At 35.5% G+C, this 72,089-nt stretch overlaps 2 protein-coding genes across 2 annotated transcripts; both read right to left on the reverse strand.

Annotated features, from left to right (window-relative positions):
- Nucleotides 1–8,691: 8,691 nt before the first annotated feature.
- Nucleotides 8,692–36,885, reverse strand: LOC149142828 (transcription initiation factor IIB-like). The gene is made up of 2 exons (XM_089451591.1): nt 36,831–36,885; nt 8,692–9,203 (listed from the first exon to the last, which is right to left on the reverse strand). Exons 1-2 carry the CDS (start codon nt 36,883–36,885, stop codon nt 8,692–8,694), a joined length of 567 nt encoding a protein of 188 aa, XP_089307717.1.
- Nucleotides 36,886–56,441: 19,556 nt separating this feature from the next.
- Nucleotides 56,442–57,783, reverse strand: LOC149142829 (NDR1/HIN1-like protein 13). Its single transcript, XM_089449184.1, has one exon. It carries the CDS (start codon nt 57,607–57,609, stop codon nt 56,890–56,892), a length of 720 nt encoding a protein of 239 aa, XP_089305310.1. The 5' UTR covers nt 57,610–57,783; the 3' UTR covers nt 56,442–56,889.
- Nucleotides 57,784–72,089: the final 14,306 nt, after the last annotated feature.

Genomic DNA, 72,089 nt, shown 5'->3' on the forward strand with positions numbered 1-72,089 from the left:
AAGTTGAATCCAACAACACATGAAAGCTTGCATACTCTTGAGGTTGTTTCCTCAATCTGGTTGTATCTTTCTGCAAGTCACTACTAGCACATTTTTGAGGTTGAAGCCTTAATTAGGTTTTACCCTATTGAAGGTAGTTGCTTCCACATCTTAGGGGTGGGGGCCTATAACAAGTTGTTTCCTGAAAATCTATGTAATGAATTGAAGAAGAAGAAGAGGAACAATTTGTGGATCTCCCATAATGGTTTCCATGTAAAAGATTTTGTCCATTTGTGTTGAGGTGATCATGGCTTCTTGATGCATCAATTCATTTATTTCTATGATGCAAATTGTTATGATACATTATTGGATAGTTAATTATTGATGAGATGTGTTGAAATTATAACTTTGTTGTTAAATTGATCCCCCCTCCCTCTCAACGTAATGTTTGGTCTGACATCATACATAATTCTCAAATGATTCTAATGGTTCTCTTATCCTAACCAAGAGGCACATAAATGCTTAAGATATTATGTGTAGTTGTTAAATTTGTTGTTAGGGTTGCATTCCTACAAGCTTACTTTAGGTCCAAATGCTTTATATTACTCCCTTGACCATTTCTAATGCTCCATGATGAATATTTGGTTCTTAAAACCTTCATATTTAAATTCATCTCTATAAGCTATTTTTTAGCCTTAATGAGAAAGGTTCATCCATTATCCTTGGTCAATCTTTAATACGAATTCCTACCACCCAAATATATCTATATATATATATATATATATATATATATATATATATATATATATATATATATATATATATATATATATATATATATATATATATATATATATTCTTCTTTCATTTTTTATTCTTTCATTTTTTATTCTTCCATTCTTTTTGTTCCATGACCTATTATAATTATTATATATTTAACACACAAAAAATGGAGAAATAAAAGGTCACAGTATTGACGAGTTAAAGTAGAAGTTGTAGTTATCAAATGACTATTATAAATGTTGGAAAGGCAGAGGAGGAAAGGAACAAATTTGACACACAAAAACAACATGAGTTGTTTCTCTTCTCTATTGATCACACAAAAATTAATGATTACAATGAACCTCGTGATGGGTATTTATAATTTTTCATCTAGTGACTCACTCAAAATAACTTCAACTTGAAAATACACACTAAACTCGAACTAAACTTGAACTTACTTTCAGTTAACTCACACTATAAAGCCATATTTCTCTGCATGTGGGAGTGATTACCTATCTTTAACACTCCCTCTTAATTACGACTCCTAAACAAAGACATGACTCATCACAACTAAAACATGCCTACTGGTCTAAGTCTTATCTAGGATTACAACACCTAAGTTTCCTCTATGAACTCAAATACATCTTTTGTTAATGGCTTAGTGAATATGTTGGAAAGGTAGAGGAGGAAAGGAACAAATTTGACACACAAAAACAACATGAGTTGTTTCTGTTCTCTATTGATCACACAAAACTTGATGATTACAACGAACCTCGTGATGGGTATTTATAATTTTTCATCTAGTGACTCACTCAAAATAACTTCAACATGAAAATACACACTAAATTTGACTTTACCAAATATAATACTAAACTTGAACTTACTTTCAGTTAACTCACACTCTAAATTTATATTTCTATGCATGCAGGGGTAATTACCTATATTTAACACTCCCTCTTAATTTCGACTCCTAAACAAAGACATGACTCATCACAATTAAAACATGCCTACTGGCCTAAGTCTTATCTAGGATTACAACACCTAAGTTTCCTCTATGAAACTCAAATACATATTTTGTTAATGGCTTAGTAAATATATCAACCAATTGATCACTCAATTTACAAGGCTTTAAATAAACTTCTTCATTGCACACAACTTCTCTAATAAAATGTTATTTTGTCTCAATATTTTTTTTCTTTTGATGAAAAAAACTATGCTTGGATAGTGCACTGGTTGAGGTGTTGTCAAAATATGTTGTTGTTGATCCTTCTTGTGTTTTATGAAGTCCATACAAAACTCTTCGTAACCATACTACTTGGCATGTTTTTGATGTTGCTACTACATATTTTGTAGCTTCTGCTGATGGACGTGTCACAATAAGTTGTTCCTTAGATGCCCAAGATATGACACCTAAACCAATATGAAACACATAATGGAAAGTGTTTTTCCTATCATCCAAACTTCCTACAAAATCACTGTCAGTATATCTGACCAAATCTTTCTTCTATGTCCTTGCATAAAATATGCCAAAATATGTAGTCCCTTCTATGTATCTAATAATTCTTTTGTCGTCTCTCCAAGGTGACTCTTTTAAATACTATAAATCTAGAGATCAATATAACACCTCACATAATATCTTGTTTTATAGTAGTGAGATACATACGGCTGCTAACCAATCTTTTGAATACAGTTGGATTGACATCTGATCCATCATCATCCTTATTTAACTTTGTACCTGTTGCAACTAGTGTAGGAATAGGTTTACAATTTTGCTATCCCGAATATTTTCAGTAATTCATTAACATACTTATTTTGACAAATAAATATCCCTTTCTCAGATTGCTCAACTTCTATTCCCAGAAAATATTTCATAAGGAAAAGATCTATCATTTCAAATTCTTTCTTTATTGCTACCTTAAATTCATCTAATTCAATATCACTACCATAAATCATGTCATCCACATATAAGAAAAAAATCAAAATATGTTCATGTTCATTTACCTTTGTGTGCAAGGTCAATTCAATGCTACTTCTACAAAATCCATTCTTGATCATGTAACTATCAATTCTACTATACCAGGCTCTTGGAGCTTGTTTGAGTCCACAAAGCTCTTTCTTTAACCTATAAACTTCATCTTCTTGACTTTAAACTTAATAACCTAGATGTTGCACATATATTTCCTCTTCTAGAATTCCATTCAAGAAGGTTGATTTCACATCCATCTAATACACTTTCCACTTTTGAGTTGTTGTTGCCAAGATTTCTCTTACAATATCTAGTCTGGATACGAGAGCAAGTGTTTCTCCAAAGTGTATTCTCAATTTCTGCGAGAATCTTTTTGCTACAAGCCTTACCTTAAATTTGTCAATCTCTCCTTTCTCAGTGAACTTTGTCTTCTACACCAATTTCACTCCAATGAGATTTTTATCTTTTGGTAAAACAACTAAATTTGAAGTATCATTCATTTCAATAGATTCAACTTCTTCATCCATAACTTGCACCTAATTTTCATCTCTGGTTGCTTCTTCAAATGATGAAGGTTGAAATGACAATAATGAAAAATTGTAACTAACATCTAAATCATCAAAAATGGTTGAAAAATGCAGCAAGAAAGTCTCAATTTGATTTTTCCTAGGTAAAATTGAGAAAATTCAAATTTCCACATTAGTAGACAACTTGGATGTAGTTAACTTGTGTGACATGGTTCTTTTCACTGAGTTAGCTCAGTAAATTTGAGTTAGAGGGATTGGAGTTTAGTTAAGCATCTGTGATTTCTAATTTGTAATAATCAAGGTCAGTTATTTCAAGTTGTTTTCAGTTAAACAAGTTCTAACTATTGGCGGAACTAGTGGAATGTCAGTTGTGTAGTGGGATAGTAGTCGAACTCAGTGATCATTTCGTTAACTAATCAGTCAACCCCAAATAACTAGTGCATGCAGATAATTCAAGTTCCATAGCTATGGTGGAGATTCCAAGTTAGTGTAATGTCAATTGTAGACTAGTCTTGAGTGTACAAGTGTTGCATGTAGTCAGATGATCAAGAATTTTGGAGGAAATGCTAAATAATAGGGCACTAATATCCTTAGGAATCGTACAAGGAAATAGGCCTCAAGGAGAGGCATAAATTGACTATATTTGAGTCAAAGCTTCTAAGTGAGTAGAGAGATTGGTTATTCACTTGGAGTATGTGCTCAAATTGAGGAAGCAATTGTAATACATCTATATTCATTAGATTAATGCAAGCAGGCATAAGGGGTTTTTAGCAGTTGCTTTCATCTAGAAAAATATTGTGAATGCATGTTATTTCTTATTGCATGCTTGTGATTGATGTTCTAAATTATAAATTGAATTCCGCAAAGCAGTAGAGTAGTTTTATGTCTTGTGATTTAGATTAAAATTTCGTGAGTAGTTGCTTCTTAGGAGGATCGAATTTGTAGTTGAGCGTAACAAGGTCTCTTCAGATTTTTGGAACATGAAATTCAACGGGATGAGACTAGAGTATGCCTTGGAAGGAAGATCTAATTTCAATTCCCAGAAAGATCCCATGGAGGTAGTGTTGGATGAAAATGGATTGCTAGAATATGTCAAGATAAACATTGCAAAACCAAGATCAGTTGATGTAGAACATAGGTCAATGGAGAAAAGATGTAGCTAAGGTGAGGAGAATAATCCTACAGGGAGTACAGGATGACATTGCCTCAAATATCGATGGGAAAGAAAGTCCTTTTGCAATGTGGAAGGGAATAACATAATTGTTCAAGAATAACATTGACCATACGAGACTACCACTCAATGATAAACTTTGAAATATTAAGATGTAGAAGAATGACATTATTCCATAATATCTGTGCATATGTACACAAGTTCATGATGAACTTGGTGGGGTTGGTTTTAATGTTGCAGAAGATGAATTGGTAAGCCTAGCTCTTCTAGGCCTTCCCAAAATTTGGCATTGCTAGCTAGACTTGAAGAACGAGAAGGAAAAATTACCGAATTGGAAATAATTATGGTCTGATTTGGTACAAGAAGAGATCAAGAAGAATACCAGATATGGAAACTCATCCAGGGGTGAGGATGAAGAAATTTTTTCATTAGTTGTAAAGCGAAAGAATGGAAAAGAGAATAAATCCAATTGAACCAAACCAAAATCCAGCCAAGGGGAAAATAAGAAAGACTTGTCCAAAATAAAATGCTTGAATTGTCATGAATTCATGCACTATGCCACAAAGTGTCCACACAAAAGTTCGAGCAAGAAGAACTTAGGAGGAGCAATAGGTGAAACTTTGGCTTTACAACTTGAGCTTGATTTCACCCTTATCGCATGCATGGCCAACGCAGTGATGTGGAGCATGTGGTAATTGGACTCAGGTGCATCGTTCCACATGATATGTTGTAGAGAGTTTTTCAGTGACCTGGAAGAGAAATATTTCCATATGCACATTGTGCTAGGGGATGACGAAAGGTAAAACATGACTAATATTGGTATAGTCACCTTTCATAGGGAGTCAAGATCCCTTGTTTGGCTGAAAGATGTCATGTTCATTCCAGGCCTAAAGAAAAATCCCATCTCTATAACAGTTTTGGAAGACGATGGTTATGATGTGATCTTCAACAAAGGGAAAGAATTCCTAAGACACATAGCCACTGGACATGTGAATTTTATCGAGGCTTATGTGAAGAACCTATATAAGTTAGATGTGGAAGACTATGTTGCATGAAGCACTAAGACAGAGAAAATGCAAAGCCATAATGTCGGTGAACTTTGCAATAGGATATTGGGCCATCTGTGTCATGGAGCCATGAAAATTATGTAGCAAATAACCACTGGCCTCCCTAAAGGAGCACTTGACCAGCAAGATGTCAACAAACATTTTAGATTATAGAAGTATCCAAATTCCACATTCCATGATCAGAACATCAAAGCACATGAAAACCTGGAAAGAGTCCACTCTGATGTTTGTGGACATTTCTTGACAACATCCATCACCAAACATAAATATTTTGTTATTTTTATTGCTGATTTCTCAAGGAAGTGTTATATTTTGTTATTTTTATTGCTGATTTCTCAAGGAAGTGTTAGATGTTCTTCATGCAGAGAAAGGATGAGACATACTCCAAGTTCGTATAATTAAAGGCACTAGTCGCAAAAGATACCAAAATGAAAGTGAATGGTCCTAGGAGTGATAACAAAGATGAGTATGTTTTGAATCAATTCAAGAATTTATGTGTGAAAGAAGGCATTCAAAGAGATATGATAACACCCCACAACCCACAACAGAATGGGGTGGATGAGAGGAAGAACCAAAGCATTGTGGGAGAAACTAAAGCTATGTTACATGGCCAAGGCATACCACTTCATTTGTGGGAAGAAGCATGTAACACAATAGTCTACTTGCAGAACCAGAGTTGTCATAGGATTCCTGGTATTATTAAATTAGAGGATGTTTTCTTGGGGAGAAAGGTGGATGTGTTGCACTTTAGGATTTTTGGAGCCTCTGTTTACTCACATGTCTCCAATGATTCTAAGAAGAAGCTTGAGCTGACATCAGAGTTGGGAGTTTTTTTGGGTTACACTGAAACTCCTCACAAGTACCATGTGTGCTCATCTTCCCTCAGAATAATAGTTGTGCGAAGTGATGTGAAGTTTGATGATGAGAAAGCGATGTGGTGATCTCTTGAGAGGGAGATTTAGATCCACCAAATGGATGTAAAAGCAACATTTATCAATGAGATTATTGAGGAGGAGGTGTACATCAAGCAACCAAATTTTTTTAAGACATTTGATCGGAAGTCTCATGTGTGCAAACTCAAGCAAGCATTGTAAGATCTCAAACAAGCACCTCTTGCTTGGTACACTAGGATCGACAACTATCTCATTAGTTTGGGATTCACCAAATGTGATGTGGATAAAAATATCTATCACATCTTCATAGAAGGTAAATTTCTTATTATTTTCTTATATGTTAATGATATAATTTCAATTAGTGATGAGCAGCCGATAAGATCTTGCAAAGAGGGAATTTGAAATGAAGGACATGGGTCTCATGCACTACTTCCTTAGGTTGGAAGTATGACAAGGTGATGGGGAATTGTTTTTTTTTCAAGGGAAGTATGCCATTGATATATTAGAGAGTTTTCGCATGGAGAGTTGTAAAACCATGGAGACACCTCTAGCGACCAACTCGAGGACTGAGGATGCCACTTCGGGTGAAGAAGTGGATGTTACCATTTATTAGTAGCTAATGGGTTCACTAATATATCTTGTGAACACACGACCAAATATGTGATATGCAGTAAGCCAACTCAGTCAAGCTATGGTTAGGCCAACCAAATTATATTGAAAGGAAACTAAGCATGTTTTATATCACCTCAGAGGAACTATCGAGTATGGATTATGTTCTAGATGGACAAAGGGAGTGAAGTTGTGTGGCTTCACAAATGCAGATTAGGCAGGGAGTTCATTTGACTGAAAGAGTACATCCAAAATAATTTTCAATGTTAGGTCCATATTTTCTTCCTGGTACATCAAGAAGTAAAGATTTGTGGCACTCAACTTTGCAGAAGAAAAATACATGGTTGCAAGTCAAGTAACATTTGAGGCGATCTAAATTAGAAAGATACTTGTGGGATTGTTTGGTAAGATGATGGATCCAACTATGATCTATTTTAATAATCACAGTTGCATCAAGTTATTTGAGAATCTGGTATTTCACGATCGATACAAGCATATAGATATATGTTATCACCATTTACAGCACTGTATGTAGAGGCGGATAATGTTGCAACAATAAATTCCAACAAAGGAACAAAATTTTGACACGTTGCCAAAGTATTTGTCCAGAGGGAAGTTTGATTTCCAAAGGTGTAGGATAGGGGTGGTTGATAATCCCTTTCTTGCTAAGAACGAGTGTTGAAAAATGCAGCAAGAAAGCCTCAATTTCATTCTGCCTTGGTTAAATTAAAAAAATCGAATTTGTCATTTATGTTGTCATTTTATATTTTATAAATTACATTTGAAATTTGAAAATATAATTTATTATTATCAAAATTGTATTTTTTAATATGAAATGAATTTAATGTTTTGAATTTTTTGAAATATTTCAATTTATCTATATTTTGGTAAAAATTCAATTAGAAAATATCCCCAGAAAAATGTCATAATATATAACATTTAGACTGTTTATTAAATATAATTTATTATGACATATTTAAATTTATTTTTTGAATTACTATTGTAATTTTACAAGGTTGTATCATTATTCTATTAGAAAAACAATTTGGTTGATTAATATTAAGTAGTTCTAGGCGAAAAAATATAAGATTGATCAATACAAGTAATTATAATGATACTATATAAAGCAAAAAAATATTGGCCATTTTATTTTTTTCTTATGATAAATATGTAAAAAAATTAACATAATTATATAATTATTTTATTCAAAGATAATTTTTTAATCTAATTTTTATTGATGAAAAACTAATTTACTATCATAGCATTACTTTTGAAAGACAAACAAAATAAATTCTTAAACTACAATTTTTTTTTCAATAAAAATAAAGAAAAATCCAAATTTCAATAAAAATAAAGAAAAATCCAAATTCCAACCCTGCCAGTCTAATTTAACATATCAAAAATCAAACAATAACAGCTGCTATTGACGCTGGTTATCTCCCCATATTCACAAACTTCACTACTTCTGTCCCCATCTCCCCCACAATTTTGTGTTCTATAATTCAAATCCGACAAGCCGGCAGACTAAAGACTTGAACCTCTGGCTCTTGTTATGCTCCAGAGGATCCCAAATCCTTCTATTATCACGGACTCCACTTCCACCATTCTTGGAAGGTTCAACACGCAGGGTCTCCGAGCTCGCAACGTAATGGGCGTGAATGAATGCTTGAATAATCCTTCCAGCTTGGAATATATCTCTCAACGTTAAGTCTGTTACCTACGCCCATTCTTCTAATGCTTTCTGCTGGTTCAGTTGCTTGCCAGCATTATAAAGACAGGAGACTAGTATGGCATTCATGTTCTTCATGTCCTTCCTGAATGGGGACTCGTTGGAGCTGCAAAACTTTTCGAAGATGTAAAGGGCGCGCTCTACCACTGGTTGACTCACACTCAACCTCATACCCAACTCAGCCATTTCTTCACGGTGTTGTCTCACGTTGTCCTCCTTGGAGCACTTCAGTGATTTCCTTGCCGAGCGGACCAAGCTGCCTGAGCCGCTTCCTTCAATGTGTGTGGCCGGCAGGCCACCTTGTGGCTCGGCGCATTTGATCCTCTGAGCATCATGGTTGTCGTCGAAGATTCTGACATCGTGGGTTTCGTCTATAGTGTTAGTGTCGACGACGAGCCCGCATTCCGTGCACACGCACTCTGCTATGATGGAATCCACAACGGTTGCCGCTTCTCTGTTGCAATCTGGGCAAAATTGATAACCTCCTGCCGTGGCTTGTACTAATGAAGATTCTCTTGATTAATCGTAACGAATGATGTGTTTAATCTTCTACTCATGAGATATGCATTTTGTATTGAATATTGATTGTGTATTTATACATATTTAAACGTGGTTTCTTGCCATTCAAATTCAAGGTCGGCCGACCCAAACGTTTTTTCGCTTGGATGTGAAGAACGCGTCCAAGGCAACAACCCTTGCCATTATGGTGTTCATCCGGGTTAGGGTTGGATAGTAAATGAGTATTTTCAAAACACAAAGTATATTTATCTGGCAAAATATACAGGCTCGCGTATTGATTTTTGATATTTCTTTGGCTTAGGGGTTTGGGAGAATATTTATATTGAGTTTTTTTCTATAATATTTAATTTATTACCGAATCAGTTTTTTTCCGCAACTAGTCTATGATTCCATAGCTGTCTTCATTGTTCGCAAGGTTTCAGAGTTCTAGGTCAGCAGCGAAAGGTGCAGATGGATAGAGGATGACTCCCTCATGGATACCTTCCTATCCACTCAAAACTATTTGCTAAAAGAGGCACAGGAGATTGTGGTCAAACTTTAAGTCAACCGCCGATTAAGGCAGAACAAAACCTGAGATGAGTTGAAACCTTATCGTTTTGCTTCCAAAATAGAAAAGCGACAGTTTGACGTTATAAGTTTAGATAGGATTAAGAGATATTAGGCTTAAAATATTCATACAGTTATGCCAAGAGACCTGTTATAAAGCTAATGGACGCACTGTTATTTGGGTGCATGCCGAATGATATGTTTTATGAACAATTTGTGAATTTCGTGTGAATGAATTTGGTTTTTGAGTGCAATCGTTGTATTGGCTTGAAGCTCTAAACTGCTATGTGGAGGGCCCCTACAAAAAGTGGCAGGCTTTAATCAAATACAATCTGATTTCCTTTAATTCTTCAATTTCTCTGTTTTGTGTGATAATGCTGCATAATGATCTCGAATTGTTATCTGCATAAGAATTTTAATTTGCTTTATATCTAGCTTAGACTGTTATGTAATTTTCTTTATACCTGGTAGTACACAAGCATTTCTATCTATTTTTCTCTTGAGAATGGTTACTCTTGCATCTAGAATTATGCTTTATTATGTGCCATTTTCTTACTGTTTTTCCTCCTTTCTTAATCTACTGCTTTAGATGCGTTATAAAAAAATAAAAAATCTTTATTCCTCTTCATCTCTGAAATGAGATTAACCCCAATCGAACGCAATTTCTTTCCATTGTGCCAATGCAATACCCATTGTGTTATATTTGTGGAAACTCAAATCAATAAAATGAAAAAGCTTTATATCTTCGACTTTCACTTTGAAATCCTTAAATCTATGGATAGTGTATGCACTGATGTCTAATCGTAAGATAGGCCATGCTCCCTTCTTTCCTTTCACCAAAGTCTTAGACAACCTAGTGTTCAACTACTAGGCAACCTCTTGCAATACCACTTTATATGTAACCGGCGTGGAGAGAGCATGAGGAGGCTTATAGACACTAACTACCATGATATACGTAGTCTCTCTAATTGGAAAGGAATATATGATATCATGAAGAAAATTTTGAGCCCTTTCTGACATTCATGGAGGTTGATCATTGAAGAGTACACTATATAGAGGGTAAATAAAGTACACCACAATATTTTCATACATGCCCCTATAGACTGTACTCCATAAGCTCTTATAATAGATATGCAAAGGTTCTGATTCATTTGAAATCCACTTCAAACCCAAACTTTTGAAGTCACACTTAGCATAGATTGCACCTAAGAGATAGGAATCCATGTAGAACTCTAATTGTTCTCCTTCTATCGGATTCTTGCCTGCATGGACATTTTCTTTGATAGAAAATGAAAATATGGTTTCCAAATTGAATATTGTTCCTTTCGTGGCAATTGCATGCATCAGGGGAACCCAAGTTCCTTGAAAGGTGTCAATGGTTGGTTTCCTCTACTTTGAGCTTAAATTTATTTGGCTCTTGCCACACAGATTTAAATATAAACTTGGTGGACTCATTGACTGTAGATAACCATCTGGTGTTCAATGCTTCTTGATGTGAGGGCAACTTGTAATAGCTTGAAATGTTTGTGGCATTTAAGGATGCCATAATTTCCCCATCATGACCTTCATTGGTGTGTTGAAGGATCTATTCTATCATCTCTATGCATCAAAATACTAGTGGGTGCACTGCGACTTTGTGAAACCATGATTTCTTCACATTGATATATATTTTAAAATCCTCCTCATCGACTAGATTATCTTCCTTGCAAACTTTGAGTAAATATATCCACAAATGATTTATTTTGCCTTGTCAACACGACAATTAGTATCTCCATAGACAGGAAACTTTGGAGGGCTATCCATGGCCCCTTCTATGTTTCTTTCAATCCTAGTAGAGCTCTTGCCAAATCGTCTTATCACGGGAAAAACTATTTCACCGAAAGATAATGACATGTTTAGGTAGTCTATGTTGATGTTACCTAACATTTTGAATATATTTATAGAAGACATAAATGTTAGCTCAAAACAATGACAATCATTAATTTAACTAGAAAAAATATGAATGCCAAGGTCAAGCTTCAGGATGTCAGGGGTTAGGTGATCAGTCTTGGCAGGGAGAAAGCTTTTGTAGGTCACAAGATCAGTTTTAAGGTAGGTCACAGTCCATAAACACAATGTAGATCCTAAATTTAAAAGACAGAGTAGGTTGCAAGTTTCAAAGACAGAATGGGTCGCAATTCCAAGAGATAAAGCAAGTGGCATTTCATATCCACAGTGTCACTAAAGGTTTCTGTTGTTTTTTGCAACCTATGGAGTAAATGAAATAGCTCAGTCTTGATTTTCTATCACAAGGTAGGTCGCATTTGGTTTAATTAGTACAAATTGCATTTTTATATCATAGTTGTTAATAACTATGAATGTGGCTCTCAACCATGGGCTAGTCATTATTTTGAGTCTTATCGCAAGTCATGATCTAAGGCTACACTCTGATAGGTTGGAAATGTGACTGACCCAGATGATTTAAATGGGTAAGTCTAGTGAGAATGTTGTAAGGAGGAAAAGAGCACTGCCTTGGTGTTATATACTTAAGGGGGATAATATGGGGTACAAAGGGAGCTACCCAAGGTAATAGTGTAATAATGGGATGAGCCATAGTAATAAATAAGGTGGTTAACCCGTATCATGTAAGGGACCACAAGTAGTTAGTAATAATGTAATGGACCCATGGTATTAGTTCGATGGTATGAAGGAACCATGGTAATGACCCATGGTACTGTATGTATGAGGCCTATATAGACGCTAGAGACTCCACTTGGAGAGGTGTCAAGGATTATTGTATGAACAGGCATATGGCTTGTGGAGTGTTCTCCTTCCTTAAGGAGTGAATGTATGGTGTTGCCCTACCTTAAGGGTTTGATCAATAAAGAAGCATTTCTATCTATTTTTATCTTCTTATTTCTGAGAAGGAGAGATGTAGGGAGATAGTGACATAACTAGAGCGAGAGAGAGAGAGGTGTGTAAGAGAAGGAGAAAGAGAAATGAAGAGAGAGATGAGGGGAGAGAGAAATGGAGTTGGAGAGGGAGAGAGGGGGAGAGAAGAAAAAAGACAGAGAGACAAAGGTGGAGATTGAGAGGGAGTGACAAGGGAGATATGGAGAGAGAGTGAGGGAGAGAGGAGAGAAAGAGGGGAGAGAGAGAGAAGGAGAGGAGATAGGGAGAGAGGGATATAAGGGGAAGAGAGAGTGAGGGAGACACAAAGATTGAGGTGGCAAGAGGGGGAGAGGGAGAATGAGAAAGGGAGGGAGATAGTGACATAGTTGGAGGGCAGAGAGAGAGAGGGAGGGAGAGGGAGATGAGGGGAGATAAAGGGAGGTGGGAGAGAGAAGGAAATAGAGATAGGACATGAGAGAGAGAAGGAGTGAGGGAAGGAGAGAGAGAAATGAAGTTGGATGGGGAGAGAGAGTGAGGGAAGAACAAATACATAGAGAAATAAAGGTGGAGAGAGAGTGAGGGAAGAAGAAATACATAGAGAAATAAAGGTGGAGAGAGAGAGGGAGTGACAAGGGAGATATGGAAAGAGAGTGGGGGAGAGAGGAGAGAGAGAGAGAGAGTGAGAGAGAAGGGGAAGAGAGACAAAGGGAGAGGAAAAGGGAGGGAGAGATAGAGAGAAATGTATATATTTGGGGGGTTAGATAGAGAGACAAAGAAGGAGAGATGGAAGGAGATAGGGATATAGATGGAGGGGAGAGATAGGGAAGAAAACAGAGGCATATCGAAGAATGGAGGGAGAGATAAAAATATGTGGAGAAAGAGAGAGAGTGTGTGTGTGTGTATTTGGGGGGAGATAGAGAGACAAATAAGAAGAGATGGAGGGAGATGGAAGAAGATAGAGATAGAGAGGGGGAGAGAGAGAGAGAGAAGGCGGGATGGGGAAGGAAGGAGGATAGAAAGAAGGGAAGAGGGGAGAGAGAGGGAGTTGGAGAGAGAGGAGAGAGGGAGGGAGATAAACAAATAGATACAAGGGGAGAGAGGGAAGAAGAAAGAGACACAGAGACAAATATATATATATATATATATATATATTATATAGTATTATATAATATTGAATATTATTAGCCATGGAGAAAGATGTAGTAATATTTTCACAAAAGGTAAAAGAAATTGGATTTAGAAAGTCATAAATATTTTGGTTTTCAATGAAATAGATGCATTGATTTTTGTTGAAAATGTAGTAAGAAATTGTTGGAATTATGATACAAGTGTTGTCCTTGATGGAAACTCATTGGCAGGTCAGTTCAGTTTTGATGAAAGGCAACCCATAGTGTAACAGGGCATTGGTACAGAAGAACAGGAAAATGGAACTAAAGTCTACTAATTAGAATGAAGAAGTTTGTAAAGGATGGTGAAAAGAAGTTTAAGATGTATACATAGGTATACTTAGTCAAAACAACATATACACACAGGTCCACAGAACAAAAAGTGCATATACGTATACACGCACTTCCCACGAGAGGAAAAGCGCGTACAGGTTGGAAAATCAAGGAATTTCAAGAGTAGAGAATACTAAGGGTCAATACTAGGGTATCAGCCCACAATATTGAGCGGAGTAACGACTATTTGATCTCGCCCAAGAATACCACGGGTCCTAAGTGGTTTTGGTCCGAAGTATTGAGAAAGGCCCAAAACTATATAACGAGGAGAAGATAATATGGCCAAGGTGTTGAAGTGAAAAGGGTTTCTAAGGAATACTTCTATCTGAAGTATATTTTATGTTACAGGGGGTATGTTGGTGATTTGATCTGAAATATTTTGTGAACCTTGAATTCAATGTTGGATCACGATCATGAGACCTGAAATGACTTATCATTTAATGATTTGATATTGGTTGGGCTAGATCTAATTATGTACACCTGTTTTATTCTTTGAATATCATGATCTGAGTTTGTCCGAAGTCTGGAATAGCAGCAAAGTTATGAGTTACTATTTGCAAATATGTATGCTGGTTCGCTTTGGTGAAGTTGCGTATACATTCCGGTTTGGCTCTTCCAAGTAGTGTATGCAAAAGAAAAGTATGTTGTTCAGAGATGACTGATCTATTTGATCAGTACTGTTGTTTTACTGCTATCTGTCAATGAATTCTTCTTAGATCTAAATGTAAAACTGGATGCATAAGGAGTTTGATATATGATTGATTGATTGTATAAGTGAGAAGGGTGATCTCTGCTACTGCCTATGTAAGGCTCTGTAAATTGACAGTAGATGTTCAGTTTATTGCTGGTTGGTACAGATTTGATTCAGAAGTTTTATGTTTCAGTAGTTTTGAAGGTGTACGTAGGTTTCATTAAAGGAAGTAGTGTATACACGCAGGTTGGGCTTAGTAAAGTAGCGTATACATTCTTATGTGTGATTTTTTAGGTTGTAGCTGGTTTTGAATGATGAAGCAGGTTTTTGGGTTTAGCACAATGTTCTAGTGACAGTAATCTGGTTGTTCAAATTAACTGATTGTCGGTTGATGCAGTTTGAGTTTCAAAGTTTCTGATGGGTCCAGTATGAAAATTTGATGAAATGAGGCCTTCATGTATATTATTGTATACCAGGAGCATCCAGTCTGAAAATTTATGAAACGTGGCCCCTGGAGGAAGAGATAAGGTTGTAGCCTTCTGTAGGTCAGCACCTACGTACTAGTAAACACATTGGCTAGTACAAGAGCTAGGGGGTTGTAGCTCCCTTCCAGTAAAAGCTGGAAAACGAGAGAAGGTTGTAGCCTTCTGCAGGTGGGTGCCTGCGTACCAATATGAGTCTACACCAGTATAAGATTGTAAACAGATTTTATTATTATTAAAAGAAGACAGAGATGATAGCAGCAGGTGGTTTTCACCCACATTGGGTTTCCACCTTAAATCTTTGTGTTCATGTGTGTTGCTTATGTGTGATGGTTTATTCAATTTTTATTGCATTGTTTAATAAGTTACTGGTACACTGGTTATAGATCAACACATGATAAATTAACTAAATTATTAGTTCTTTGGGTATACATTGGTTTCAGTAATCACAGTAGCGTGTACACCCTAGTTCAATTCACAAAAGTAGCGTATATAAATTTGTTTGGGAAATGAAAAATTATTGATCTGATAATACTGATTCACCCCCCCTCTCAGTATTATTTCCAATAATTGGTATCAGATCCAGTCCTTCAAAAGAAGCTTGATCTCTTGAAGGAAGATCTTTCAAGATGAATAATCATGAAGGCATGGGATCCATCAGACCACCAATATTCAATGGGAGAAATTTAGTATATTGGAAAATAAGAACCAGAGCCTATCTACAATCACTTGGAGCCAATGTTTGGGAAATTGTGGAAGGATGATATCAATTTCCAGCAGTAATTCCTACAGACTTTGCAGGTAAGAAGTTATACGAAACCAATGCCAAAGTTGTCAATACGTTATTGGGAAGTCTGTCAGAATCAGAATTTATCAAAGTCATGCAGCTCAAGACAGCCAAAGAGATACAGGACAAAATCATTCAGAGCTACGAAGGAGACACTCAGGTAAAACGTGCTAAGCTTCAAACTGTTGGGTCCCTATAATACTAGTGATTACCCCATTACTATTGTAGTTATACCCCTTATTAATATTGTTGTGCCCCTATTGCCCCCATATTGTTATTACTGTGCCCCATAGAATCCCTCTATTGTTATTTTTATGGCTTTATATTATTATTGTTAGGTCGGCTGGATTATATTGTGACTCCTTAGACTCCTATATATAGAAAGGAGTTTTTGTCATTTGAATCATCCAAGAATTGCTCATTTATGTAATGTAAAGGAGGTTGCCCCCTCGAAGAGGCTGAATTCTAAGGCGTTGATCTATCTTTTCTATCTTTTCTTGAGCTGGTTTCATAACATTTGGTATCAGAGCTTTGGATTCTAGGGTTTCGCTGCTCCAAACAGGTCTTCGTGGAATTTTCGCTATAACTTTTTTTTCTGTGATGTTTCAGAAGTTGCAAAAAAAAATCCATTTGAGAAGAAATCGCGTTGAACCTCGGGTCTGAATTTCATAGCTTTTCGCACTATATTTGCGGAGATATGATCTGAGGAAGTTGGTCTTTTTGCAGACTCCTGAATTACATTCCAAACAGGTGACCTGGGGAAAATCGTCATAACTTTCTCTCTGGGGATCAGATTGAAATTTCGTAAGAAGTTACGGAAAGAGCACGGACTGTAGTTTCTTGTATGCATTTTTTAGATCCAAAGGTTGAAACAGTGACTCGTGGCACGTCGTACAAGTTCTCTCTACTGAACTAGTCTATAATCAAGTCACTGTGGGAGATCTCGCATAACTCTTCCTTGGAGAATCCAATTTGGGTCAGACTTGTGGCATTGGAAAGAGGACACAAAGGGCTACTGCAGGTCACAAATTCAAAACTATATGATTGGAAAGTATAGAGATACATCAGAGGCAATATCGAGCTCCTAGAAAGTGAAAAAAGGTGTGTAGTTTTTTAAAATTTTTGCATAAGATTGGTTTGAAGGAATTCAAAGGGCATAGTTAAGCATTATTATTGGTAATTTATGCCCCGAGGAAATAAAATTCAAACACCTAGTAGGCAACCTGAAAGCTCTGACATGACCCATGAAGAAGAGGAAGAAATGCAACATGATATATCAAAATTACGAGACCAAGTGCAACAATTGTCACTTGCACAAAAAGGAACAGAATCTAAGATGGATGGTTTAAAGAAAGATGTATAAGCTAAGATGGATGGTTTAAAGAAAGGCGTAGAAGCTAATATGGACGATTTGAAGATAGATCTGAAGACAGACATGGACAAATTGAAGATAAATAAGAATAAGTTGCTACAAGAAATGGTCACTAAGGGTGAAAGGGTACTAAAAGAAACTCATGATGAGAACAAAAGAAATGTTAATCATGATTCCATAGACTCTAATGTTGGATCGAAGACTCACCATATTCCAAAAATCGATATGAGGAAGTTTGATGGCAAGGATCCCGCCACATGGATATTACAGATGGAGCAATTCTTCGATCTCAATAATGTGCAAAACACACAAAAGGTACGTATGGCAACTTTATATTTGGAACCAAATCAGTTTGTATGGTATCAATGGCTTTGCTCTCGTAAACAATTTATCACTTGGGCAATTTTTACGGAAGAATTGATAGCACATTATGAGGATACAAAAAGCAACACTTTTTTTAGCCAATTGATAAGTCTCAAACAAAAGGGTTCAATAATGGAGCACATTGAGGAGTTCCAAAAATTGAACATAAGGGTAAAAGATATTCCAGAGGAGCATAGGATTGATGTGTTCATAGGGTCTTTAAAGGATAATATCCAACATGATGTTTGCCTTTGGGAACCTGATTCATTAGAGAAGGCATTCAGGTTAGCAAGAAAAATGGAAAGCAAAATTATGGCAACCAGGAAGCATACCACTCACAACTATAAAGATGGAAGTGTTGTTGCTCCTAGTCTTCCACAACCTATAAGGTTGAAACCACAAAAATTGGAAGAAAAAAGAGCAAAAGGGCTTTGTTATACTTGTGATAGAAAATACACTAAAGGTCATAAGTGTGCTGAGAAGAAATTATTCTACATAGATTGTGAAGAGGAAGAAGAAAAGGAGCAAGAAAGGTCAAAAGAAGAGGATATACTCCAGGAACAAAGCCTAGATGAAGAACAAATAAATCCGACCATATCTTGTAATGCATTGGCGGGAATTACCACTCCTCAAACCATCAAGATAGAAGGACAAATCAAGAAGAAAAAGGTAATAGTGTTGATTGATTCAGGAAGCACCCACAATTTTATTCATTGTAAGGTAGCAAAAGAATTGAATTGCTTCCTATATCCAGCACCAGAGTGTCAAGTGATGATTGCAAATGGAGGAAAAATAAATTGCTCTGGAAAGTGCCATAATATCAAGCTATCCATGGGAGAATATGTATTGACTAGCCCAATGCTTTCCATTCCAATGGGAGGTGCTGATGTTGTACTAGGAGTCCAATGGCTACAATCCTTGGGTACAATAGCTTTTAATTTTCAAGAACTTTTCATCAAATTTTCTACAGAAGGAAAGGAAGTTGAATTAAGGGGTATTGCAGGGAAACCAGGAAAGATAATCAGCTCTAATGGTATGACAAAGCTTCTAAAAAAGGAGCAAAGAGGTGTAATTGCACAATTATGTTTGCTAGATGTTTCCACATCGGAATCATCTATTTCTCCAGATCTCCAAAAAGTCCTGGACAATCATTCCAAGGTATTTGAGACTCCCAAAGGTCTCCCACCTATGCGTGATCATGATCATGCTATTCATCTGATTCCAGGAAGTGTTCCTCCAAACATCAGGCCGTACAGATATCCCTATGTCCAAAAGAGTGAAATTGAACGTATGGTTGCAGAAATGCTAGAGGCTGGTATAATTCAACCGAGTCAAAGTTCTTTCTCTGCTCCAGTAGTATTGGTGCACAAGAAGGATGGATCATGGCGCATGTGTCCGGATTATAGGGAGCTCAACAAGCTCACTATTAAAGATAAGTTCCCCATTCCTGTCATTGATGAATTACTAGATGAATTGCATGGATCAATTTACTTCACCAAGTTGGATCTTCGTTCAGGATATCATCAAATCAGAATGAAGACTGAAGACATTCCGAAAATAGCATTTAGAACTCATGAGGGTCATTATGAATTTTTGGTCATGCCTTTTGGCCTTACCAATGCACCTTCAACATTTCAAGGTTTGATGAATTCAATTTTCAAACCATTCCTTAGAAAATTTGTGTTAGTATTTTTTGATGATATACTAATCTACAGCAAGTCTTGGAAGGATCATGTTGAACATGTTGACAGGGTGCTACAACTATTGGAGGAGAAACAATTATATGCAAAAAGATCCAAATGTTTCTTTGGAGTCCAGGAGGTGGAATATCTGGGTCATATTGTATCTCATGAAGGAGTTAAGGTAGACCCTAGCAAAATTAAAGCCATTAAGGAATGGAAAATCCCCACATCCATAAAGCATCTGCGAGGATTTCTCAGGTTGACAGGGTATTATCGCAAGTTTGTTAAGAATTATGGGAGAATAGCACACCTCTAACAACATTATTGAAGAAAGATGCATTTTCATGGACTCCGGAAGCAACAAAGGCCTTTGAACATCTTAAAGAGGCAATGTGCCAAGCACCGGTCTTAGCTACACCGGACTTCACAAAAACCTTTATTGTGGAATGTGATGCTTCAGGAAATGGAATTGGTGTTGTTCTAATGCAAGATGAAAGACCCATTGCTTTTGAAAGTCATCCAATCAAGGGAAAGTTTTTAAGCAAAGCTATTTATGAGAAGGAAATGTTGGCAATACTCCATGCACTTAAGAAATGGCGACCCTACCTAATGGGAAGACACTTCAAGGTAAAAATGGATCATGATAGCCTTAAATACTTTTTAGAACAAAGATTATCCTCTGAAGAGCAACAAAATGGGTCACAAAGATGTTGGGTTATGACTTTGAAATCATCTACAAAAAAAGGAAGCAAAATGTGGTGGCAGATGCACTCTCAAGAAAGGATGAGGATGTGGAAGCATTGTTGTGCGCCATTTCTATTATCCAACCAAATTGGATAAACGAAGCAAGGGAGGAATGGAAGAATGACGAAGAAGTGTGGGCACTTATTCGAAAGTTACAACAAGATTCCAGTACGTCTGATACATTTAGCTGGCAAAATGATTCGTTATGGTACAAAGATCGCTTATACCTCTGTAAGAATTCCCAGCTAAAACAAAAGATTCTTATGGAATTGCACACTTCTCCCTTAGGAGGGCACTCAGGATTTTTAAAAACTTACCACAGGGTTAAGAAGGAATTTTTTTGGGATGGCCTTAAATCAGATATTCAAAAGTTTGTGGCGGAATGTTTGGTTTGCCAACAAAATAAAGTTGAAACAATTAAGACACCGGGTCTATTACAACCTTTATCCATTCCAAGCCAATGTTGGGAGGAGGTTTCAATGGTTTTTATCACAGGTTTACCCAAGTCTGAGGGAAAGAGTGTCATCATGGTGGTAGTTGACAGACTTACCAAGTATGCACACTTTTGTGCATTATCACATCCATTTAAAGCCAGTACAGTTTCTACTACATTTATGGAAACAATTCAAAAGCTACATGGAAACCCAAAGATTATTGTAAGTGACAGAGATCCCATTTTCACTGGAAATTTTTGGACAGAATTATTTTCTTTCCTTGGTACTCAGTTAGCTCATAGCTCATCTTATCATCCTCAATCTGATGGGAAAACTAAGATAGTAAACAAATGTTTGGAAGGATATCTCCGTTGCTTTGTATCTGATAAACGGACACAATGGGTCAAATGGTTGCCTCTGGCTGAATGGTGGTATAACACTTCCTTCCATACAACAACAAAAATGACCCCATTTATGGCACTTTATGGGTATCAACCACCACCCATCACATCATATTTAAGAGAAAATTTTAAGGTTCAGGCAGTGGAACATCACATCGAACATCAACAACAAGTCCTCCAACTCTTAAAGGATAACCTCATGTTGGCACAGAATAGAATGAAACAACAGGCAGATCAACATCGCAGCGAAAGAAGTTTTGATGTAGGTGATTGGGTATTCCTACGGCTACAACCATATAAGCAAATGTCCCTCAAGCAAGCTAAGAAGGATAATAAATTATCACCAAAGTATTATGGTCCATACAAGGTGTTGTAAAAGATTGGTACTATGGCATACAAATTGGAGCTTCCTGCAACTTCTCGATTGCACCCAGTTTTCCATGTTTCATGTTTAAAGAAGGTTATAGGCGACAAGCTCCCAATTAAAACAATATTGCCAGAACTTGACGAGGAAGGAAAAATTATATTGGAACCGGAAGCAGTCACAGAAACAAGAACTCGACAGCTACGAAATCGATCAATTTCAGAGTATCTTATCAAGTGGAAGAACTTATCCGCTGAAGATTCCACATGGGAGGATGAGAATTTAATGCAGAAGTATCCAGAACTACTCAAGCGTTGAGGACAACACTTTTTTGAAGGAGAGGGGCATGTTGGGTCCCTATAATACTAGTGATTACCCCATTACTATTGTAGTTATACCCCTTATTAATATTGTTGTGCCCCTATTGCCCCCATATTGTTATTACTGTGCCCCATAGAATCCCTCTATTGTTATTTTTGTGGCTTTATATTATTATTGTTAGGTTGGCTGGATTATATTGTGACTCCTTAGACTCCTATATATAGAAAGGAGGTTTTGTCATTTGAATCATCCAAGAATTTCTCATTTATGTAATGTAAAGGAGGTTGCCCCCTCGAAAAGGCTTAATTCTAAGGCGTTGATCTATCTTTTCTATCTTTTCTTGAGCTGGTTTCATAACACAAACTCTCAGAATTCAGTATGAAACTGTTAATATGCAGAGTGATGAGAGTGTTGCTAGTTACTTTTTACGTATATATGAGATTGTTAATTGTATGAAGAATCTGGGTGAAGAAATAAAGGAAGTTACTTTAGTTGAGAAAATTTTGAGATCTTTGTCTTCTAAATTTGAGTCAAAAGTGTCTGCCATAGAAGAAAAACAAGATCTTCAAACTATTATTGTGACTCAACTCCATGGAATCCTAACTACCTTTGAAATGAGAAAAGGAGGTCCATCAAATATGAGAAGATCCACTTTTAGAGCATCAGCAAAGGGAAAAGAAAAGGAAGAGCACAATGAATCAAAACACATTTCAGAAGAAGAAGATGAGGTAAATTTTGTCAAGAAGCTTCAACGGGGTTCCAGAAGATTCAGAGGTAAGCTACCTTTCAAATGCTTTGCTTGTGGTAGAGTCAGCCATTATGCTGCCAAATGTCCTCATAAAGATAAATATGAAAAAGGAAAGGAATATGCAAAAAGAAATAGAAAACATGTTGTGAATAGAAGGAGTTACTATACGCATGAAGATAGTGATGACTTATCCAATAATGATGAAGATGAAACTGATCAAGATTATAGACTACTCATGGCATATGACAATGATGATTTCTTAGATGCCTTATAAGAGGAATATTTTCTTGAAGAAATTACTAAACTCAAAATCTGTTTAGAAGAAAAGAATATGATCATCGATATGTTGACTCACCAACTCACTGAAAGATAAAAACACAATGAAAATATAGAATGTGAAATTGTGGGTCTAAGAAAAGAACTTAAGAAGACAAAATCTCTTAATCTTAGATTTGCTAAAGGATCTAAAACATTAAATGAAATCATCAAAGTCTAGCGTTCTCCTCTGATAAAGACAAGTTTTGGATATACTGAAGAATCATCTCAATCACAGAAACCGTCAGCCTCCACCAGAAGCTATCTTGATGCAACAAATACCAGTGAACAGTATGTCAATCATCAGCAAAGGCCTAAAATTACTCATTGGGTAAATCATACCCAATTTACTCCAAGGATGAATATCAGTAGAAGCTTCAACCAATAGGTAAACAATGCCAAAAGATTCTATGATTGCAGAAACTTCTTTAATGGGCATTGTTTTTCATGTCATAACTTTGGGCATAAGTCTTCTCAATGTGTTTCTTACAAAAACATCATGACTAGAGAAGCACGAAATCAAAAGAGTGTAATGGGAATCAAGAAAATCTCCTATAATAACTTTTCTCCTCTTGAAAATGAAGTAAAATGTTCAATTTGTAACAACTTTGGTCATGAACAATTTGAATGCAGGAGAAAATTTCCGCCATCATGTCAAAAGGAGAAAGCATCATTAAATCCCAATATATGGAGAAAGAAGGAATCTCAATCAGAAAGATGTGGCATAGCTTTGTATGCAGAAGGACAAGAAAATCAGTGATACATCAACAATAGAAGCTCCAAACACATGACAGGTGATAAAGAGAAACTTCATTCATATAATGCTTTAGAAAAATAAAAGAATGTCTCATTTGGAAATGACACTCCAACTTTCATTAAAGGTAAAGGTTCTGTCTTCTTGAAAGAAAAGATTGAAGCTGGAATTGTCATGTATGTAGATGGTTTAAAGCATAACCTGTTGAATGTCAGTCAAATGTGTGATCAAGGAAATGAAGTTGTGTTTCGATCAAATGGATGCGTGATTCATGAACTTGATACAGGAAAGACCGTGATCAAAGGAACAAGAACTCCAAACAACTTATACATACTCAAAGGATGACAAAAACAATGCTATCTATGAAAACCGACAAAAACTGGCTATGGCATAGAAGATTCAGAAATCTAAGCTTTTCTCAAATAAGAAAAGCATGCAGGCTCAAGACAGTTCGTGATCTTCCAGATATCAGCACCCCAGAAAATACCATATGCAAACCATGTCAAGTCGGTAAGCAAACTAGAGTTCACTTCAATGAAAAAGAAGGATCAACAAGTAAGCCTCTTGAACTCATCCATACTGATTTGTGTGGATCAACAAGGGAAAAGTCACCTCGTGGAGAAGAATACTTTATTTGATTTATTGATGATTTTTCCAAGATGTGTTGGACAGGTCTACTAAAGCATAAAGATGAAGCATTTGAAAAGTTTAAATCCTTCAAAGCTTTATTTGAAAATGAATCAGATCGAAAAATAAAATGTCTCAAATCTAATCGAGGGGGATAATTCATATCATATGAATTCTTTGACTTTTGTGAACAACATGGAATAAAAAGGCAATTCTTTGTCGCAAGAACTCCTTAGCAAAATGGTGTGGTGGAAAGAATGAATAAAACAATTCAACAAATGGCTCGAGCAATGCTTGATGAATTTGTAACTCCTACAACCTTCTGGGGTGAAGTTGCATTTGTTGCTATGACTATTCTCAACAAAGAAAATGTTTAGATAAATAGCAATCAAAATGTTTGGATAAATAGCAATCAAACTCCATATGAACGTTGGTATGGTAAGCCTCTTACAGTAAAACACTTTAGAGTGTTTGGAAGCAAGTGTTTCATCAAAAGGACTGATGAAAAACTTGGTAAGTTCAAACCCAGAGCAGATGAAGGCATTATTCTTGGTTATTCATCCAGAAGTAAAGGATATTGTTGGGCCTTGAAATTGTCATTCACTTCCATTACATTTTCACTTATATTTCCATATTGTCACCTTCACTCCACCTCTATTTCATTACATTTACCTTACCATTATCATTATTGGGTTACATTTATGTTTTTTCAAACTTTATTAATTCTTAGCATTTTTAAATGAATTTATGGTTAAAAATTAGAAAATAATGTGCATATGCTTATACCTAACAAGTGGGATGAGATTGTTGACATGTGTAGGTCAAAAGGAAGCTTCTAAAGACCTTTATGTGGCCTCCCAAAACCAAATTCGAATTTGATTGGAGAAGATCATGGGATCATAAGGATATGTGTCTCATTTCCTATTTGTATTGAAACTTTAAGAAGACATGTGTCTTATCATTCCTATTTTGATTGTAACCCTAGAGATATAGGGAGAGATTCATGGACTCTCATTAATGAGATATCTTCTCATCATTCTGTATAAATAAGGGAAGTTTTCTCCTATCAAGGGGGTAAAAAAAGGAGAAAAAGAAGAGACAGAATTATAGAATGTTTTGTAACAAGGCTTGAGATGGAATGGGATATAAAGTGAAGAGCTATTGATGTAATGAGATTAGGAGTGTAGATTTCCATTATGTAAAGTTGTGAGTTTATCAATAAAGAATGTTCTTTTCTATTATTGAATTTTAGAATGTGAGTTTTGCGAGTTGGAATGCTATTGGACAATGGAAGGGCCCCCATCAACCATGTGCATCCCTTTGTAAATTTGTAAGATTAATTAGTTTGTTTTACTTTGATTCATGCAAATAGTTTAGCTTTCCATTGAAAATGTTATTTTATTTTTCAAATGTAGATTTACCTCACTGTGTAATTTTATGTTTCCTAAGAGCATCTCAAGAAAGTAGTGTTTTATCTATTTTCTAAAATTGGATTGCTTGAAGCATTAGAGCATACAGTGACTTAGTTTTCTTTCACATGTCTTTACAATGCTTTCTTAGATTCAGCTTTACATTGACTATTTAACCCTACATTTTCCAAAGAGCTTCTCAAGAAGGTAGCATTCAGCTATTTTCCAATATTGGTTGCTTGAGGCATTAAGAATAAGCAGTGATTTAGTTTCTTTCCTTATGCTTTTGTCATGCTTTTTAGATTAAGCTTTCATCTATTGTGTAATCTCATGATCAGCAAGTCTCAAAAGGTAGTTCTTCCAATTTGCGTTGCCTAAGAGGTATTAGATCACATAGTCACTGCAATTTTTCCTTTCCATGCTTTTATGATGCTTTCTTATATCACATCTAATGTATACTTAATTGCTTAAGTCATTTCAAGAAGATGATTTCGACATCTTCCTATATTGAATGTTCATAATAGTATTTGAACGTGCAGTAGATCATAGTTGCTTTTATATTGCTTGCTTTCATTTCATAGAATAGGATTAGTTTTATTTTTTATCAACAGTTTTCGAGGATAGGATAGGAATTGATTTCATTTTCGTCTTATCAATGAATACAATTGTATCTAGAATAATGCTCTACTTTTCATAGACACAATGATGGCCTAGATTAGACTAACCATTCAAGTTTTTGATTTGATTTTATGCAAATTAAGTTAGTTGAAGTACATTTCCTTTTCTTCCTTCATAGAAATTAGTTTTTATCTTAAACATCCATTAGACTTAGTTAATCATTGACATTTAACATCCATTAAAATCATTAGGCATAAAAGACAAAACCCTCAAAACAATACAAAAACATACTCAACGAAGTAAGAAACAAGGTTAACTAAGCACATATTTTGCACCACACTTCATCAGTTTACTAACCCTGGTCTATAATTTATGTTAGAAATTTAAGACATTAACTTGAATGAATAGATACAAATGTTATAATAAAAGACTTCGGAAAATTGTTGAAAACATTGATGTTGTAATTGATGAAGCATGCAGAAATCCGGAACAAATGAAATCAACAGAGGAATATGACAGTGAGGAAGTTGAGGAATTCATTCCCACATCAAATCAAAATGATATAGAAGAAGAAACCAATGAAGCACCAGAAGATACAACAGACAGGGAAAAGACTCCATCCAGGTATGTTCAGAAGAATCATCCAGAATCTCAAATTCTAGGAGAAAAGGGGGTTGGAGTACAAACAAGAAGAACTTTTACAGGGACCTCAAGCTATCTAGAATTACTATCCTCCACTAAACCTCAGAATGTAAATGAATCCTGCAAAGATGAATGTTGGTTCAAGGCCATGGATGAAGAACTTGACCAAATTGAAAAGAATGATACTTGGGAGTTAGTTCCTAGACCTCATGATAAAAATGTTATAGGAACAAAATGGATATTTAAGAACAAGCTAAATGAAAATGGAGAAGTTATTAGAAACAAGGCCAGACTTGTTTGTAAAGGGTATGCTCAACAAGAAGGTATAGATTTTGAAGAAACTTTTGCACCTATTTCCAGACTTGAAGCCATAAGGATGTTTCTTGCTCTTTCTAGTTTTCGAAAATTCAAAGTATATCAAATGGATGTAAAATCAACCTTCCTTAATGGAGATTTAGAAGAAGAAGTTTATATTGAACATCTAGAAGGATTCATTCTTGGAAATGATGCAAAACTCGTATGCAAGCTTAAAAAGGCTCTCTATGGTCTAAAACAGGCTCCAAGGGCTTGGTATTATCGCCTTGACAAATATCTACAACAACAAGGTTTCACAAAAGGCTCCGCAGATAGCAATTTATACATAAAGGTTGAAAACGATAAACTATTAATTATTGTTTTTTATGTTGATGATATCATCTTTGGTAGCAATGAAGAATCCATGAGTCAGAATTTTTCTTCAGTAATGTAGCAAGAATTTGAAATGTCCTTACTTGGTGAACTTACTTATTTTCTTTGTGTACAAGTACAGAAAACAAAAGATGGTATCTTTCTTTCACAAACCAAATATCTGAAGCAAATCTTGAAGAAGTACATAATGGAAGATCCTAAACCAGGATGTACTCCAATGGTAACAGGATGCAGTCTCAGTTCTAACGACGAATCACCAGCAGTAAATCAACCAACTTACAGATCTATGATTAGAAGTTTGCTTTATCTAATAGATACCAAACCTGATATCATGCATGCAATAGGAATTGTTGTAAGGTGCCAAGAAAATCCAGAGGAATCACATCTCCAGGAAATTAAAAGAATTTTAAAATATCTTCAAGGAACTCAGGACTTTGGACTATGGTATCCTAAAGATACAAACCTTACTCTTCATGCATATATAGATGTAGATTGGGCAGGAAATGTTGATGATCGAAAGAGCACTAGTGGAGGTGCATTCTATATGGGTTCTCGGTTAGTGTCATGGTTCAGCAAGAAACAAAGTTCGATTGCCTTATCTACAGCTAAAGCAGAATATGTGGCTGTTGCATCTTGCTGCACACAACTACTTTGGATGATGCAAACATTGCAAGACATTCAGATCACATGTACTCCACCCATCTCCATTCTATGTGATAATACAAGTGCCATCAGTATTTCAAAAAATCTTGTCATGCACTCCAAGACCAAGCACATACCCATTAAGTACCATTTTCTATGAGAACAAGTGCTTGAACAAAAGGTTAAATTGGAGTATGTTCCCTCCAAAGAATAGGTTGTTGATATATTCACTAAACCACTTCCTAGATAAACATTTGAATATCTCAGACAAAAGCTGGAGTAGTTTCTACATCATCCTGCTGTTAAATCTAGTTTTCATAGGAAGGTTATTATACATAGGTTTCATGAAGTATAGTCATGTATATACACGGGTTTCTATGGCTGAAGGAGCGTATATGTTTTTCTCACAGAAAAACAGTGAGTTAGACTCTGATGTGGGTGCTCTGTCTGATATTGATGATTACACTTTGACGATATGCTTTGTTCATTGATTTTTATCTGACTAACAAAGATGCCTTGATGAATGACTTGTTGACAATGCACAGGTAGCACAGGTCTAGGGGGAGAATTAGCCTTCACTCACATTCATCATTGTTGGAATCATGGTTGCTGAGTTCAACCATGGCTTCAGATACTTATATCATTTCTTGCATAAGTCATGTAAAGATCTAGGGTGTGATATGACTTCTTCTGTCATGGTTTATATTTCAATGAGTCTTATTGGACATATGATGTAATTTGTATACCCACTTTGCATGGGATGGATGATGTAATAATTGTTGTATTTCTGTCATGTATAAACAATTGGTATATCCCCACTTGATTGGGTGGATGAGTCAAATATGGTGTATCCCACTTGATTGATGTATGTATGAGTCATTGGTCATAGGAAGGTCATACTAACTTAGTTGAGTTATAGAGTCATGTTATTCTTTTGAAACATATCTTTGCAGACTCGACATGTACTCAGGGGGAGCATGGATAGCATAATGTATATCAAAGGGGGAGAATAACTTGGTCTGCCCTTTGCCCTTAATTTCAAAGGGGAAGAGTATTTTGGTGTCGCTTGTTATCTCTAACGGTTTCTACAGCTTGCAGTAATCAAAATTAGCATGGTTGTCATCAAGTCCAAAGGGGGAGATTGTGGGAATTATAAGTGTTGTCCTTAATGGAAACTCATTCACATATCAGTTCAATTTTGATGAAAGGCAACCCACAGTGTAACAGATCCATTCAGATGTAATAGGGCATTGGTACAGAAGAATAGGAAGATGAAGCTAAAGTCTACTAATCAGAATGAAGAAGTTGAAGATAAATGATGGTGAAAAGAAGTCTAAGATGTATACGCAGGTACACTTAGTTAAAACAGCGTATATGCGTAGGTCCACAGAACAAAAAGTGTGTATACATATACACACACTCCCGCAAGAGGAAAAGCGCATATAAGTTGGAAAATCAAGGAATTTCAAGAGTAGAGAATACTAGGGGTCAATACCATGGTATTAGCCCACAATATTGAGCAGAGTAACGACTATTTGATCTTGCCCAAGAATACCAGGGATTCTAAGTGGTTTTGGTCTGAGGTATTGAGAAAGGCCTAAAACTATATAATGAGGAGAAGATCATATGGCCAAGGTGTGGAAGTGAAAAGGGTTTCTAAGGCATACTTCTATCTGAAGTATATTTTATGTTGCAGGGGGTATGTTGGTGATTTGATCTAAAATATTTTGTGCACCTTGAATTAAATGTTGGATCAGGATCATGAGACCTAAAATGAATTATCATTGAATGATCTGATATTGGTTGGGCCAAATCTAATTGGGTACACCCGTTTTATTCTTTGAATATCATGATTTGGGTTTGTCTAAAGTCCGGAATAGCAGTGAAGTTTTGGGTTAATATTTGCATATCTATACGCTGGTTCTCTTTGGTGAAGTTGCGTATACACGCCAGTTTGGCTCTTCCAAGTAGCGTATGCAAAAGAAAAGTATGTTGTTCAAAGATGACTGATCTATTTGATCAGTACTATTTTTTTACTATTTTCTGTCAATGAAGTCTTCTTAGATCTGGATGTAAAACTAAATGCATAAGGAGTTTGATATCTGATTGATTGATTGTATAAGTGAGAAGGGTGTTCTTTGCTACTGCCTATGTAAGGCTCTGTAAATTTACAGTAGATGTTCAGTTTATTGCTGTTTGGTACAGACTTGATTCAGAAGTTTTATGTTTTAGTAGTTTTGAAGGTATACGCATGTTTGATTAAAGGAAGTAGTGTATACAAGCATGTTGGGCTTAGTAAAATAGCTTATACATTCTGATGCATGATTTTTGAGGTTGCAGCTGGTTCTAAATGATGATGAAGGTTTTTGGTTTTAGTGCAGTGTTCTGGTGACAATAATTTGCTTGTTCAGATTACCTGATTGTTGGTTGATGTAGTTTGAGTTTTAAAGTTTCTAATGGGTCCAGTATGAAAATTTGATGAAACGAGGCCTTCATGTGTATTGTTGTGTACCAGGAGCATCCAATCTAAAAATTTATGAAATGTGGTCCTTGGAGGAAGAGAGAAGGGCGTAGCCTTCTATAGGTTGGTGCCTATGTACTAGTAAACACATTGGCTATTACAAGAGCTAGGGGGTTGTAGCTCCCTTCCAGTAGAAGCTAGAAAACGAGAGAAGGTTGTAGCCTTCTGCAGGTGGGTGCCTGCGTACTGGTATGATTCTGCACTAGTACAAGATTGTAAACAGATTTTCTTATTATTAAAAGAAGACAGAGATGACAGCAGCAGGTGGTTTTCACCCACATTGGGTTTCCACCTTAAATCTTGGTGTTCATGTATGTTTCTTACATGTGATGGTTTATTCTGTTTTTACTGCACTGTTTAATAAGTTACTGATGCACTGGTTATAGATCAACGCATGATAAATTAACTAAATCATTAGTTCTCTACGTATATGCTGGTTTCAGTAATCACAGTAGCATGTACACGCTAGTTCACTTCACAGAAGTAGCATATATAAATCTGTTTGGGAATGAAAAATTATTGATCTATTAATATTGATTCACCCCCCCTCTCAGTGTTATTTCCAACAGAAATTCCTAATTTAATTTTCCCTTGATTCAATTAGGATAAATTTCAATTTCAATTTCAGCAAAATATTGGAGGTAGTTAACTGAGGTGACATGTCTCTTATCACTCAGTTAACTCAGTAAATTTGAGTTGGAGACACTTGAGTTCAGTTCTACATGATTGATTGCTAATTTGTAGCAATCTATTTCAGTTAATTTGAGTTATTGTAAGCGTAACTAGTTCTCACTATCAGTAGAACTACTGGAGGTTTAGTTAAGGGTGTGTAACTTTTTCCAAAATGAGTGATCATCTAGTTAGTTGGTCAATCATCCCAAAATAATTGTTGCATGCAGAGAATTTGAGTCACCCAGTTGAGATTGGAGTTCAAGGGAAGTGTGATGTCAATTGTGAGGCAAGGGTATTCCGGAAATCTCCTTGATTCTATCGGGATCAATATGGATTCCAGATTTTGACATTATAAATCCAAGAAGTTTTCCTTCACTTAATGCAAAAAAGGACTTTTTTGGGTTAAGTGAAATTTTGTACCTTTGGCAACATTGGAAGATCTGTTTCAAATCTATGAGATGATTACCTCATTTTTTGGAATATACAGTTATATCATCCAAGTAGATTACTACCAATTTGTTTACTAATCCCTTAAATGCGATGTCCATGGCTCTTTGAAATGTGGCACCAACGTTGATCAGACCAAAAGGCATCTTTTGATATACATAAGTGACCCATTTGGTTCTGAATGTAGTCTTTAATTGATCATCAAGGTGGACCAAAACTTGGTTGTAGCCAGAGAAACCATCCAAAAAGGACATTAATTCTTATCCTGCAACTGGTTGTAATACTTGCTCCATGGGAGGCAAAGGAAAATTATCCTTTTGGCAGGCTTTGTTAAGATTTCGAAAGTCAATGCAAATTCTAATGTCTTCGTTTTTCTTTCTAACGGGAACCATATTGGAAACCCATTTAGAATGTCACACAGGAAAAATGATTTTGGCTTTCAATAACTTATTGAGCTCAGATTTGATCTCGTTTTCTAGGTTAGGATGGATCTTTCTCAGCTTTTGCTGGATAGGTTTCTCATCATCTATCATTGGGATCGTATGATAAATGATAGAAGTGTCGTAAGTCTTAAGTTCATCATAGTTCCAGGCAAAGATGCTTTTGTATTGTTTCAAGAGACGAACGTATGCTAATATTTCTTTAGGGGCCAGGCCAAGACCTAGATTGATATTCTGTGGCTTGGTATCAGTTCCTAGATTTACCAATTCATAGTTTAGAGTTGAACTTTGAAGTTTTGAATTGGTAGATCTTTTGAATCGGTGTTTCAAATCATATAAGTCTTCCAATTTGACTTCTGATTTTGGCATAGCATTATTAGTGCTATCTTGTTGCAATTGTTTTTCATGTTGGTCTTCATCTAGAATCTGATTATTGTAAGATCCCTATGATGTGAGGAAGCTTACAATATCATGATCATCGTTGAAAATTCTCCAATTTGTAATGTTACCAGGAATCGAGGGTCTAAAGATTAATTCGATTGAGAATCTATATGGGCTAAAGTCTTCTGAGGGAATAAGCTTGGAAGCTATGTTTGCCAAGAGGTCAGCACTAGCGTTTTGGAGTATGGGAATTGATGAAATATTGAATGCTATAAAATGTTCAGTCAGATCTTGTACTAAAGATTGATAATGCTTTAAATGACCTAATAGACAATGTATAGTATTTCATACCTGTCTAATTACAATCTTGGAATCTCCAAAAACTTGTAGATACTTGATATCTAGTCCAATTGCTTTGTATAATCCTTGGATTAAAGCCTCGTATTCTGCAGTATTATTGGTACAATCGAACTCGAGTATTCAAGTTAACATAATTTTGTTTCCCTCTGGACTGATTAATATGCATCCTGCTCCTGCTCCTTCGTTAGACTTAGAACCGTCAAAAACTAACTTCCAAAATAAAGATTTATTTACAGGACTATCTATGAAATTAACAAATTTAGAACTATTTGTTTGAGAAAAGTTTTCTACTTGAGAAAAAATAGAATGTTCTAAATAAGGTGAAGTATGAGCATTGAAATTTCCTAAGAAAGAATCAACAGAATAGTTGCCAATTATATTGTTGTTGTATGCTACAGGTTCATTTTCTCCTTCCAATTCTGTTACTATGTATTTTTGATGTCTTTCTCGCTCAACCTTTATTTGATTTGGTTTACCATTGTAAGGGAGCCACATATGCGACCAATCGGTTGCAAAATATCCATGAAGCTTTTCAGACCAATCTCTGCTAAGAATTAAGCCATAAAATTCTGGAATATCTACAACTAAAATATAGATAACTTGACATACCTTTGGATTAGATGACAGCCTTATGGTAACCTGATTTAGTTCTCTGATTACTTCAACTTGCGATCGGTCTAGCTGAACTATGTGCACTACAGATTTTTGGGGTTGAACGTTCAGCTTTGCACATATTGATTTAGGTAAGATATTGGATGAAGCTCCTGAATCAACTAAACAATTATGCAAATTTTTATTGAAAATTTCATAAGAAGAAATGGTGGAGTATGAGATCTTGACCTTCCTCCAATTAAAGCGATATCATTTGGATCAACTTTACTAGTGACAGTATTTGGAGGTCTTCCCATCTCGTGGGAAGCTTGCGAGATTATAGCGGAAGGCAGAGGTGCAACTGGTATTGCATGCAATTCTTTCAAAAGGAGCTTTTGTTGATGTTTTAACTTGCTCAATTCATAAAAAGTAATGTTAGCCCTAGTCTTCTTCATGTCTTCTATGATATTATACTCCATCTCATCAAAAACAATCAATGTTTTAGATGGATTTGGTGAATCTGTTTGGACTGGGCTTGTTTGAGTCGCTTTGGGTGACGTTTTCTTAGCTGCGACTTTATCCTTAGTCATTGAGCTTGCACTCTTTGGCTTAGGAGTAGGTTGAGGAGGATCGAGTTGATTTCTACTTCTAGTACTGACTGGTGATGCCTCTTGATCCTCTTCGTCTGGGAGGATAAAATCCCACATTCCTTGTACTTCTACAATTTCTTCTTCATCAGTAGGCTCTTCGTTGGAAATTTCCTCTTCTTCTTCCTCTGATTCAGCATTAGTAATAGCATTGGGAGGCTTTGAATCAGTTGAAGGATTTCTTCTATAAGGCTTGTAAGGCTTTTTAGAAGAAGTCTCTGCTACTTGTTTCTTTATGTCAACCATTTTGTTAGACATGGTTTTCAAAACTTTTTGCAATCCCTCTAAATCAAATGGGTCTTTGGACTGTTTTTTCTTTGGATCTTCTTTGAAAGTAACCTTCTTAGATTTACGTTCATCAACGACGTTTTTCTTTTCTAAAGCTATGATGCGTTTCTCTACCGCTATTGCTTCCTTCATATTGTCAGCTAAAGTTGTTTTGTTAGCTCTATCAACGAAGATTGTTATGTTTGATGGTAGAGCAGATATGTACCATTCACTTCGAACTTCTTTGCTAGGTTTGGAGGCGGTAGGAATTTTGTTCAAAAGTTTATTAAAACGTGAGTTAAAATCTTTGACAGGTTCCCTTGATTCAGCCCTAAGGTTAGACAGGTCATTGATTAGTGTTACAGTGGACCTGTCATCACCGAACTTAGTCAAGAATTGTTCTTGGAAAATATCCCAACTAGTGATAGATCTGGATGGTAATGAGAAATACCATGATCTGGCTACTCCTTGCAAAGTGTAAGGAAAGAGTCGAACGACAGCATCTTCATTAGTAACCCCATTGAAATTTATGTATAACATAAAGTTGTTTATGTGCTCTTCTGCTAGCATGCCTACTTCAAGATTAAACTTAGGTAGCCATTTTTCGGGATGGGCCAGTAATTGACTCAAGGGTGCAGGCATTAAGACTGCCCCTAGGTTATTCCATGGCATTTGGGCCATCGTTGAACTACTAACAGAGGAAAGCGCAGAAGATGATCCCTATGGTTGGGAAGATGAGGATATTACAGTTCCAGATGATTGAGAAGGAGATGTTGAAGTTCTAGTGGTCTGGTGGACGATAATTTGAAGTGGAGGAGTGGATGGTTGACTTCGCGGTGGAGAGGTTGAGATGGATGATGATGACGAAAGAGTCTCACTATCAGACCCTTTAGGTGATTTCCTTGCTCTCTTCCTTGTAGGTAGAGGTAATTTAGTTGGTTCGATACCAAACTTTTCACTCTGCAATCTGGTAAGGGGATGAGAAGGGTTATATTGCGAAGTCACACTACCTTGAGATTTTTCAGATTTTTGAGGAGATATTGAAAATCGTTGAAGTTTATGGATCAAAGATTCAACTTCAAGAGGTTCAATAGTATATTTCTCTGAAATATTCGGGTTTGTGGCAGTGGTTGTTGTTATATCGACTTCTCGCTCAAGATTTAAAGACTCTAAATGTGATGGAGAAGTTGGGGGAGATGGTCAGGGCGATTTACTCTTAGAATGGTATTTAGATTTAGATTTACTTGCCATTCATAGTTCAGAGGCCCTCCTTCTAGCGCCAAATATGTTGAAGCCCCGAAAATCGTGTCTACAACAAGGGGGATACCCACCTGGTCCGGACCTTGGTTAGTAGCTCCTTTTCCGTTTGGTGTAGTGGGTCCAACTGGGGATATGGGACCAATTTCCCAATTTATGTGTGTGTGTGTTGAGAATTGATATTTCTTTCCTAATAATCTCTAAGTAAAATGCTTTTATTCTAAATCTAATGTAACGACATGCAATTGTATTCTAATAAATAGAAATATCTAATTCTAAAACTACCCTGGGATTTTATCTTTCAATTATGCGATCTAAAATGATTTCAAATGGCAATTGGTAATAAAGATCATTCAACTGCTATGAGAAAAGAATTCAATAAAGATAAACCATTTTGTATAAAAAGTTAGACGAAACAATTGTGAAAAACATATCGCATAATAAGTTACTCATATATTAAAGCATAAATAAATAGCTATCACCGTACAGAAGTGCCAAATGATAGCTCAAGAATTTAAGCATTCATACATAAATAACTGAAGATGAATATCACCATAACACATAAGCAGAATTTGTTAAGAGATAAAAGTACCATTTATAACGAGTCCTACTCATGAGTTCCAGCAATAATGATCTATCTCTTCTTAATCCAACATCCACTAAGAGTACAAAAGTGCAACATCAGTAGTAGATATTAAATGCAGATATCAATAAATCTTGTTCCATTCATTCATCAAAACCTCCTCGGAGGGTGCAAAAGTGCATGTTCTAAGGACAAGTTTTTGATAAATTTCAAGACCCTTCTCTAAATGCATGAGAAGAGTTTAAATACTACTAGCTAAATCTAAAAATAATTTATTACAAAAATGTAGGATACGGTTTAAATGACCATCCTCATTTTAGGCAAAAATAAAGCAAAACTAAAACTAAAACTGAATCTAAAACTAAAACTAATAACTAACTATCTATGTATCTGTTCCTTGTAGTTGCAAGCGTTTAGCATTTACTTGAGGAGAGTTGGCTGACCGACTTCTGACTTTAGCTGTCCTACGAAAACGAAATCGGTAAGAGTTGGCGACATCTTCTCGACAAAATTAATGATACATTTGAGAGTCATGCACTGGCTGTGTGGTTTTACCAAGTACGTCCAGTAAGAATCCTAATTCATTTTGGTTAACCTTTTGATGGACTCTGCTTTTTCTTGAGCCTTCTGTCTCCAGCTTATCTGTAGATGCTGTACATTTGGTAGATATTTACATACTATTTGAAGATAAATACCACTAGTTTTTGAGTTCAAGTTTTACCTTCCGCCTTTAGCACTTTTTCCTACAAATTTCCAAGCTTACAGGCGACTGAGCGATTAGAGGCTTTCGATTTTAAGAGGTTTTGCCTGGTGCATCGAAAACTGCCTCGGTTTCTTGATCCGGGCTTCCTTGATGCTATTTTTTTGCCTCTTGTGTGCCTTTTAATATAAACCTTAAATTTTGTGGAAAGAACGACTTCGTACATTCTTGGCTCTGAGTCTTAAACTGTCTATTCGTGATATCAACACTATCCAGTACCCATTTGACCATGTCCGTGTATGGAAGAATTTTGGGCCTCACCTCTATCCGATGCAAGAAAGAACATGCTAGTTCTGTAATAGACGCTTTAGATGACCTGTGTGAGCCAACAGTAGTTGTAACCTCCATTATTCTGGGGTTTTCTTCCTTGAGTAGACTGTACATGCCTTCCTAAGTAGTAATACCAACATCTTTGTTACAGGTGGTGTTTGTGTATAAGGGCGTCATCTCTTTATCTTCAGAACTCGGAGTTTTACCCTTCTTTCCCATAATATTCGGAACACTACTATGTACACTTCTCTGCTCTTCGCTCCTGCAGTTTACAAATGAGGCAAGAATAATGATAAGGAAAAAAAGTGACGGGAAAGCTTTAAATGCCAAAAATATATAAAATATATGACCCTACGTGAAATGGCTCCTCGATCAGATCAAAACCATATTTCATTAATGATTGCCAACTAACTCAATTATTAACATTAATGCGCATAACTGGACATCGGTTTATGGAAAAAATATTTTTCGAACAACGAGCCCTACAGATCTGCAATAAGGCAATTTTGCAATTTGATTCGCAATATCACAAATTCGTTGCGTGTGGCAATGATCTGTTACAATGTGTTTTCTACGAAATGCGGTTTGCGAGATGCGCCATCGCATATCGGCGGTTTGAGGCATTTTAGCTTAAGTGATATTTGAGGCATGCGATGCGATGAGGGTCTTTTAATGCGTGATTTCGCATCACGATTTCACAATCTTAGGATTCCGCTTGTAGGAAGGCATCCATTACCTTTTTGCGATGCGATGCTTTTTATTAAGGGAACGACTTTGTTCGAACTTATCATAAAACTCAAGTCTTTTTGGGATTTTCGGGTATTCTCCTAGGTTTTATGATAGTAAGATTTATTCAAAAAGGAAATACAAGTCCTAATTTATTTTTTTGAATTTTATGGATAAGGGTCCCCACTTATTTAGTATTAGAAATAAAACTAAATAAGAAGGGGGGTTGTTGCTGGCCACAACAATTGGTGATTCACTTGGAAGAACCAGTTATCTCTGCTTTTCTTTTGAATTTTCTAAACTTCCAAAATAGAAAATTTTCCAGAAAATCAAACTTTATTATAGAAAGATAAAGTACACCATGCTTTCAGCTGTCAATGATAGTTTGTTTCTTCTATGTCAACTTTGTTTATTTACTTTCTAGAGCTAGTCATTGTATTTACATCAGCCACTACTTGGTTTATAAAGATAAAAACAAAGGCTTCTCTGTAAATCAGTTTTAAATATGCTCATTTGTCATAGGTAGAGCCTGTGCTGCCAGCAGGTGTTTATAGCCTCGACAGGGTTACCTGTTACCCAGCAATGATCTTGTATCCTACTTAGAGAAATATACGATTTTCAAAGGGAAATCCATATTCACACTTATTGCTTTTTATTTTCTTTTAATCCTTAAAGAAAAATGCCTTGGTTTGGTAGCCAAATTATGACAGTTCCACTCACTTGATTTATAACTTTGTTGAACAAGTTGGCTTGTGATGAGACCCCTTGTCTTTTGATTGCAACAATCTCGAGTCATTGCCCTATTATGGTATGTAGTTTTGGCAAAGTTAACAAGCTATAATATCTATGATCATGATAAGTCGGCTCGTGATGAGACCTCTTATTCTTTAAGTTAAAGTGTATCTTTGGATTATTCCTTGAAGCTCATAATTCCCTAGGTGGGGAGGAAGTCATTGTTTCCTTAAGAATAGCTCTGGACGAAAATGGTAGAGTTTTTTGGAAAGAGCTTTTCTACAGAGAATCTTCGTCTTTGTTCTTGATACCTTTCATTTGACTGATATAAAACAAATTCCAACTAAAGGTCGTTTTTTTATCAAAATTTACAAGGTTGGAACTAGTATCATTTTCAGGTTTATAGCCTTTGACTATATCTTATAATAATAATGATCAATTTTCTAAATCAGTCCTATTTATACAAGCGAAAAAACAAAATTTTAAAAGAAATGCTTGTCTTTTTCATGAATTCCAAATGTAACCATTTACAACTGGTTTTATTATCAAAATAAAGGAAAAGCTAATTTACAAAAATATAGAAGAATGATCTCCTATGGAAAGTGTTTTTTGAGGATTTGTCCCATTAACAGGTAAAGATTCTCTTTTTCCTGTTAAATCCTGTAACATAAAGGTAGATGGACCTACGATTTTTGCGATTTGGAAAGGGCCAAGCCACATTCGTTGAAACTTCGTATGTTTGCCCTTTTCCTCATGAGCCTTATCCCATTTTAAAACTAGATCCCCTATCTGAAAGTCTTTTCTGGACATCATGTTTGAGTCAAAAGAAGCTTTTACTAATGCTTGGTGATGCGCATGAGTTATTTTAGCCTGTTCTCTTTGCTCTTCTAGCTTAAGGATTTGCAGTTGCCTTAGTTGTAAGGAAGAGGTTGGTGTTTCATCAATATATTGAACTAAGGCCAAAGACGGAATCACTAGATGAGTTGGAAGAACCACTTCTTTCCCATAAACTAAATTAAAGGGAGAAGTGCTAATGGAGGCTTTTTGCGTTATTCGGTCTTCCCATAGAGCGTATGTTAAATATTTGTGCCAATTCTTATGAGTTTGATCGATGGTTCGCTTAATGATTCTGATTAAGTTTTTATTTGTTGATTCAGCTAACCCGTTTCCTTGCGGATAATAATTGGCAGAGTATTTAAGCTTAAAACCTCTTTTGAGCACAAATTCAGTCATAGCATTGCCAGAAAAATACGATGCATTATCAAACATTAATGTAGAGGGTAAACCAAACCTGGTGATTATGAACTGATCTATGAAATCAATGATGTGTTCGGCATTGGCTGTCTTGTGAGGAAATGCTTCTACCCATTTAGTAAAATAATCTGTAGTTGTAAGGATATATCTATGTTGTTTAGAAGAGTGAGGAACGATCTCACCTATTATATCCAATCCCCATTGATCAAAAGGTTGATCAATATTGACTGGTTGCAAAGGCAATGATGGTTTCTTTTGTCTTCCAGTGACAGTTTGACAAACTCGACATTTCCTCACGTAGTTATGCACATCTTTAAATAGTGTAGGCCAATAGTATCCTGCGTGAAAGGTTTTATGTGTTGTAGTATCTCCAACATAATGTCCATCTGCTGGTCCATCATGGAGTTCCTGCAACACTTTTTCAGCTTCATCTTTCTCAAGACATCGAAGGAGAACAAAATCATAATTTATCATAAAAAGTACATCGTTTACGAGTTGATATTGCTTAGCCTTCAACCTTAGGGCTCTTTTCTTTGTATAATCTAAGTTTGAAGGAGCATATCCGTTCTTTAGATAAAATATGATATCAATGTATAATGATTCAATATCGTTTAGGCTTACCTCATACATTTGTACTTCTGAGGATGGTATTTCGGGAATAAGTGATGCTCCAGTCAGCATTTAAAAAAAAACTTGACCTTTTATAATATTTGCTGGTTTAATCTCGATGTCGTATTCTTGTAAGGCAGTAACCCAATTTGCTCTCTTTTCACCCATGTCTTTCTGTACTAAAAGATTTCTTGCCACTGGAAACGGTACTATGATTTTTGTATGGGTTTTAAGCAAGAATGGTCTAAAATGTTTGATTGCTTTGAAAACAGCATAAGCTTGCTTCTCAACATCTGAATAATTTAATTCATCCCCTTGTAGATTTGAACTGAAAAGGGAGATTGGGGCTTCCACCTTGTCTTGATTTGTTTGGGTGAGTATCGCAGCATATGATCTATCAGAGACAAATGTATATAAAATGAAAGGATCGGAGAAATTTGGAGTTGCTAAAGATGGGGCGTTAACAATCGCTTGTTTAATCAGATTGAATGCTTCATATTTGTCTTGGCTCGATTTGAAGATTGAATTCTTTTTAATCATTGCTTGTAAGGGAGATACGAATCTTGAAAATTCGAGAACAAATCTCTTTACAAAATTAATTTGGCCAAGGAAGGATTTCATAGCTTTCTTATTGTGAGGCAAGTGTGTTTCATAAATCTCCTTGATTCTGTCGGGATCAATATGGATTCCAGATTTTGACACTATAAATCCAAGAAGTTTTCCTTCACTTAATGCAAAAAAGGACTTTTTCGGGTTAAGTGAAATTCCGTACCTTTGGCAACGTTGAAAGATTTGTTTCAAACCTCTGAGATAATTACCTCGTTTTTTGGAATATACAGTTATATCATCTAAGTAGATTACTACCGATTTGTTTACTAATCCCTTAAATGTGATGTCCATGGCTCTTTGAAATGTGGCGCCAGCGTTGATCAGACCGAAAGGCATCTTTTGATATGCATAAGTGACCCATTTGGTTCTGAATGTAGTCTTTAATTTATCATCATGGTGGAACAAAACTTGGTTGTAGCCGGAGAAACTATCCAAAAAGGAAATTAATTCTGATCCTGCAACTGCTTGTAATATTTGCTCCATTGGAGGTAAAGGAAAATTATCCTTTTGGCAGGCTTTGTTAAGATTTCGAAAGTCAATGAAAATTCTAATGTCTCCATTTTTATTTCTAACGGGAACCATATTGGAAACCCATTTAGAATGTCGCACGGGAAAAATGATTTTGGCTTTCAATAACTTATTGAGCTCATATTTGATCTGGTTTTCTAGGTTAGGATGGATCTTTCTCAGCTTTTGCTGGACAGGTTTTTCATCATCTATCATTGGGATCGTATGCTGAATGATAGAAGTGTCGTAAGTCTTAAGTTCATCATAGTTCCAAGCAAAGACGCTTTTGTATTGTTTCAAGAGACGAACATATGCTAATATTTCTTTAGGGGCCAGGCCAAGACCTAGATTGATATTCTGTGGCTTGGTATCAGTTCTTAGATTTACCAATTCATAGTTTAGAGTTGAACTTTGAAGTTTCGAATTGGTATATCTTTTGAATCGGTCTTTCAAATCGTATAAGTCTTCTAATTTGAATACTGATTTTGGCATGGCATTATTAGTGCTATCTTGTTACAATTGTTTGTCATGTTGGTCTTCATCTATAATCTGATTATTGTAAGATCCCTCTGATGTGAGGATGCTTACAATATCAGGATCATCGTTGAAAATTCTCCAATTCGTAATTTTATCAGGAATCGAGGGTCTAAAGATTAATTCGATTGAGAATCTATCTAGGCTAAAGTCTTCTGAGGGAGTAAGCTTGGAAGCTACGTTTTCCAAGAGGTCAGCACTAGCGTTTTGGAGTCTAGGAATTGATGAAATATTGAAAGCTATAAAACATTCAGTTAGATCTTGTACTAAAGATTGATAATGCTTTAAATGACCTTATAGAAAATGTATAATATTTCGTACTTGTCTAATTACAATCTCAGAATCTCCAAAAACTTGTAGATACTTGATATCTAGTCCAATTTCTTTGTATAATCCTTGGGTTAAAGCCTCGTATTCTACAGTATTATTGGTACAATCGAACTCGAGTCTGCAATTTAACATAATTTTGTTTCTCTCTAGACTGATTAATATGCATCCCGCTCCTGCTCCTTCGTTAAACTTAGAACCGTCAAAAAATAACTGCCAAAATAAAGATTTATTTACAAGACTATCTATGAAATTAACACATTTAGAACTATCTGTTTGAGAAAAGTTTTCTACTTGAGATAAAACAGAATGTTCTAAATAAGGTGAAGTATAAGCATTGAAATTTCCTAAGAAAGAATCAATAGAATAGTTGCCAATTATATTATTGTTGTATGCTACAGGTTCATTTTCTCCTTCCAATTTTGTTACTATATATTTTTGATGTCTTTCTCGCTCAACCTTTATTTGATTTGGTTTACCATTGTAAGGGAGCCACATATGCGACCAATCGGTTGCAAAATATCCATGAAGCTTTTCACACCAATCTCTGCTAAGAATTAAGCCATAAAATTCTAGGATATCTGCAACTAAAATATCGATAACTTGACATACCTTTGGATTAGATGACAGCCTTATGGTAACCTGATTTAGTTCTCTGATTACTTCAACTTGCGATCGTTCCAGCTAAACTATGCGCACTGCATATTTTTGGGTTTGAACGTTCAGCTTTACACATATTGATTTAGGTAAGATATTGGATGAAGCTCCTGAATCAACTAAACAATTATGAAAATTTTTATTGAAAATTTCACAAGTAAGACAAAACGGTGGAGTATGAGATCTTGACCTTCCTCCAATTAAAGCGATATCATTTGGATCAACTTTACTAGTGACAGTATTTGGAGGTCTTCCCATCTCGTGGGAAGCTTGCGAGATCACAACGGCAGGCAGAGGTGTAACTGGTATTGCGTGCAATTCTTTCAAAAGGAGCTTTTGTTGATGTTTTAACTTTCTTAATTCATAAAAAGTAATGTTATCCCTACTCTTCTTCATGTCTTCTATGATATTATACTCCATCTCATCAAAAACAATCAATGTTTTAGATGGAGTTGGTGAATCTATTTGGACTGGGCTTGTTTGAATCGCTTTGGGTGACATTTTCTTAGCCGCGACTTTATCCTTAGTCATTGAGCTTTCACTCTTTGGCTTAGGAGTAGGTTGAGGAGGATCGAGTTGATTTCTACTTCTAGTACTGACTGGTGATGCCTCTTGATCCTCTCCGTCTAGGAGGATAAAATCCCACATTTCCTGTACTTCTACAATTTCTTCTTCATCAGTAGGCTCTTCGTTGGAAATTTCCTCTTCTTCTTCCTCTAATTTAGCATTAGTAATAGAATTGGGAGGCTTTGAATCGATTGAAGGATTTATTCTATAAGGCTTGTAAGGCTTTTTAGAAGAAGTCTCTGCTACTTGTTTCTTTATGTCAACCATTTCGTTAGACATGGTTTTCAAAACTTTCTGCAATCCCTCTAAATCAAATGGGTCTTTGGACTATTTTTTCTTTGGATCTTCTTTGAAAGTAACCTTCTTAGATTTACGTTCATCAATGGTGTTTTTCTTTTCTAAAGCTATGATGCGTTTCTCTACCGCTATTGCTTCCTTCATATTGTCAGCTAAAGTTGTTTTGTTAGCTCTATCAACGAAGATTTCTATGTTTGATGGTAGAGCAGATATGTACCATTCACTTCGAACTTCTTCGCTAGGTTTGGAGGCAGTAGGAATTTTGTTCAAAAGTTTATTAAAACGTGAGTTAAAATCTTTGACAGGTTCCCTTGATTCAGCCCTAAGGTTAGACAGGTCATTGATTAGTGTCGCAGTGGACCTGTCATCACCGAACATAGTCAAGAATTGTTCTTGGAAAATATCCCAACTAGTGATAGATCTGGATGGTAATGAGAAATACCACGATCCAGCTACTCCTTGAAAAGTGTAAGAAAAGAGCCGAATGACAACGTCTTCATTAGTAACCCCATTGAGATTTATGTATAACATAAAGTTGTTAATGTGTTCTTCTGCTAGCATGCCTGCTTCAGGATTAAACTTGGGCAACCATTTTTCGGGATGGGCCGGTAATTGACTCAAGGGCAAAGGCATTAAGACTGCCCCTGGGTTATTCCATGGCATTTGGGCCATCGTTGTACTACTAACAGAGGAAATCATAGAAGATGATCCCTGTGGTTGGGAATATGAGGATATTGCAGTTCTAGATGATTGAGAAGGAGATGTCGAAGTTCTAGTGGTCTAGTGGACGATAATTTGAAGTGGAGGAGTGGATGGTTGACTTTGTGGTGTAGAGGTTGAGATGGATGATGATGACGAAATAGTCTCATTATCAGACCCTTTACGTGATTTCCTTGCTCTCTTCCTTGTAGGTAGAGGTAATTCAATTGGTTCAATACCAAACTTTTCACTCTGCAATCTGGTAAGGGGATGAGAAGGGTTATATTGCGAAGTCACACTACCTTGAGATTTTTCAGATTTTTGAGAAGATATTGAAAATTGTTGAAGTTTATGGATCAAAGACTCAACTTCAGGAGGTTCAATAGTAGATTTCTCTGAAATATTCGGGTTTGTGGCAGTGGTTGTTGTTCTATCGACTTCTCGCTCAAGATTTAAAGATTCTAAATGCGATGGAGAAGTTGGGGGAGATGGTGAGGGCGATTTACTCTCAGAATGGTATTTAGATTTAGATTTACTTGCCATTCATAGTTCGGAGGCCCTCCTTCTAGCGCCAAATATGTTGAAGCCCGAAAATCGGGTCTACAACAAGGGGGATACCCACCCGGTCTGGACCTTGGTTAGCAGCTCCTTTTCTGTTTGGTGTAGTGGGTCCGACTGGGGATACGAGACCAGTTTCCCAATTTATGTGTGTGTGTGTTGAGAATTGATATTTCTTTCCTAATAATTTCTAAGTAAAATGCTTTTATTCTAAATCTAATGTAACGACATGAAATTGTATTCTAATAAACAGAAATAGCTAATTCTAAAACTACCCCGGGATTTGATCTTTCAATTATGCGATCTAAAATGATTTCAAATGGAAATTAGTAATAAAGATCATTCAATTGCTATGAGAAAAGAATTCAATAAAGATAAACCATTTCATATAAAAAGTTAGACGAAACAATTGTGAAAAACATATCGCATAATAAGTTACTCATATGTTAAAGCATAAATAAATAGCTATCACCGTACAAAAGTGCCAAATAATAGCTCAAGCATTTAAGCATTCATACATAAATAACTGAACATGAATATCACTATAACACATAAGCAGAATTTGTTAAGAGATAAAAGTACCATTTATAACGAGTCCTACTCATGAGTTCCAGCAATAATGATCTATCTCTTGTTAATCCAACATCCACTAAGAGTACAAACGTGCAACTTTAGTAGTATATATTAAACGCAAATATCAATAAATCTTGTTCCATTCATTCATCAAAACCTCCTCGGAGGGTGCAAAAGTGCATGTTCTGAGGACAAGTTTTTGATAAATTCTAGGACCCTTCTCTAAATGCATGAGAAGGGTTTAAATACTAATAGCTAAATCTAAAAATAATTTATTACAAAAATGTAGGATACAGTTTAAATGACCATCCTCATTTTAGGCAAAAATAAAGCAAAACTAAAACTAAAACTGAATCTAAAACTAAAACTAATAACTAACTATCTATGTATCTATTCCTTGTAGTCGCAAGCGTTCAACATTTGCTTGAGGAGAGTTGGCTGGCCAACTTCCGACTTTAGCTGTCCTGCGAAAACGGAATCGGCAAGAGCTGGCGCCATCTTCTCAGCAGAATTAATGATACATTTGAGAGTCATGCACTGGCTGTGTGGTTTTACCAAGTACGTCCAGTAAGAATCCCAATTCAACTTGGTTAACCTTTTGATGGACTCTGCTTTTTCTTGAGCCTTCTGTCTCCAACTTGTCTATAGATGTTGTACATTTGGTAGATATTTACATACTATTTGAAGATAAATACCACTGGTTTTTGAGTTCAAGTTTTACCTTCCGCCTTTAGCACTTTTTCCTACAAATGTCTGAGCTTACAGGCAATTGAGCAATTAGAGGCTTTCGATTTTAAGAGGTTTTTCTTGGCGCATCAGAAACTACCTCGTTTTCTTGATCCGGGCTTCCCTGATGATATTTTTTTGCCTCTTGTGTGCCTTTTAATATAAACCTTAAATTTTGTGGAAAGAACGACTTCGTACATTCCGGGCTCTGAGTCTTAAACTATCTATTCGTGATATCGGCACTATCTAGTACCCATTTGACCATGTCTGTGTATGGAAGAATTTTTGGCCTCACCACTATCCTGTGCAAGAAAGAACATGCTAGTTCTGTAATAGACGCTTCAGATGACCCGTGTGAGCCAGCAGTAGCTGTAACCTCCATTATTCTGGGGTTTTCTTCCTTGAGCAGACTGTACATGCCTTCCCAAGTAGTAATACCGGCATCTTTGTTACAGGTGGTGTCTGTGATAAGGGCTTCATGTCTTTATCTTAAGAACTCAGAGTTTTACCCTTCTTTCCCATATTATTCTGAACACTGCTATGAACACTTCTCTACTCTTCGCTCCTATAGTTTACAAATGAGGCAAGAACAATGATAAGGAAAAAAAGGTGACGGGAAAGCTTTAAATGCCAAAAATATATCAAATATATCACCCTACGTGAAATGGCTCCTCGATCAGATCAAAACCATATTTCATTAATGATTGCCAACTAACTCATTTATTAACATTAACACGCATAACTGGGCATCAGTTTATGGAAAAAATATTTTCCGAACAACGAGCCCTACAGATTTGCGATAAGGCGATTTTGCGATTTGATTCGCAATATCGCAGATCTCAATATCGTAAATTCATTGCATGTGGCAATTATCCGTTACAATGTGTTTTTAACGAAATGCGGTTTGCGAGATGCGCCATCGCATATCGGCGGTTTGAGGCATTTCAGCTTAAGTGATATTTGAGGCATGCAATGTGATGAGGGTCTTTTAATGCGTGATTTCGCATCGCGATTTTGTAATCTTATGATTCCGCTTGTAGGAAGGCATCCATTACCTTTTTGCGATGTGACGCTTTTTATTAAGGGAACGACTTTGTTCGAACTTATCATAAAACTCAAGTCTTTTTGGGATTTTCAGGTATTCTTCTAGGTTTTATGATAGTAATATTTATTCAAAAAGGAAATACAAGTCTTAATTTATTTTTTTGAATTTGATGGATAAGGGTCCCCACTTATTTAGTATTAGAAATAAAACTAAATAAGAAGGGGGGTTGTTGCTGGCCACAACAGATTCATAGTTCGAACTTGATTTTAACATCATTGCATGCATGGAAAGAACAATGATGGATAGTGTGTGGTATCTTGACAACATTGTTTCATTCCACGTGACGGGAAACAATTAATTTTTCAATGACTTGGAGGAGAAGGATCTTTAGATGCAAATCAAGATGGGAGATGATGGAAGTTATAGCATGATTTGCATTAGTACAGTTACTTTTAGAGGGAGTCTGTCTCCCCCCTTCAGGCTCTAGGGTGTGATGTATGTACCAGGTATGAAGAAGAATCTAGTTTCCGTTGTGGTGTTGGAAGGTTGTGGTTATGATGTGATATTCAACAAAAGGAAGGATTTCTTGAGACACATCGCCATAGGAAAAGTGAAGCAAATCGGGATTCAAGTAAAGAACCTCTACAAATTAAATGTGGAATATTGTGAAACATTGAGAAAAAAAGCATAGAAGATTTAGAGCCGAGTTGTTGATGATTTATGGCATACAAGACATGGTCATTTACATCATGGCGCTTTGAAGCTCATGCAACGTATTTCTACAAGCCTCCCCAATGGAGCACTAGAGTAACGAGATACATGCAAAGGGTGTACATTGGGGAAGTACATAAAAGCCACATTCAATGATTGGGACAACAGGGCACATGTGATCCTTGAAAGGATCCACTCTGATGTCTATGGGCCTTTCTCGACATCCTCCACTGCCAAGCACATGTATTATGTTATATTTGTAGATGATTTCTCATAGAAGTGCTAGATCTACTTCATGTAGAAGAAAGACCATACATTCTCCAAATTTGTTGAGTTTAAAGAACTTGTTGAGAAAGAGACTGGCAGGAAAGTGAAGGCTCTCAAGAGCGATAATGGTGGTGAGTACATGTCGAATGAGTTTAAAAATTTATGTGCAAAGGAAGGCATTCGACGAGAGTTGACAACACCTCATAACCCACAACAAAATGGGGTGGCTAAGAGGAAGAACATAAGTATTGTGGGAGAAACATGGGTGATGTTGCATGACCAAAGCCTACCTCTACACTTGTGGGCTGAAGCATGCAACACAACAGTCTATTTGTAGAACAAGAGTCCTCACAAGATTCTTGGCATGAGTACACCAGAGGAATCTTTTTTAGGGAAAAAACCAGATGTGTCACACTTCAGGATCTTTGGATCATCATTTTACTACCATGTTTCCATAGAAGCAAGGAAAAGTTTAGAGTCAATAGTAGAGTTGGGGATATTTGTGGAGTACACTGATACACCTGACAACTAGCAGGTGTACTTTCCATCCCTATGGATGACAGTGGTCATACGGGATGTGAAGTTTGATGAAGAGAAGGCAATGAGGTTTTATCTTGAGAGGGAGCTTCAGTTGCAGCTTGATCAAGAGATTTTGGCTCCAAAGGAAGAACCTCAAGAAGTTGTGGAGCAACCACAAGTAGAAGAGGAGAGAGTGGAGACATCCACTCAAGCAGAGACATCCAGAGAAGGAAGGAAGCAGACCAAGGGAGCTGACAGATTATTGAAGGATGCTAGAGAGAATGTGGGAGAACCCACATCACAACGCACGCAGAGGAGGTCACTAGATCAGTACATGGCTCTGATGAGTAAGCTAGTTGAGACAAATCCATCCTCATTCGAGGAAGAAATGCAACAACTAATATGGGTTGATGCCATGGTAGATGAACATGATTCCATAGTCAGAAACAATGTTTGGGAAGTGGTCCCAATACCAGTAGAAAAATCAATGGTTAGTTCAAGATGGATTTACAAGTTAAAGCATGCAATAGATGGGAACATAGAGAAAAACAAGGCCAGATTTGTGGACAAGGGGTTCTCTTAGGTGGAGAGAATTGACTATGAGGATACCTTTGCTCCAGTGGCAAGGTACTCATCCATCAGGTCAATTCTAGCATTATCAACGCAGATGGAGTGGAAGATCCACCTGATGGATGTGAAGACAACATTCCTTAATGGAGTCATTGAGTAAGAGGTGTATATTGAGTAGCCAGAGGGGTTTGAGACCTTTGACAGAGAGTTGCATGTGTGCAGACTCAAGCTAGCATTGTATCGACTCAAGCAAGCACCCCGTGCTTGGATCGACAACTATCTCACCGATTTGGGCTTCACCAAAAGTGAAGTAGATGCAAAACTTTATTGCATTGTGGTATAAGGTAAATTATTCATTATTGTGTTATATGTCAATGACTTGATCCTTACTAGTGATGAGAAGTTGATCATCTTGCAAGGAGGACCTTGCAAGAGAGTTCGAGATGAAGGACATGGGACTCATGCATTATTTCCTCGGTTTGGAAGTATGGAAAGGAGATGGGGAACTGTTTGTCTCTTAGGGAAAGTATGCCAACGGGATATTGAAAAAGTTCCCCATGGAGAGTAGCAAACCCATGGACACTCCTCTAGTAGGTAATTGGAGGAAATAGGATGCCACTTCAGGTGAGGAAGTGGAGGCTACAATTTATAGGCAACTTGTGGATTCACTCATGTATTTAGTGAATACACGGCCAGATATGTGTTATGTAGTTCACCAACTTAGTCAAGCCATGGTTAAGCCAACCAAATTGTATTGGAAGGCAACAAAGCATGTGTTTAGCTACCTTAGAGGCACTACTCAGTTTGGTCTTTAGTACAGACGAATAGAGGGAGTGAAGTTGCAAGGCTTCAGAGATGCAGATTGGGCGGGGATTCCATCAGACAAGAAGAACACTTCAGGAGAAATTTTCAATGTTGGGTCAACAACAGTTTCTTGGTACAGCAGGAAGCAGAGATCTATGGCACTCGGCTCAGTAGAAGTAGAGTACATGGTTGCAAGTCAAGCAACATGTGAGGCTATCTGGATGAGAAAGATTCTTGTTGGGTTATTTAGTTAGAAGATGGATCCTACAGTGATTTACTGTGATAATCAAAGTTGTATCAAACTCTATAAGAATCCAGTATTTCATGATTGATCCAAGCATATCGACATCTGGTATCACCATCTATGAGATTGTGTGCAAAGGCAGATTATGTTGTTGCAGTACATTCTAACAAAGGAACAAGATGCATATATTTTGACAAAGGCTTTATCAAGAGGCAAATTCGATTTCCATAGAAGCAGGATTGGGGTATCTGATAATCCCTTTCTTGCTGAGAGGGAGTGTTGAAAATGTAGCAAGAAATTCCTAATTTAATTTTCCCTTGATTAAATTAGGAGAAATTCGAATTTCAATTTCAGCAGAATACTTGGAGGTAGTTAACTAAGGTGACATGGCTCTTTTCACTCAGTTAACTCAGTAAATTCGAGTTGGAGACACTTGAGTTCAGTTCTACATGATTTATTGCTAATTTGTAGCAATCTATTTCAGTTAATTTGAGTTATTGTCAGTGTAACGAGCTCTCAATATCAGTGGAATTAGTGGAGGTTCAGTCAAGCGTGTGTAACTTTTTTCACAGTGAGTGATTATCTAGTTAATTGATCAATCAACTAAAAATAGTCGTTACATGCTAAGAATTCGAGTTACCCATTTGATATTGGAGTTCAAGGGAAGTGTACTATCAGCTGCAAACTATTCCAAGTTGTACAGGTCATGCATACAGTCAGATAAGGACCTATAGGAATTGTGCAATATAGATTGAGGAATTTCCTAAATAATAGGGGGTTAATTCCTTGATGAACAACACAAGGAAATAGGAGATTGGAGGCTCGAAATTTTGACTAAGTATTGACCAAGGTCAGTCAGTGAGGCAGAGGATAGAAGATACAGGTGCAGGTTGAGCTCAAGCTTGAGCAGAGCATATTGTATTCATCCAGATTCTTTGATTAATGCAATACATGTTGTAAGGAGTTTTGAGCAATTGATTTCCCCTATATAAATATTTTTGTATGTGTGTTGAATCTTGATGCATGTTAATGATTTTTGTTCTCGATCGTGAATTTACTTCCGCAGATTAGTATAGTAGCTTCTCGTCTTGTGATTTAGAAAATTTCACGAGCAGTGTAGAATCTACACATTAATTTATACATTTTAGTGTAGATGTTGATTCCTAATCCTATTTGTTTCTTTGCAATGGATGCATTGATTTCAGTGTAGTCGTTGATTTCTAATACTATTTGATTGCTTGCACTGGATGCATTGACTTTAGTGGAGATGTTGATTTATAATCCTATATGATTGCTTGCACTAGACGCATTGATTTCAATGTAGATGTTGATTTCTGATTTGATGTTACTAGATGTATGATGTACATTAATTTCAAAGTAAATAGATTAATAGTGTGCATTGATTATAGTATAAGCACACAAAAAATTATTGACCAAGTGTATTGATTTTTGTATTAGAGTAATTCAACCATAAATAAAATACTTTAATTTTCACTTTAAATAAAATGTTCACTTTCCTTAAATGTGTGCTTCTTGAAGCTGTAAACTATTTGTAATTGACTACATTCTTATTAATCTCATTTTCATCATTCAACATTGTTAGTCACTTTGTGTTCAAATGAGGTAATAGAAAACAACTATCATTTTTTATCATTCAACATTGTCACATTGTCACTTTGCATTCACAAATTTTATTTCATCTTTCAAGTTATTAACAATCTTTATCATCTCAACAAATTGAGACAATTGAACAAATTTAAAATTAAAATGACCAGATTAATCTTAGACATATTTATAATATTTAATATGGACAGAGTAATTAGATGTTCAACAAATTTTGTGTGACAATTGAAAGCAGCCTAGATCTATCTTAACCCTGGAACTATCAAGCGCTGGGAGAGATCCAATCTCTTGAGGTGCAAACATTTCCTCAAGTTTTCAACTCAAAAAAGAGGTTTGCACCTCGAAATTTGATCTTCTCAACGCTTAACAGTTCAAGAATTAAGATAAATCTAAGATAGTTAAAAAAAAAAAAAACAACAAAAACAAAAAAACAAAACAAAAAACAAAAAAACATACTCTCACATAATTAATAGTTATACTTTTATTTCCAAACACAATACAAAGTTAATTTGTTTAATAAATTTAAATAATAAAACAAAAATTCCATAAAAATAATAAAAGCAAAAAATATTTTTATAAGATATGTGAAAAATGTTCTTTAATGCCAGGAAAATAAGACCAATTTATAAATATAGGAAGTAGTTATTACTAAAATAAGCTTCTATGATTGGGTGAGAAAAATAAAATGATAAAAAAATTACAAAATATAAAAAGAACTATTAAAATAATAATAAAGAAGGTCCACCGGTACAAAATTCACTAAATCCGCTATGTTTATATTATTAGAAAACAAATTATTAAACAATTATCATTATTGTGACCTACCAAACTTTATATTATTCATTATAAAAGTATTGACTAAATCCACCATGTTTATATTTTTAAATAAAATTTAATGATATATCAAAACTTTATATTTAATCATTATAAGAAGTTGTGTTTATGACTGTGTGATTGTGCCTTTTACTTATGCAATTTGTGACATAAAAGTTTTGTTGCCGGTGGTGTGATTTCGTCTTTTACTTTACATGATCTGTGACATATTCATTGTGTCTGTCACTTTGTTTTTACATGATCGATGACATATTCGTTTTGTGTGTCTTTTTGGAGGCGTGAGGGCCTCTCTTGAATTCACTTCGGGTAATGATTGATTGTGAAGTCCGGCCAAAGTGCTAAAATCCAGGATCTATAAATCTAGATTAAAAAAATGATTAGATATTTTTTCCTATTTTATTTTAATGTTTGAAAGAAGTTTTAATTGGAAAAACTAAAGCTAATCTAATGAAAGTCTAAATATAAGATAAAAATTTATATGTAAGATAATAACTTAGTAACATTATTTTGAGTCAATGTGCGGTGGTTAGTTTCATGTTTTTGGGTGGTAATTAGTATATGATATCGATTTTCAAAGGTATGGTAAAAGTTAAATATTTCTTAAAATGTATCATGTAAAGGTTTACTAAACTTATAAATTAGGGACATCATCTTGTATGAACAATTTTGTAACATTATTTACAAAAAAATTGGAAGGGCAGTTATGGTACACAGCTCACACACAAAAATAATTTGTATTTTTTTATCTCACACTAAAATTACAATCCACAAAAATAATGCTCATGAGATCCAACAGATTCCAAACAAGGAGAATATTGTTGAGAAAATCTCTCAACAATACTTTAACAACCAACGACCCAATCCTACCTCTATACTAATGTAAGCATTATTCCAAGTCCCCCTTTAATGCTTACATTACATCATTACAAAGATTAATACAAAAATTGACAAATTACAATTCACATGTCTCATCTGTTTGACTGGTCTTCCTCGATACTTATCCCCACTCTAAAGTCTTCTGGACAACGTTCTTTTCACCACCACAATCTTCAAGCTTCTCATTCAACTCATTTAAGACATAACTGCCTCTAACCATCTTTGATGAACTTTGTATAATTAACGCTTCTCGATCTTCTGAAGGACAATCTCGATACTGGACTGTATCCAGCAGTCAATTATGCAACTGACCTTTCTACACATATGGATCTCATAACAAAACCTGTAATTGATGCTCTTGAATCCCGAAGCACAACAAGATCCATCAGTGAATAACAGATTCACACAATCAAATTAACGATATCTCTAGGCACCGAAAAGCTTCAAGAACCGCTAATTTAATTATCTTTCATGTTCAATAATTGGTTTTGCACCTTCAATTTACAAACCAAAAAATATAATTTTAATAGCACAAACACCAAGATTTCTTTAATGAAGATAATAAAACTACGTCAAGATTCCCATCACTCCCATCCTCTGGAAAACCTAGTGGTAAACGACCCTTCCACTGTAATGAATCTAACTAAACCATAGACAAAATGAAAGAAACATGCTTCTAATCATTGGCAAAGAAACGATTCGAACTTTTGAAGAGAACTGCAGATTGAAAACGCAACGTGTCACTTTGTAACATTGGTGGACATGATTTTAAAATAGCTATAGTCAATTATCTTCGAGTTTAATTTACTGACAGCTTCCACAATTGTTAGAGAAGTCGACAAAGTATTCGGAAAATCAATCAAACACTCAACACATTCAACCACAACACTCTTACAAACACAATATCACAGACACTTTACACTATTCTATGTACAAAGTATAAAACTTCATATCTCTTCCATTTCCCTGGGCCCTCCCTAGATCGAGTTAGGGCCATAAAGACTCTGATACTAACAAAGAAATTGGAAGCACAGTCATGGTACACAGATTACACACAGAAATAATTTATATTTTTCATCTCAGGGACAAATTACAATCCACATAAATAATGCTCATGAGATCCAAACATATTCCAAACAAGGAGAATATTATTGAAAAAATTTCTCAACAAAACTCCAACAACCAAAAACTCAATCCTACTTATATACTAATGTAAGCATTATTCCAAATTGTCATATAATCTATGATATATTCATTGTGTATGTCACTTTGTTTATATATGATTGGTGAAATATTTGTTGTGTGTGTCTTTTTGGAGGAGTGAGGGCCTCTCTTGAATTCACTTCAAGTAATGATTGGTTGTGAAGTCTAGCCAAAGTGCTAAAATCCAGTGTCCATAAATCTAGATTAAAAAAATGATTAAATAATTTTTGATATTTTATTTTAATGTTTGAAATGAATTTTAATTGGAAAAACTAAAGCCAATCTAATGAAAGTCCAAATGTAAGATAAAATCCTAGTAACATCATTTTGAATGAAAGTCCAAATGTAAGATAACAACCTAATAACATAATTCATTTTGAGTGAATGTGTGGTGACTAGTTTCAAGTATTTTTGGGTGGTAATTAGTACGCCATATCGATTTTTAGAGGTATGATAAAACTTAAATATCCCCTCCAACTCCAATTGCTATCTGCTGTAATTGAGAAAATGTACCATGTAAAGGTTTACCAAACTTAAACCAGGAACATAATCTTGCATGAACAACTAGTCCCATGTTTTCAGAGTTACCAAATAACCCACCACTATATATAAATTCCCATGTTGCGAGAGTACCCATTAATCCTTAGAACCAATTATTCCAACCCAGATAACCATTAAATCAAACCATTTGAAAATAAAAAATTGAAAACCCAAATCATAAAGATGAGATTGTGCTGAAAAACTGAGAAACCCAAGCCACCCATGAGATGGTTAAAATTGTTACAATCAGTGAAGGCAATGGATGTTGAATTGAAATGAGTAAAATATGACCATAACAGGCAACAAAATCAGTAAATGCAATGGATGTTAAATTGAAATGAGTAAAATATGACCATAACAGGCAACAAAACAAGATATCCATGACTACAAAAATGCTAATTTGCTTGCCCAGATGAATATAATCATATCATTAAATGAATAGTGTTATTACATGAACAGATGGCAGTCTGATAGCTAAATCAGATCACCTGCTCCTTTGAAAAAAAATTGCTTACAACCACATTTATTCTATTCTACATTGTTCACTGCCAAAAAAAGTATTCACTTTCTACGGAACCAGAGACCTCACAACTTCACCGTTAGGACACTGTACAGACCATAACCGTTTCACACCCCCACACAAATAACAAACAAGTTCTCAGAAAGAATACAGGCAATCCCCAATTACAGCATCTCTGATGCTGCTTGTCTCTGTTAGCTCAGATCTTCCACAGATCTCACACAGATCCATCGGTATATAACACTACTTCTGAGTTCTAAGCCCCCCCCCTGCAACAAATTTATTCTTGTAAAGCTGAAACAATTCTACAACGGATCTGCCAAATTCATCACATTTGAGTTTCACAAGTACCATTTGAAGACCTTGAACTTGAGCTTAAGCTTGCATTTAGTATCCGAACTAGCAGCAGCCGAAGCTTTCTTCGAAATGGCAGCAGAGACTCCTTTGCACTTGATGTCTACTCTGACTTTATGAGACTTCCATTTCCCCATCTTCACTCTCACACGAGTCTGCAAATCCAGGTCTAGCTTGACTTTCCCCTTTGACTGTGCAGATTTCAGATTCTTGGCATCGGAGGAACTAAGGGCCAGGTTTTGACTCTTAAGATCGACTGTGGTGTTCTTGGTCCCATGGAAGAAACCAGGGATGGAGCCGTCTGCCAGATCTACGTCACCTGAGGAAATTTTCACAGAAAAGGGATCGTAATAAAAGCTTACCTTCTTGTTCGGATTCCTTGCATCTACTTGCAGTACGAACTCGTAGCTGAGGTGGGAATCTTTGGTGACATTGAATTTGGGGATCTGCACTGAGCTCATTGCAAAGCTGGGCTGGTGAGGCCTGTAGACGATCCAGATAACCAGTGCAGCGATTCCTGCAAGCAAAATCAGGAAGAGGACGAACGCGACGAGGCTGAGGCAGCAGAGACAGCAACGGTTTCTGCGTTTCTTGGGAGGCGTAGGGCGGAAGGTGGGAAGGGAGGCACCGTACGTCTGGCCCTTAGTATATGCGCCATTCAGGTTCTGGACACCCGGTCTGTTGGACGGGTACACTCTTTCTGCCATGGATTACACCACAAATTACTCACACAAAACAGACAGTTCACAGACAAGAAATGCGTCTGCAGGAAACCCACCGTGCTTAAACTACAATTCCATTCTTGGGGTTTCTGGGGTTTCAATAAAATAAGGGGCAAAACACCAGAGCAGAACGGAGCCAACTGGGCCTAGCGAACGCGTTCCTTAACCGACATTCCAGTTCATGTATTGCGTGGATTTATCTCCACAAGCCCTCAGTTTCGAACCCGGCCCATCAACATCCAATGGCCCCCAATTTTTTTGCTGGCCCAATAATAATTTCAAGATCGCTGAAAAATATGGTCCGTCCGTTGGTTGAAGAATCAATTTAATATAATTCCCACGAAAAGACGGTCATGGTGACAAATCATGAGCAGTAGCTGTCCTACTGCAACATTAAGCGCTCGCCGACACTACCTGGGTGTTCTCATTTATTCTATGTTTGTCGCATGTGCATGGTGGACCAGCGCGTTGTTTCTGGACTCCTTCCCCATACCGTATGTTGTCAAATCGGGGGTAGTTGTGGATGTGTTTTGGGTACCAGTGATTATGTAAATCTCAGTAACAGTAATTACAGATCCCCGTACCAGTTATTATCAGAATATTATTGGTAATAATTATGAATCTCCCTCCCTGCAAATCTCGATGTAACGAAAATGCACAAGATTTTATCAGGCCGGTATGAAAATGGAAAATTGGTGAAAGTTATCCAATCTTTTGCACAGTTTCATGGAAAATCAGTAAATTATTATTGGGAAAATATATTTAACCAACAAAATGGAGTGTTCATACTCTATTTAAATTTGAAGTTTCGATTTTTATAGTTTCATGGAAAATTTCTAAATAGTTTTTAGAAAATTTATAAATAATTTTACTCTGGTTGAATTTAGGCTTTTGTGATTCATATCAAATAATGAATCCATTAAGGTGACGATGGTTTTAGATAGAGGAGGAATGACCTGTTATAGAGTTTTGTGAACCCAACGTTTCGGACTGCCAAGTGAGTCCATCATCTAAGATCCATATCAAGTTTATGAGAAAAGTTTTTCGGCCTAAATCACATGAATATTTGTTGATGCATTTCGAACCAACTAGTGTGGTTCATTGTCAGTACAAGTAGAAGAACCAGATCATGGTTGCATATTAAATAGAGTTAACATATCATCCAACGGCTAGATTCGACTAAAAAACAACTATATTAAATCAAACTAGATAAACGACTAAGACTCACCAAAAATGACTAAATATGACTAATCAATTTTAATTATATAATATTATTTTACTTTGTTAAATGGCAAAACAAAATTACATTTCTCACATAAACTTCCACACTGCAATCCACTCTCCATTATAAATAATTTTTAAAAATATATATTAAAGCTATAAAGTTCCACTCTGGAATCATAAATAATTGTTTACAGTTTTATGGAAAATTTGTAAATAGTTTTTAGAAAATTTATATATAATTTTGTTATGTTATTTCCACGAATTTGGAAATAGTAAAACAAAATTATTCTTCAAATAGAAGCTTCTATGCCACAATATACTTTCAATCATAAATAATTATTACAAAAATATATTAAAGTTATAAAACTCCACTCTAAAATCATAAATAAATACTTATTAGAAAAATATATTAAAACTATAAAATGAAGATATAAGTACTTTATCCTCTTTGAATTTGAATATTTGTTTTTTACAGTTTTATAAAAAGCCATAAATAGTTAATACGAAGCACTATAAAAAAAATCAAAATATAAAACTGTTATTTCATAATTACTTATTTATCTAAGAATATTTGTTTTTAACAGTTTTATAAAAAGCCATAAATAGTTAATACGAAGCACTATAAAAAATCAAAATCAAAATGTCAAACTGTTATTTCATAATTACTCATTTTAAAATATTTATTAAAAAAAATTATATTCCCTTTAAATTTGAACATTTAATTTTTACAATTTTATGAAAAATTAGTAAGTAAATAGTTATTAATAAACATTAAAAGAGAATCAAGATATAAAACTATTATTTTATATTATTTATTTAAAAAATATATTTAAGTAAAAAGAGCTGTACGTACTTTATCTTCTTTGAAAATCTAAACATATGATTTTTACACATTGTTATGGAAAATCAAGAAACAATTATTAGGAAAATATGTTTAATCGATAAAATGGAAAAGGTATACATATTTTATCATCTCCAAATTTGAAGCTCATATATTAAGGAATAAGCAAATGGTTTACCTTTTTTACTTTGTTATTTTGTAATAGTATATTATTTGGTGAAAAAATTAGGTGAGACTTTGTTTAAATTATATTATTTTTTTTTAACCCACAGAATTACATTTTGCACACGTTTTTCCAAGTATTAAATGTTTTTATTTGAAACATTCTAAAGTATTATCTAAAAAGGTTAAGATATAAAATTAATTTTTGTTGATTTTCTTACTCGGGGAGTTGGATTTTTTTTATTTATAATAATATATATTGAATGATTCGCTAATCCAGATTCGTTTTAAATTTAAGAAGAAAGATTAAATTTTTAATGTATATATTTTTTATTATTTAATTCTATGTCATATATTAATTTTTTTATTTTAAAAAAATTAGATATTAATAAATTTGATACCTCCTAATACCTTATAAATTAGTGATTAAGATGGATCTAAGTTGGTTGATTTTCTTTATCTAGATGTTGTCACATACATATCAGAGTAGTCTAACTATTAAACATTTCTTCTTTTTCCGCCATAATTTGGCCATAATTTTTTTGGTAAAATCATTAATTTAAAGGCCTATTTTAATTTATAGACGAAATTTTACCAAAATTCACCAAAATCTAGCAATACAATTTCAAGATTTGTTTTTGAATGCATAAATGGATTCAACACCTTGAAAAACCCCAGGGCACTCGAATTATGTAGATTAAACAATTTAAACTCAAGTTTTTAAAAATTCCTGTAAGGTTTTGATTAAAATTAACCAGAAAAATGGTTGTGAAAAAGGCCATTTCGTTTATAAGTTAGACTACGCCTAATTTAAATTGTTTAAAATGTGTTTTTAGATGTATAAATGGAACCAACACATTGAAAAATTGCTAAAATTTAAGATTCCAAGAAATTTGTGTTGGATTTCAGTCAAAATTGACAAGGTACCTAAACAAGGCAAAAACCTCTAACAATTATACTACTACCATAACATATCTATGTTGTTATTTATTTTTTATTTGATAATTAATGTTGTTTAAGATGGAGCTAACCTTTTTTTTAATGGAACATTATGTTAGGTTCATTTGTGACAATTTCTCTCTTATATTGAGTTGTAAAGCACCTAGTTACTTTAGGTACAATAAATAAATATAGTAATAAATAATTGGATGTTAAATACCAACCTAGATTCATCTTGACTCCGAATGTTTACATTATATTACATTAATCTTTTTATTTAATTTATTTTTATATAATTTGACTTTGCCAAAATGTTAAACATTACACTACAACATCTCTACCATATTGGGCTGGAGAGCATCTCTCAACACAACAAGGGACTTCACTACTAAATTTTTTAGAATATATACACCTCAATAATATGGTTTTCCTCATACAAGGTCATATGTTCAAATCCAAATAGGTTGGAATACATACACCTCCATAAATTTTAGTAGTTAGATCACCATGTAGGAAGTCCCTTGTTCCACAAATAAAGGAGACTCTTAAACATGATCTTAAAGTTAGACATCAAATTGATCCCATCACCCCAGATCTACTAAAACATTTAAAATGATGATGAACATATTTTACATACTTCAAATTTACATATATTACTTAAAAAAAAAAACGTAATCATTATCATCGATTTTTTTTTTGGTAAGCAAGCAAAGAACTTAATACTACCAAAAATGCTTTACATATAGTACCAATTGAGGTGAGTTGTAGAGACTAGTGTTCAGACAAAGATATGTTTGCAAAGCACTAAATCTGGTCTAAAATGAACTAGAGAGGGAACATCTACCCATAAAGGGAAACTAGATGGTCATTCAGAAAATGCAGAAGAAAGTTTATGACAAAAATCAACATAGGACATACAAAAATGATGCCTTCTAGTTTGACTAGAAAAAACTGAAACAACTATGTAAACAGACGGAAGATAGAAGCATACGTTGTCTGATGAGGGACTTGGTCATGTTGTTTTCTTAGCACTAGATCTTCTTGAGGCTGGTGGTGCTTAGCTTTAGCCTTCTTCTCTTGCTCCAGCATGTCCAGATAGGAAAATAGATCAGCATATCCTTCTAGTAGCCATGGAGGACACTCCTATTCAATCACACAACCATAAGAGCTTGCACCTTACTGTGAGGATTCACATTTGAAGACTTGGGCGATGTTGGTGGAAGGCTTTGACTAACCGTTTACTTTTGGCTTTGACTGACTATCAACTTTTGTCTTAGGTTTCCTACTGGATGGGGAACCGTAAACCTTTGGACATTTGTCCTTTAACTGCGCCACTGGAGGGACAGGGTGAGGAGGTACGACAAGTTGTTTGAGGAATCCATATATATAGAGCATTCCTTGGAATTGGTAGATGTTGGAGTTAGGGGGCTGTGAGGGAACTTAATACCAATTGAACTAGACAGATTGCGCAGTGTGAGACAGTATTGTTGGATTGGACGCCAACCTCTTCCATTCTACGTTTGATCCCTCCTCTGGCTACTTCCATGGTTTAGAGGTGGCACGCTAACAAGTTCCTTACTTCCTAGAGTCCGACACCCAAGCGCCTTTGCTCCTTCGCCTCCATTATTGAACCCAAACGATGAATGTGGGTTGGAATATCCTAGTCAAATAACTCCTCATCTTAACCATGCTAGGGAGGGAGGGGAGGACGCCCTCGACCTCTTGCCTCCATGTCTAGCTCTACTGTGTTCCTTAACCATTTTGCATGTCTGGTGCGATGGTGCTTGGAGTGATGGAGTTTGGAAGTTGTGACTACATATACAATGTCCCTCTTTTTGGAGCCCACCGCTTGTAAGGTAGAATGAAAAAGAGGAGGAAGGAGCAGAAGTATGAATGTCACTGTAAGGAAAATCATAAGACAAACACAGATGGAATGTTCCAGACAATCTCACTTAACTACAATAAAGCTCAGCAAATTGAGCTCTACAGTGCATGATCGTGACCCATACTCACTTTTGATTGCGAGCATAATGTCTATCATATATTTCCTAACAAATCACACTCCTTAATGCTATACCCAAATCCGTAAAATCATTATCATCAAAGTACATTAAATAAATAAATTTTATTTATATATAATAAATTTTAAAATTATATAAAGTCATTATTCGAAAAATTCTTATACACTTCAAATTTATGTATGTCACCTAAACCAAATTCATTACCATTAAATTATTTTAAATAGCCAAATTTTATTTATACATAATAAATTTTAAACTTATATAAAACAATTATTTGAAGAATCTTACACATTATAAGCTTTTGTATATTTTAAAAATAAAATTAATGAAGTAATAAACCTACCTTCGACCACATCACACTCCAACCAAGTAAGTACAACGAGAAATGAAGAAATCATCTGATATTGATGAAATGTGAAGCATCTTATTATTGTTATTCAACGCACATTGAGGATGACATTTGAACAAAGTGCAAACCCTAAGACCGTGACCGTGACAAACGTCACATCAATCCAAGTTGGAACCCACGGGGAGGGGTATGGAATTGAATAATTGAAGCGTGGAAAGACATGCAAACAACGATGATTCAACAAATGCATGGAAATTGCGTGACACTTTGCTTAACTAGGTACAGCAAAAGTTGCGGTCTTAGAAAGGGACACCTCACCCTGAATGGAGGGATGCTTTGCTTCAACTCCAATTGGGATTTCCAAAAATGTCAAGCATCTTCTATTTAAAAATTCCCAACGTGCTCCCATATGCCTAATAGGCTTAGGTTAATCTTGTTTTCTATATATTAGTCAAATATAAAAATATAATTCTATGTTATTTTACTTTTATTTGTTATTCATAATTGGTAGGATGTCTATTTGAAATATGGCATATTTCAATCTCTTAGCTCATTTATTTTTACAAATTCCAAACCTAATAAATATTATTTATCAAATTATTAAAACTTCCCTTAGTTTTAAAGGAAAGTTAAACAATTATCACATCTTTCCTTTCACTCATGTTTTCTTTAATAATATTTTGTAAGTTGTTGATATGATGAAATAGTGAGAGGGGTAGAGCAGAGGATGGAACAAAAAAAATTTGTCTTTTCTGGAGTATGAAGACACACATCTAACAATATAGTTGAATGCTTAGCTTTCTCTTGAAGACTAAGACACATCTAACAATATAGTTGAATACCTAGCTTTATATATGAGGTTATAATTGAGAATTACATAGTAAATATAATGATAGGGATAATGAATTAACAAAGAGGCTTCCTCCTTAATGTAGGGAGTTTTTCGCACATCAAGGAATAAAGGGTCCATCTACCATAAAACAATCTCAATTAATTATGTTAATTAAGTTCAAAATATAGTTTAGACTTAACCCTTCTTTAATATTATGTTCATTTGAGCCTTCCAAAATACACGATTTTGATCTCATGTCATTTGTGTTGTGTAATTCTATAACTCCTCCAACTCCACCTCATAGTGTGGGAAGTACATCATCCATATTGTACACCAATGTCTTATTTATTTCATTTGTCATCGCCATGATTAGCAAAGGTCAAATTTCTTTAGACATGGAAATTTTTAAGGATAGAAATTTATTTTAAAGTTTAGAAACCTTGGCGAATCTCACTAGTACATAATATGCAATTTGTAAAATGTTTGGCAATGGTTTTGTAAAAGTATTCAAATTTGTAATAATTTTGTATAGTCTCTATATATCATTTTGGCAATTTTTAAGATAAAATAATTTTATATTATAAAATTTGGGCAAATAATTTTTAGAAAAAATGGAAATTAATAGATCTTTTTTTCTGGAAAATTAGCCCACTTGTGAATATTAGCCCCTAAAATTTTCCCTGTCTCTAGATTGTGCGATGGGAAGTTTCTTTTGGTTATTTTATTCATTCTCGTCAGTCGGTGTTCATACAACAATAATTAATTCCCTCTGCTAACATTTTGGGTACCTCTCTTGGTCACTCGCAAGACCTAGTCACTAGAGACCCCTTCATTGATTTTCCCATAGGATTTAGGTCACATTCTCGTTTCTTTGATCTCTCTCACTTTGTTGGGTCAATTTAAGGATTTTTTCTTTGAGTTGCCTCCATCACTATAGGGTTTGTTGTTTGGGTTTTGATTACCATCATATTCAATACCTGTTCCATTTTCACCTCTTCAATTTTCATTGTGTTGGGCTTACTAGAGTTGTTTTCCTTTGCCCTACCTAAATTCCTTTGAATTAGAGTTTTATGGCTCCCATTTATCTTGAGGCCCTCATTAGCCGGAATCATTTCACTTCGTTTTGCACAAATTTCTTTGAATTGCATTCTTATGATTACCAATTTCCAATCACCCTATTGTTTGCTTTATATAGGGGAAATTCCTTATCTCCCCTCCTTTTTTTCATCATCTTTAATTTTCCACTCCCTTCATTAACAAGGTAGCATAGAGTTCTCCCCTTTAATAACCTTGACAAACACTTTTAATATCTTTACTTGAAAACTCAATTTAAAAAGCATAATGCATAATTGAAGCAGATGAGGCAACTCCAAGCAATGTGTATTGAAGTGTAGGATTGAGAAATCAATCTCACATTTAGAACTCTAATGAATTATGTCACTAAGGTTGTTAATTTAAGAAATGAAAACCACATTTTGAACCACTATATTATAGGTCTTCCTCCTCTTCATCAATTTAAACATAGTCTTCCAAAAAGGTTCAGTCGCCCAAGAGAGATTGAATGAAGGGAAAGAACAACTGAACCAAGGGTGAGAGCAATTGAACGAAGGGCAGTGTTTAAGAAACCAACATCTAGTAAATAATTTAGATTTGAAATTGTAACACCTATTTCTTTTTTAATTTTTTTAAATCTATCCGCTATAAGGAGTCTATGTTAAGATATATACAAGTTGATTCTTTAGCAAATTGATATCCTCCTAGTCTTTTTATTTTGCATAAGGAAAATGAAGAACTTTAACCTAATATTTTTGTAATGAAATTTCTTAAAATCACATACCTATTTCTGACTCATCTTTTTATAACCTTATATATATATATATATATATATATATATATATATATATATATATATATATATATATATATATATATATATATAATGAAAAATGGTTTAAAAACCATAAAAATATATATACTTATTTTAAAAATATAAAATCAAAATATTGTTCACAGGGTCTTGGATAAACGGTGATCGAGTGCTCTGTTAAGGCACTCCATGATGTGAAGTCACCGTTCAATTCCCCACACTGATTGGGGTGATATATTGGACATGATGAAGATGTAGTCCTGCCAATCTTACAAAAAAAATATTAAATCAAAATATTAAAAACATATTTATCGCTTAAATTAAATAATAATAATAATTAAATAAAATATTTATTCTCATATTTTATATATAAATATAATATATCTAATTTTTTGTATTAAAATATTTGTACATCCAAATCATTATTCTAATACATTAAATTGAAAAAAAACAAAATGTTTACCTATGCAAATCATCATTTAATATATTAAATAGAAATAAAAAAAAATTGGTTTCGTTTCATAGGCATGAAACACAAGTAGTGGTGTTCCTAGTGAGCACAATGTTCTTGAACCCGACAATGGCTCTCTGAAGCTCGACTGTGACCATGGTAATGGCTTCCCATGGGGGGCTCTTTCTCCTCCACCTCCTCCTTCCAATGTCGCACAAGATGATGTCACGATCTTCGAATCCCTGATCACAGCCCTGGCCAATTGACCAAAGGCAAAGGAGTCACAGAGCATGTTCATCAAGAAGGTCGAGGACATTCATATGGTAGCCCTCCCAAGCAGAGTAATCCAAACAATTGTAGCCTTCTCACACCGAACATTAGTAGCTAATTTTACGGGGATGTGACCATCACCTTGCTCTATGGAATATTGGATCTAGCAAACCTAGAAACTGAACATGAAAGGGGAGATTTGTTTCTATGATTGAGGAAATGGTTTTTTTGCATTCCTATTTGACTTAAAGAGGACCCGGATGTGATTTTAAAAAATGGACCATATTTTTTAGGATCAAGAGGAATGTACTTAAATAAGTGGTACTCGAACTCCAATCTAGATGAATACATTCCAATGGCGATACTGATCTGGGTGAACCACTGTCGACGAGGTAGGAAAATATTTGGATAAAGCTTAGCCAAAAGGTTCTCAGTTTGCTTGCGCCAAGATATGTGTACCCTCAGAGATAATGCTTACTTTGGGTGGTTGGAAATATTTCCAAACTCTAGAGTACAAGCAGATCTTGTTCAAATGCTGACACTGCCACGAATATGGTCACTTCGTCAGGGATTGTAAGAAATCATCATTAGGAAAAGGAGCAAAACAACCGAAGGGACAAGGAGGGAACTATAAGGTGCAGAGAAAAGGAAATAATAAGAGTAATGCTTTCAGGAACAAACAACCCAATTTTCCCAATAATGGAGCTTTCACCTCATCAAATCCGTTCAACACTTTGTAGAACATCCAAAACAAGGAACAACCTCACCCTCAAAGTGTACCAAACAATGAAGGAAATGAGGAAGATCATGAGGAAGGATATATTAATGTGGGAACTGAGGTGCACGTTGAAGGTGAGGATCAACCTATATTAGAGCAAGACTCGCAGCAACCACCCCCAAATCGGGTCCAGTCGATGGTGGTTCACAATCTATGGGATTTGTAACTAGAAATATGGCGCAGACCTTAGTTTGGGAAGATAAGGGGAATAGTCATGAAATAGGGAAAAATAGAAAGAAAGGAGCTCTGAGTGTTGAAAATGCAACAAGATGATGGAGCTTAGTGGAAAGGAGTCGCCTTCATTAAGTGGGCCCGCAGGCTATTTTTGGCGCAAAGTCTATTTTTAGACTATGTCTATTTTTAGACGTATGGATCATGGTCTATGAGTTGTAGGATGTTGTTTATGGATGATTGGTCATGTTGGGAAAAATAGATGGACTTCTATTTTTGGTTCACATCGGAGTGATCAGAGTCTATTTTTAGACTGCCAGGCTAAAAATAGAAACAGTCAAATATTATTAGCCCTTAGTAATATTTGGACTCTAAACATTATCTTATTCTCTTGGAGCACTTTAGTTCAAGCTACGGATGTGGCACATGCAGCTGACAGAATGAATCACATGGTTTCTTATGCGTTAGTTGAGCTATTGCATGGAGGACTTCAGATAGAACTCATGCATGTGAGTTCTGTGGAGTTGGATGTGGAGTTGATGGAGTTGTGTTCAATTTGACTTAGTTGAACTAGTTGTATTTAGTCTAACTAAAGAATACACTAGTGATGAGTTGTGTGAATTGATTGTTAATTAATTCACTAATTATTAACTCATAAAGCAACTAAAGAATACATCAGTTAACTCAGTGCATGGACAGTTCAACAAAGACAGGTGTTAGAGGTAAGTGAAAGGGTGAGTTGTGACTATCAGTTGTGCATGAGATTTGCACATGCATGGGATTGAGTTATGCCAATGAGGACTGCGCAGTGTGGGCCAATACCAAGGCAATTGTAGCTTGTGCTCACGCGATTTTCACTTTGCATTATGCAGTGGAGGCAAGCAAAGCAACGGAGGAGATTTGAACCTGTGACTTGTTCGGATCTAAGCTATTTTTGTGTGTAACAGGTGGAGATAGTATTGAGTACTTGCGAGGAGTATTGTACTATGTATTGTTACATGTTCTCAATCATTATAATATACAGATAGTGTGGGGTTTTCAGATGTATGCTTTCCCGGGTTACATACTGTGTTAATGTGTGCATGCGATTGATGTTTCATTGTTTTTAATGCTGCTAAATTGATGATCAACGTAGAGGAGGTTATGTATTGTGCATGTATTCCGCAATAGTGTATAATCGGGATAATCTCTGTGAATAAGTGTTTATTATTCAAAATTTCTACACTGAGAAAGGAGATCCGGGAAAGGGAGGTAGAGAACAACAAAAGAATGGGGAATCAGAAAGTGATCCTTGGCATTCTGAAGTTGAAAAATCAGAAAGGGGCAGAGATGCTAGAAAAAATAGGAAGTACACAAATTCCACCCTCCAAATGATAATTTTATCTTGGAATATAAGGGGACTAGGTCTACGCATTAAAAACCACGCAATAAGGGATCTAATAAGAGCAGAAAAACCATGGGTTTTATTGCTAAAAGAAACAAAAATGGAAGCACAAGAAGCAAATAAGACAACACATACATTTTGGAAAGGATGTGAAGGAATAGCATAGGATGCAAGGGGAGCGTTAGGAGGAATCAAGCTTTACTGGTCACATATGCACTTTAAATTAGTAGACATTCTGAAGATGAATTTTTGGGTAGTTGTATTTCTTGGAATGAAAGACACGAAGGAAAATTTTCCAATCATCAATGTTTACGAGCCTGTAATATACGAAGGAAAAAAATATTTTTGGGATTCCATTGCCTTTTTAAAGTTCAAGGATAACTTTGCCAACAATATAATGGGGGGAGATTTCAACACAGTTATCAAAATGAAAGAAAAGAGAGGTGGGTCACATGTTTAGGATCTTTTTAAGGAAAGAATTGAAGATCTAAACAACGAATGAGATCTGGTAGACATCCCTCCTAAAATTGGGAAATACACATGGATGCATAGAAGAATAGGGGAAAATTATATAGCAGACAAATTGGATTCGCTTTCTCATCTATATCAGTTGGCTTTTATCAGGATTAAATTTCTCTTTGTCCATATTGGCACAAGGTGAGTATGATCATCACCCCATTTCTCTTTATCTAGCTCATATGGAAAATCTTGGCCCCATTCCTTTCCGTTATAATACAAATGGTTCAATGAGGAAGGAGTCCCTGACTTAATTAGGAATGCATGGATATCACCAGTGACTGGTTCTTGTATGGGAACATAAAATCGAAGTTGTGAAGAGATTTTTGCGGCAATGGTTGAAATCTAGCTATGTTCCTCAAGGACAAAAATGACACAATTTAGTGTAGCAAATAGATCAATACCAAAAAATAATGGAGACTATTCCAATAGAATCCTTCCATTTAGAGAAAGAACGAGAGATAACAAAGTAGATATTTTTTATCAGTCACCATGAGGAGGAAGTATAGAGGCTAAAATCAGAGAGTTTGTGGTTGCAGTCAGGTAATCAAAACACTGCCTTTTTTCACAAGCAAGCTAAAGCTCATGAACTTAAGAATAAGATAAAGGAGATAATACCAGAAGGAAGGCAAAAAATTTCCACCTTCGAGGACATAAAAAAATAAGCTTATCATCCTTTCAATTTATTATATAAGGAGGAGCAAGAATTAGATAGGGATAAGGCATGAAAGTTTTTGCAAAACGTTCCATATATAGTAACGGAGCAATTTAATCAAGGTTTCGTAAGTGAAATTACATAAGAGGAAGTAGTTGAAGCTGTAAAGGAATTGAACCTAGATAGATCGTTTGGACTTGATGGATTCCCCATAAGCTTCTTCAAGAAATTTTGGTCACTCATCAAGAAAGATTTGTTAAGGATGCTCAATAGTTCAAAGGTAAAGGGAAATTGGGAGGACCAAGTAATTCCTCTTTCTTGGCTTTGATCCCAAAGGAATCCAAATCGGTTAATTTCTCGAGATTCAGGCCGATTTATTTATGTAATTATGCTTATAAAATTTTAACCAAAGTTATGGCGTCCAGATTAAAAAAGGTACTTCCCAATATAATATCAAAGAATCAAGGAGGATTCATGTAGCAACGACATATTCTAAACAACATCATTCTAGTTTAGGAGGCAACCCGTTCAATTAATGAAGAAGGGGAAAAATGCAAGGTGATCAAGTTGGATACGGCCAATGATTTTGATCAAGTAAGGCATTCTTTCCTCCTCTCAATGTTAGAAAAGTTAGGATTTTGTGATAAATTCATAAGGTAGGTAAATTCTTGTATTAGCTATCCCTAGATAGCTCCCTTAGTCAATGGTATATCCACAAGTTTTTTTAGAGCCTCTCAAGGACTTTGGTAAGGATTCCCACTCTCCCCTCTCTTGTACATCATAATGGTAGAAAGTATCAACAAAAATCTAGAACAAGCAAGGCAAGAGGGAAAATTAATGGGAATAAGAATCGCCAGGAATGTAAAGGAGGTGAACCACTTTCAATTTGCTAATGATACACTCCTTTTAGGAGGAGCTTCAAGAATAGTTGCAACAAGATTTAAATGGATCTTAGATGATTATTTCAATCTCTTAGGGGGCATGGTTAACAAAAGAAAGTTCCAAATATATGGGTGGAACTGAGAAAAGGTAATACTCCAAGAGATAGCCAACATCTTCAACTTCCTAGCCAATATTGAATGAAAAGGCTTCAAATATCTAGGCATTCCTATCTCCTTTGGAGGAACCAATGTATAGGAATGGGAGGAGGTTATTACCAAGATGAAAAAGTGCATACATTTATGGAGAGCGTAGTGGATAAACACAACTAGAAAAATTATATTAATCAAATCAGTATTGTCCTCTCTCCCTGTTAGGTCCCTGTAATACTAATGTAGCCCCCTATTGTTATTGTTGTGACCATATAGCCCCCATATTGTTATTGTTGTGCCCCATTGAAGCCCATTATTGTTATTTTTGTGCCCTTGCATTATTATTATTATATAGGCTATGATTATAGTGTGATGGCTTAGACTCCTATATATACCAAGGAGGTTTTGTCATTTGTATCATCCAAGAATTGTTCATTTATGCGATCTAAAAGAGGTTACCCCATCGAGGAGGTTATTTCTCACGTTGTTAATCTATCTTTTCTTCTATTATGTGATTTGGTTCCATAACATTTGGTATTAGAGCTTTGGATTCTAGGGTTTCACTGCTTCAAACAGATCATCTTGGAATTTTCTCTATAAATTATTTTTTACAAAGTTTTTGAAGCTGAAATTTTGACCACGTGGAGCCGAAATCTTGATGAACGTCATGTAGAAATTTCAATTCTTGGTTCGCTATATTTTCTTATATATGTACCAAAAAAGTTATGGTTTTTTCATGCTCCAAAATTCCCTCTCAAATAGGTGACCTACGAAAAATCCTCATAACTTTCTCTACGAGCATTGGATTTGAATTTTGTAAAAAATGACTAAAATTTCACGAACTGTAGATTTTCTTATATCATTTTCAGGGCCGAAGGTTGCAACAATGACATGTTGCATTCCATAGAAGTTCGCCCTATTGAACCAACCTATAACCAGGTCATCGTGGGAGATTAAGCATAACTTTATCTTGA

The sequence above is a fragment of the Pinus tabuliformis genome, chromosome X, assembly GCF_031772625.1.
Source record: "Pinus tabuliformis cultivar Carrire ecotype Pingquan chromosome X, CPIR1, whole genome shotgun sequence".
Lineage (NCBI taxonomy): Eukaryota > Viridiplantae > Streptophyta > Pinopsida > Pinales > Pinaceae > Pinus > Pinus tabuliformis.

Coding starts and splice junctions, on each gene's coding strand:
- LOC149142829 (XM_089449184.1), bottom strand. CDS start 57,609: ATGGCAGAAAGAGTGTACCCGTCCAACAGACCGGGTGTCCAGAACCTG.
- LOC149142828 (XM_089451591.1), bottom strand. CDS start 36,885: ATGTCGCCAACTCTTACCGATTTCGTTTTCGTAGGACAGCTAAAGTCA. Junction 9,204..36,830: donor ACAGCTAAAGTCAGAAGTCG/GTCAGCCAACTC, acceptor AATCTTCATTAG/TACAAGCCACGGCAGGAGGT.